General features: G+C 34.6%; 2 protein-coding genes and 4 pseudogenes across 2 annotated transcripts; 2 read left to right on the forward strand and 4 right to left on the reverse strand.

Moving 5' to 3' along the window:
- The first annotated feature begins 6,404 nt into the window (after positions 1–6,404).
- On the forward strand, positions 6,405–7,430 carry LOC114079349 (glyceraldehyde-3-phosphate dehydrogenase-like; annotated as a pseudogene).
- A 2,518-nt stretch (positions 7,431–9,948) lies between these two features.
- Positions 9,949–10,893, reverse strand: LOC139707004 (olfactory receptor 8D1-like). Its single transcript, XM_071616996.1, has one exon. It carries the CDS (start codon positions 10,891–10,893, stop codon positions 9,949–9,951), a length of 945 nt encoding a protein of 314 aa, XP_071473097.1.
- A 13,549-nt stretch (positions 10,894–24,442) lies between these two features.
- On the reverse strand, positions 24,443–25,348 carry LOC114088993 (olfactory receptor 8D1-like; annotated as a pseudogene).
- Positions 25,349–34,639: 9,291 nt separating this feature from the next.
- Positions 34,640–35,476, forward strand: LOC114088992 (survival motor neuron protein pseudogene; annotated as a pseudogene).
- A 2,164-nt stretch (positions 35,477–37,640) lies between these two features.
- On the reverse strand, positions 37,641–38,579 carry LOC114088823 (olfactory receptor 8G1-like). Its single transcript, XM_027930555.2, has one exon. It carries the CDS (start codon positions 38,574–38,576, stop codon positions 37,641–37,643), a length of 936 nt encoding a protein of 311 aa, XP_027786356.2. The 5' UTR covers positions 38,577–38,579.
- An 11,931-nt stretch (positions 38,580–50,510) lies between these two features.
- On the reverse strand, positions 50,511–51,454 carry LOC114088826 (olfactory receptor 8G50-like; annotated as a pseudogene).
- Between the last annotated feature and the right edge of the window lie 20,489 nt (positions 51,455–71,943).

Here is a 71,943-nt window from a genome sequence, read left to right on the forward strand (position 1 = left end):
GCTCATTTATCAAACCAGTTGGTATGCACCCTTGATATATGTTTGTATCACTGCATGTAAATAATCTGAAAAAAGTACAATAATGAAAATTGATTTCCTAATTTAACAACTGATCATAAATCAATAAATTAGAAAAAAATGAATATATAAAATTAATTATTAAATTAATAAATTATAAAGAAAACCGACATAATTTAAAAATCAAAATTCTGAATTAAAAAAATCAACCAAATATGCAAATCTGTAAGTAAATTAAAATAAAAGATAATACATCAATGTACAATATATGAAATAAATAAAACAAATAAGCCAGTGAAACAAAAATGTAAACTAGGAGAAATTAGTTTGAGATCTTTGTGGAGATGAACCTTAAAATTTAGTTAAAAGAGTTTCCTAGGAAAATATGGTTTACTAAGGTTTTACTCACCAGCAATTGGAAGATTTAACAGATTTATTTCCATTAAGGATGGAAGTTAAGAAACGATCCTAAAGAAAAACACAGGCCCAGAGGTTTTCAATTGGCAATTCCACAATAAGTTCAAAGACAAAATTGGCCCAAAGCTTAAAATAGAGTAAAATATCCCAAAGAATAAAAATAAGAACAATCTTCCAAATTCCCTTTAATTAGAAAGTATAGCAGGAATCGTTATTCAAAATATCAAAGCAAAAACATTAAATACTGTATTAAAAGATTAAACAAAAACACTAACTACAGTATTAGCAAACAGAACCTAGTACTTGAATAAGAAGATAGTGGACCTTGACCAAGTGGGATTTATCATAGGAATGTACAATGTGTTGACATTAGGATCCTATAATCCTATTATAAATCAAAGGATAAAAGAAAAATATATAACATGATTAAAAACCCACTGACAAACTCAAATTTTAATTACTTATGTTAAAAACACTGTATAAAAGAGAAAGTAGATGTTTGCTTTCTAAATATAATGGAATATACCATGATTCAACAAATAATATATCACAGAGGAAAACACAGAGTTATTCCTACTAAGACACAGTAAAAAAAGAATGCAATAGATGTGAGAAACCACATAGAAGCTTAAAAATTAGGAGAAAAGAAAAGAGTTACCTTTAGTTTCAGATGATATAAGAAAACACCTCAAAATTCTTAGAGATTCAGTGATAAAACTAAAAATTAAGTCATGCAATAAAAAAATTAACCTTCAGAAATTAAAAAAATGTAACTACTTACAGCATATAAATCTCCTTTAAAATAATGAAAAATCTCTATGAGGATGTAGCAGGAAATGAGGGTCAGGATACCAAGATCTGGAAGCAACACTTTATAGGTGCTACCATGGCCCAGAGGGATAATTCCCAAAGTCTGAGCCCTGAGTGCAGCAGGGCTTTTACTTTTATACAAAAGCAAGTTTTGGGTACATCAAGGCAAGGGATTTCGTGCAATTCTATTGGAGAGTGCATTCAACATTCCTTATATGAGTACAAGCTTGTCAACAGCCTAGTGACTTTTAGCTCATACAGGGATTGTACTGCCTTTAGCTCATACAGGGATTGTTCTGTCCCAGCTATTTTGTTTCCTGTTTCTGCTGCTGCTATGCAGTTGTTACAGGTACCTGTTAACTGCTGCAAGCCCCTATGCTTAAATGTCAGTAAGTAGAGCTGCTGTGTGCCAATGTGTGAAATCACAGCCTATCAGCTCTTAAACTGCTGAAGTTTCCATTCTATTCTACCACAAGGAAACATTTAAGTCATTCTGAAAGATACAAAAGTAGATTTAAACAAATTAAAAGATACTTATTGTTTTGGGATAGAACAACTCAACATTCAATAACATTAATTCTTGAATTAATTTAAAAATTGAACACAACTCCAATAAAAATACCCAAAAGATCCTTTTGTGGTTCTAGGAAAGTTCTTCAATTTTACTGAAGTGTCAGTATATGTAAATTAATTGGTACAGGTCAAGTACATGAAACCACGCATATATAAAATGTACAGCTTGATTAGCTTTAACACGTATGTATACTTCTGAACCATCACTACACACAGGATAACAAACTTTTACTTCAGTCTCAAGAGTGTTCTTTTGACTTCTACAAACAGGCAATAGCTAATATGAATTTTTGTGATAGTGGATTGTTTTTATTTGCTATAATTCCATGTAACTGGAATCATACAGTATATATTTATTCATTCCTGGCTTTTCTTCATAGGGATTTAGATATCCATCCATGAATTCATCTTTATTGTTTAGTAGAATACTTTTGGCTCTATCACAGTATATTCATTTGTTGATCATCACTTAAGTCATTTTGGGCTATTACTGAAAATGTTGCTATGAAATTTCCTGCCTTTACATGGACACATATTATTTCTTTTGAGCCAATAACTGCAAATAGCTGGGTTTTGTGGTAGGTATATGCTTAACTATTTAAGCCACTGTCAAGCTTTTATAATGTGGTAAATTTTAAAACTTCAACCATTATGCAAGAGAGTTGCTGTATACTGTAGCCAATAGTTCATTCCATATATTTTGCTATCAATTTTAGCAATCCTAATGTGTATTTTATCCCATTTCATGGTTTTCATTCGCTTTTCCTGCTGACTAATAATACTGAACATGTTTTCATGTGCATTATTGTTTATTTATCTTATTTGTGAAGAATCTGGTTAAATTATTTTTTTTTCTGTTTATTATTCAATTTTTGAGTTATTATCATTGAATTTTATGTAAATTTTATAATAGATGAATTCTGTTTATGGACACAAGTCCTCTATCAGATATGTGTTCTGCAAATATTACATCCCAAGTGTGTGACTTGTTTTTTCATATTCTCAGTGTTTTTCAAAGAAAAAATCTATTTGATTTTGATGTTCAATTTATTGCTTTTATTATATGTATATTCATTTTAAAATCCTTTATATATTTTGAAGTTGCAGAAAACTTCCTTCTGTTAGGTTTTTCTATAAATTTTTTATGGTTTTAGGTTTTACAATTAGGCCTGTCATCCATTTTGTCTAAAATTTTGTGGTTAGTTTATTTACTTTTATCAGCACTCAGACAGTTGTTTTTTCATGCTGTCCAGACTTATTGTATTAATTATTGGGAAGTGTAGGGTGTAGTGAGCTTATATAGCTACAATAGAGGTGTGGCAAATCTGAGTAATTTAGTACGAAGTTTCAAAAAGAGAAACACCATGCAAAAATAACTAGAAGACAATTGAAAATAAAAAACTACAGGGAAAATTAGAACTACCACATATTAAAACACTAAAAAACTTGTAAATTAAAAAAAAAGTGCTACTACTGCATCAAAAGGCAGGAAGTACAATGGAATATAACATCCAAAATATGATTGAACACATATAGAAATTTAGTCAGCATTTTCACTGCTGTGACTTAAAGACCCAACTAGAACAATTTTCGGGCAGGAAAAGTTTATTTGAGAGCTCATGGTTTAAGAAATCTCAGTCTGTAGAAGACCAGCTTCATTCCTCAGGACTGGGGTGAGGCAGAACATCATGGTGGAAGGGTATGGCAGAGAGAAGCAGCTAACATGGTGACCAGAAAGCAGAGAGAGAGGTCTCCACTTGCCAGACACAAATATATACCCCCAACCACACTCTAATGCCCACCTCCTCCAGCCACACCCTATCACTTCAATTACCACTCAGCTAATCCCTATCAGGGAATTAATTCACTGATTGGATTAATATTCTTACAACCCAATCATTTCTCCTCTGAACCTTCTTTCACTGTCTCACATTTGAGATTTTTGGGGTCACCTCACATCCAAACCATAACAAGTATAATAAAAAGTAGCATCTAATATAGCTGGAAAAAGAAGGCATCTTTCATTTAGTAATACTAACAATCTAAAATATCTATTCAGGAAAAGAATAAATGAGATCTACATCTGCACTTAGCAAAAGAATGAACTCCAACACTAAATTTTAAAATTGAAGTATTTAAAGTTTAAAAAATGCAAGGGGGTATTCCTCTGTAACCTGGATGTGTGGAGAGGTTTTCTTAATCTTGCACAAAATCCTAACACATTTAATTTTTTAAAAAATTTTACTACTGATTTTTTAAATATCACAACAAGAAAAATACAGTCACTACAAAGTACTCTGCCTCTTTGAGGTACTACAAGCTATCTTCCCATCTGTACATTTTGATAGAGTCTTCAAATGCTCTGACACACATTCTGTCCTTATTTTATAGTTAGTTCAGTGGAAGATTAAAGTGCCAGTTGGTTAATCTTACCTGGAACCATCTAACCTACAACTGAACTACATATTTTATTTATATGAACATTTTATAGTAAGATATTAGAAACAATATCAATATTCATAGATAAGATTTTATTATAATTTCCAACTTTATTGAATTACAATAACATTTAAATGACTATATTATCCATTCACAAAAAGTAGCTCCACCTTTAAATAATTTACATTACTTATACAGTCAGTAAAATAAAATAATATCCAAGAGGTAGGAGAAAATCTCTGAAAAAGAATGTAAGTAGAACAAATTAACTAATTAAATTCATGATACAAAAACAGCAAAGGAGGAATAGCTTTGAATTGTAATGTAAAAACAAAATTTTGAGTTTAAACTATCAGGCTAAAGAAAAATAATAACCTTGTCAGTGAATATTATACTCTTCCAGATGGTTTTGTTGTTTTTTTGCAATTATATATTTGCAATGATCTTAAATCACTGACATAGCTCTACCTTAAAAATTGAAGAAAAAAATAAGAGTAAATGAAATCCAAAGAATCAAAAGAAAGGAAATAATAAAGAACAGAGCAGAAATAATGGAAATATAAATTAATAAATCAACAGGAGAAGATTCAGTTAAACTCAACTAAATAAAATTCAATCAAAATCAATCAGAAAAGAAAAACTTACTTTATTTTCTGAGATCAATAGAATCAATAAGTCTGTAACAAGTTCAATTAAGAAAAAAGGGAACATAATTACCAATATCAGAAATTAATTGATAAAAATTATGAAACTTGAATGGACATAAATGCCCACAATTCCAGAACTTAAATATAAGTGGTAAATACACAAAAACCCCACAAACTACCTAAGTTTACTCTAGAGAAAATTCATAACCTAGATTTTTCCTTTTATTTTATTTTATTTTTTTAAATTGAATCAGAAAATCTTCACACAAGGGAAAATTCAGATGCAGATTTCTCTGGTAAATGATATTAGCCATTAAAGGAAACAGAAATTTCAACTCTACATGAACACTTCAAGAACTTTCAGGGAGAGCAAATAATTCCTAACTCATTTTATAATGCTAAAACCCCCATTACTAAAAATCTGACAAAGATATCACATAATGGAAAACTGTAAACAAATATCCCTCTTGAATAGATGCAAAATTCTAAACAAAACAAATCTCTTAGGAAGATAACATATCATGTCAAAGTAGTGTTTTTTCCAAGAATTTAACAATGTTATAACTTTGAATAATCAATGTAGTCAACAATATGATTTTTTAAAACAAAACATATTTCAATAATTTAGAAGAAATATTGACAAAATACAACCTTATTTTCTCATTTAAAAAATCCAAAATTTTCAACAAACCAGGAATAAAAGAAAAATTCCTAAATCTGATAAAAAACATCTATGATAAACTTACATCAGACTTGTGAATAACTGAATAATTTCCTTCTAAGATCAATAATGTCAAAAAGGTATGCCCTTATCACTTCTATTCAATATTTTATTGGAAGTTTAAGGTACTGCAATAAGGAGAAAGAAAAATGACACTGGAAAGGAAATAAAGCTGTCTGTAGAAAATTTAGCAAAGCCTCAGAACATCTACTATGGTGTATATATTTAGTAAGAGTTTCAGGTAAAGTATATTTATATAAAAGTTAATGTGTTTCTATATAATAACAATGAGCAAAACACAATTGAAATAAAAATAAGGTAATAGAGAATTAAGCAAGTGAGAAATAAGAATATAGCTTTAAAAATATTTTTTTTCAAAAGAATCTCTACACTAAAAAAGGAAACTGAAAAGTATTGCTAAGGGGAGACCTAAATAAATGTTACAGCATTTCTAACCAGGTCTCTGGGTTAGAAATCTCATTATTCAAATGATGGCAACTCTTTTCAAATTTATCTTTACATTCAATGCAATAAGAAATTATTCATCAGACTGTGTGTGTGTGTGTGTGTGTGTGTGTGTGTGTGAAAGTTGACATCCTGATCCTAAAATATTAATGGAAAAACAAAAGACCTAATATAATCACAACATGGAAAAGATGAAAAATAAAGAGAAACAAAATCCAATATCAAGACTTATTATAGGCTCTATGATCCTCCCCTTTTGACAGACAGCCACGTCCTCTCTTCTCTTGCAGTTCCAGCCATGACCATGAGACATGATGGTGAAGTTCAGAGTGAACAGATTTGGCTGTATTGGATGCCTGGTCACCAGGACTGCTTTTAATTCTGGCAAAGTGGATCTTGTTGCTATCAATGACCCCTTCATTGGCCTCAAATACATGGTCTACATGCTCCAATATGATTTTACCCAGGGTAAATTCAATGGCACAGTCAAGGCTGAGAATGGGAAGCTTGACATCAATGGAAAGTCCACCTCCATCTTCCAGGAATAAGATCCCACCAATATCAAATAGGATGATGCTGGTGCTGAATATGTGTGGAGCTCACTAGTGTCTTCATTACCATGAAGAAAGCTGGAGCTCATCTGAAGAACGGTGCCACAAAGGTCATCATCTCTGTCCCTTTTGCTGATGCCCCCATGTTTGTGATGGGCGTGAGCCATGAGAAGTATGATAACTCCCCCAAGATTGTCAGCAATGCCTCCTATGCCACCAAATGCTTAGCTCCCCTGGCTAAGGCCATCCATGACAATTTTGGCATTGTGGAAGAACTCATGATGACAATCTATGCCATCACTGCTTCTCAGAATACTGTGGATGGTCCCTTTGGGAAACTGTGGCATGATGGCTGTGGGACTGCCCAGAATATCATCCCTGCATCCACTGACTCTGCCAAGGCTGTGGGCAAGGTCATCCCTGGACTGAATGGGAAGCTCTCTGGCATGGCTTTCCGTGTGCCAATGTGTCATTTGTGAATCTGACCAAATATGATGCCATCAAGAAGGTGGTGAATCAGGCATCAGAGGGCATTTGAGACTACACTGTTTCTCTTGAAACTTTTAACAGTGATATTCTCCTACCTTCGATGCTGGGGCCAGCATTGCCCCCAACCACCACTTTGTCAAGCTCATTTCCTGGTATGAAAATGAATTTGGCTACAGCAACAGGGTGGTGGATCTTATGGTCCACATAGCCTCCAAGGAGCAAGAGCCTCTCGACCACCTTCCCAGAAAGAACACAGAGGAAGAGAGAAGCCCTCAGCTGCCGAAGAGTCCCTGCCTTTAACTCAGTCCCTCAACACATGGAGAATCTCCCCTCTTCCCAATTTCCATCCCAGACCCCCTGAAGATGGGGAGGGTGTTAGGGAGCCCTACTGTCACATACCATCCATAAAGTTCACTGCACCCCTCCCCCCAAAAAAGACATTATAAAAATGCTATAATATACAGAAATAGATCCAAGTATTTATGAAAATATTTTTTGGATAACAATGAAAAGGCAATTCAGTGAAAAAAAGGCTTTACAACAAAGAGTATGAAAACAAATAAGTTTATGCACAAATTGAACTTGAATATGCACTTCATAGCATATATACAATAGGTCATATACCTAAATGTATAACCTGAACTTGTGAAAACTCTAGAGGATATTTAAGTGAATTTTTGTTACCTGATCTTAGACAAAGCTGTGTAGGATATAAATAATCTATATCAAAATATATTGATAGACTGAACTGGATTAAAACATGAATTATACCTCTCAACAGAATGTAAAAAGAATTTAAATAATGCACAGACAGGGAGAAAATATTTCAAACCAGTTATCTCATGAGTGACTTTATATAGAGAGAGAATACATAAAGATATAAAGAGTTTTCAAAATAATTGTAAAAAAAAGAAAAAAAAAGAGAAGCAAAATATTTGAACAGACATTTTCACTGAAAAAGATCCATATAACATTAAGAAAAGAAGCTTAGTGTCATTAATCATAAGGAATATGATAATGAAACACCATTAACTACTATATGGAGGAGTTAAGCATAACAATAATAAGAGTGACCACATCAAATGTTTCAAAAACAATGGAGGAATTGACATCCTGAAAAATTGTTATAGAGAATGTAAAATGGTTCAGCCACTTGGAAAAACAGTTTTCAGTTTCTAAATCAATAAATGTATACCTAATACATGGTCCACTCTGATGTGCTTATCCATGAGAAATAAAAGCATATAAGCCTATGCTGTCCAAAAGACTGGTACACCGCCCTTTAGCTGGACAAAAACCAATGTCCAGCACCAGGTAAATGAATATGGTGTACTCATACCATGGAATGCTACTGCAATAATAGTAGATATTGTTACATGTAACAACATGGACAAAATTAAAAATAACTATGCTGGGTAAAATAAGCCCCATACAAATGAGTAATTACGATGTGATTTAATTTGTATGAAATTCTTGAAAATGAAAGCAAATTTATAGCAATAGAAAGCATCCAGGGGTAGATTACTGAGGGGCATGAGTAAACATTTAAGGATGATGGATATATTCACCGAATTGACTATAGTGATGGCGTTGTGAGTATGTATATGTCAATGCTTATCCAATTGTATATGTTTAATGTATACAATTTGTACACATTTAATTTGTCTGTTATGCCTCAATAAAGCTATTAAAATAAGAAAGAAATGAAGGAGTATAAGAGCTGAGCTTGATCAGTTTTTAAATTGTTATTCTTATTTTTACAAGGAATATTGAGAAATGGGTGGGATGCATGGACAGAGATGTTATCCCATGAGTTTCTCCATGGAAAAGCATGGGCCCTGCCAATGGAGTTTCCTTTTCGGCAGTGGAGGCTGGAAGAGGAACAGAAGGGAACTTAGGCCTTGAGTGGATGAGGTTGTTTGGCATGATGGTTACCTAACCTGTAAGTCATTCCCACAAGAAATTAGTTATCACACTGGACATAACATCTGTAAATGGAGTAGGAGGAAATGGGGAGCAGAAGAGAATTAGTTAGGCTGCCTTCTAGGAGCATGCCCATGATTCAGTCTCTTTGAGATTAAGGAAAATCTATCACCTATGAAATTAAATTTTTTAAAGGTCAAATTGCTTGCGTATTTTACTAGGATATATATTCCTTTCTGAAAACAACCTCCCTGGCCTACTATGAACTTATTATTTTGCTATTTATGTCTGCTTTTAAGTTTTTATAAAGGTCATTAATTTGGGAATTAATTGATTCCCCGATTAATTTTCACAAGAAAGATACACAGCAGAACAATAAAAGGGAGAGGACCCACAAGGAGACTTCAAATTAGCAAAGTATATACCTAGTTTTTGAATTTTTCCTATGATTAAGTGCTAAGATTACTATTGTGTTAAGCCTAATCTGGTAACACTTACACTGAATGTTACAAAGCTAGTTATGTGAGACAGAAGGTGATGAATGCAAACTTACCCCAACTAAAGGGAAAAAAAAAATTTACTCCAGATTTTCTCAATAAGGAATGAAATAGAATGTGCAAATTTAACTCAGAAGAATATTTTTAAGTAAACATGTCCAGGCTTATCAAGGACCAATGACTCCTTATATTTTGGCATAGTTTGCTCAAGAAATAGGAGTGTGTGAGTGTGTGTGTGTGTGTGTGTGTGTGTTTGCACAAACTTCATAAACTGGGCAGCTGTTAGAGGAAATGGGAAAAGGGAAAATTATTGAATGTTAATTTTAAGAAACAGGGAAGTTAGTTTTAAGAAAAAGAAAGGGTCAAGTGGACACCATAATCCTTAGTGGTTATGTCCACTAACTCTGGGGTAGGCCACATCTCTTTCTCATTAATTTGCACAGAACATATTTTACATCCTTATTCCTTAAGCTGTAGATCAAGGGATTCAGCATAGGGATCACTGCGGTATAGAACACAGAGGCCACCTTCTCCTGGACCCTGCTGTGGCTGGATGTTGGCTTGAAATACATAAACATGATGGATCCGTAGAAGACCCCAACAGCTGTTAAATGAGAGCCACAGGTACTAAAGGCTTTGGACCTGCTCTCACTTGAGGGTATTCGAAGAATGTTGGTGAGTATGAAGGTATAAGAGATGGCTATGGGCCCAGTTGTTGCCAGCACATTAAATCCACCTATAAGTGTCACCAGAAGCTCATTAAAGTAGGTGCTAGAGCAGGAAAGCTGTAGGAGGGGAATTATGTCACAGAAGTAATGGTGGATGACATTCTCCCCATGGAAGGAAAGCCTGATCATGGAGGAAGTGTGGGCTACAGCTCCAAGAGCTGCCATGATATAGACCCCTGTTACCAGTACGCTGCATGCCTTTTGGGACATGGTGACACTGTAGAGCAGTGGATTACAGACAGCTACATATCTATCATATGCCATGGCTGCCAGCATATAGCCCTCAGCAATAGCAAATGTGCAATAGAAAAAGAGCTGTATCATGCATCCAGAATAGGAGATAACATTTTGTTCCTGTATAAAGTTTCCTAAAAGTTTAGGGGTAATAACTGAGGAATAGACGAGATCTATGAATGACAAATTACCAAGAAAAAAGTACATGGGAGTTTGGAGCTTGGAATCAACAGTGATTAGGAGGATCATACCCAGGTTTCCCACTACAGTGATCCCATAGACCACTAGAAACAGGAGAAAAAGGGGCAGTTTGAGTTCTGGTTGGTCTGTTAATCCCTGGAGGACAAATTCAGTCATGGTGGAAAAGTTGCATCTGATCATTTCCTCTAGGAAACAGGGTATAAACCTAAGGGAAAAAAAAAAAGAAACCTTATAAAGTAAGAAAGCTCTGTTCCCATGGTGAGAAGGTGTTTTATTACTAGTGTGACAAAAGAAAAGAAATCCTGATCATCAAATGAGAACAGTTTAATGGCTGTCAATAAAAAAAGAAGAGGTTTATATATTTTTTTCATGTCTTTTTGAGTTTCTTTTAGTCAAGGAATATTATAAGGTGTATAGAAACAAAGAGCATGTACTATATGATCTTAAAATGATTAGAAAGTATCTGAACAGTTCAAGGCTGCCCCATTTTTATCCTCAGAGACCACCGTAGTGTTTACTATAAATGGATCCACCATAGTTACAGCTAGAGATGGAAATCCATCTGACCTCTTCATGGCTAATGCCTGCTGGGATGCTCCATGCTGCTAACACCAAGGTTCAATCGAGTGCTAGGAAAGAAACATCTGGGCTGGGGTTGTGGTTTAGCAGTAGAGATCTTGCCTCCCTTGTGCAAGGGCCTGGGTTGGATCCTCAGCACCACATAAAAATAAACAAATAAAATAAAGGTACTGTGTCCAACTACAAATAAAAAATAAATATTTTTTAAAATTAAAGTAACTTCTGGGCTACTAACAGCCTGCATGTGCATTAGGTAGTTGTTTACTGTGGAATAAACAAGAACTGGGGAGAAAATGCATGTTTTAGGGTCACAATTCAAGGTCACAGAGAGAAGCACAGTTACTTTGATGCTCCATGTTAAGGTTTTCAAGTTGATTCTGAAGTTCTGTTATTCAAATAAGAGAGTTTGTTGTCAGGCAATTTTACTTCTAGAAAGATCTTTGGGATATATTGTGGGCACATCTTAGGACACTGATGAAATAATGGGAAAGAGAAGAGCCATCTTTCTGTGGTTCTATCCATTGCATGTTACAGGCAAGAGTAAATTTGTTTCCTCCAACTCCAGTTGTATTGGGTGAACTAATATCCACATGTATTTGATCTAACTAGCTCTATTGAACTACAAATTTGCAATTATCCCTAAGTAACCCTATTTTACAATGAAAACTTTAAGGAAATGTGGCTTTTCCTAAGTGTATACTTACCTGAATGCTGTAAGGAGTAGAATTGTTGCTCCAACTTGGTTTGTTTGTTTTCTTTCAGTGTGAAATGAATTCACACAGTTGGCTTAGTGGAAAATATGCCCCATCCAGTGCCTTGCTGATCTTGTTGGAGGGTAATTGATGAACACTGAAAATCAAATGGACATTATAGAAAATGAAGAAAAAATAGAGCATCTTCTGGCCATCTCAATGCTTACCTCATGCTCCAGCTGTGTCACCAAGTCACTGTATGACTTTGGGAAAGTAACTTCACCTTTGCTGTCCTGTGAAAGAATGAATTTGGGATGAGGCTTTCCATAGTGTACTGGATCTCTGAAACTTAATGACACTGGGTGAGCAATTATAAGATTCCCTTTCACCCCCATAACATGAACAGCCTTTTCTAAGCAAGGAAATATTTTGACTCATTGTTTGTGGGTGTTTGGTCTCCAAGGAAATGAATGACAAGAATATTCTCTAAGAACCAAAGATCCACGGAAGATGATGAAATTCTCCTGAGATACATGGAAGATGATGAAATTCTCCTGAGAACCAGAAACATGAAGAAGTTTATTTGCTCTTAGATTGATGATGTGCACAGAATGTTGGCATTACCAGTGAATGTAATTAAATTTTTGATCTTACTTTTTGGAAGAAAACAATGTATGTGAAAGATGATAATAGTTCCCACCTAGGATGGTTGTAGGATTACCATAATCAGATGTATAGCATTTTATCTACGAGAATCTCACTTCAAAAAAGCAAGTGTTTCTGACCTCATGAGTGAGCTCCAAAAAGAGCATAGTAAACCTGACTTTTAGATTTTTAAATCTATGTGTTATAATTAAGGTTAATTAAAATTTATATTCCTGGGATAGTGAGTAAATATGCTACCAGTATCAATGATGAGCCACTTGTGTTAGAACTGGAGTTCTGTGATTTGAATGAATATTCCATATGTATTTTTATTTATAGGAAGAGCTTTAGGATATATTGTGGATATATTATGACTAGAAAACACAATATTGAAAGGGAATAACAGTCAGAAAATTGGAAGTATCTGACTTCAAGATTAATGCAAAGCATTAATACTCAAGAAGGTGACATAAAAAGAATAGACAAAGAGATGAGCAGGACAGAGAGCCCAGACATAGACCCTCATAGATATAATCAACTGATTGTGGATAAAGGAGCAAAAAAAAATTAATGGAGGACAGTCTTTTTTAACAAATGATACTGGAACAATTGCATAATACATGTAAAAAACATGAATCTGGACACAGGTCTCACATGTCACACACACACACAAAAAACAAATGAATTACAAATCTAAATGTAAATTCATAAACTCCTAGAAAAATGACCTAGAGAAAAGTCTGGGTGACTTAAGTTTGGTGATAAGTTTTAGACACAACACCAAATACACAATATATTAAAGAGTCAAAGAAAAATAAGTCAAACTTTATTAAAACCAAAAACTTTTACATATGTGTGGATAAGTGCATTACTTTTTATTATTTAGTTTTGTTATTTCTTTTTTTTAATTGATTTAAAAAAAAATAAATAACAGCAGAATGCATTACCAAAAGGCATTATTTAAAAGAAGAAAAAGGCAAGGTTCAGACTGGAGGAAAAGTCTGCAAAATGCATATCTAATAAAGTGTCAATATCCTAAATTTACATAGAACTCTTAAAAAATCAACAAATACTTCAATTTAAAAATGGGCAAAAAGTCTGAATGAACATTTTACCAAAAAGAAGATAAAGGGCTGGGAAGTAATCTTATGAAAAGACATTTAAGGTAAGTTATCATAAAATTGTAAATCATTGTATAGGCTCTCTATTCACCTCAGTTATTATATCTTTTGCTGAGAGAAAGCTTTTTAGTTTGAATCCATCTCATTTATTGATTCTTGGTTTTAATTCTTGGCCTATAGGAATTTTATTAAGAAAGTTGGGGCCTAATCCAACATGATGGAGATTAGGGCCTACTTTTTCTTCTATTAGACTCTGGTTTAATTTCTTTCTTTTTTCAGAATAAAATTGTATTCAAACTAAGGTTAATTTTTAAGCCTGTAAAAAAACATCAGTGATGGTTAGGTAAGATTTTAATTATTTTTTCCCCAACATTTTTAAAAATTATTTTTTTAAAAATACACTCCAACAGTGGAAGTCATTACAATCCTTATTATACATATAGAGCACAATTTTTTGTATTTCTGTATATAAAGTATGTTCATGTCAATTTATGCCATTATGTACTTTTTTTGCATTATACTTCTTAATACACATATATACCACAATTTTCCTAACTCTGTTTGTATATAAGGTATGTTGACTCTGGTTTAATTTCTAGGTTCTTGATCCACTTTGAGTTGAGTTTTGTGCATTGTGAGAGATAGAGGTTTAATTTCATTTTGCTACTTGTGGATTTCCAGTTTTCCTAGCACCATTTGTTGGAGAGACTCTCTTTTCTCCAAGGTACGTTTTTGATGCCTTTGTCTAGTAGAAGATAACTGAAATTATGTGGGTTAGTCTCTGTGTCCTCATTCTGTACCATTGGTCTACAGGTCTATTTTGGTGTCAATACCATGCTATTTTTGTTACTATTGCTCTGTAATATAGTTTTAGATCTGGAATAGTAATGCTACCAGCTTCACTCTTCTTACTAAGGATCGCTTTGGCTATTCTGGGTATCTTATTATTCCAGATGTATTTCATGACTGTTTTTTCTATTTCTGTAAGAAATGCCACTGGGATTTTGGTTGGGATTGCATTGAATCTGTATAGTGCTTAATACCTACAACAACATCTGCTTCTTGGTGTAATACATCATGATTCAATTTGAAAATATTTTTAATTATTAAAAAATTGTAAATCAAAGCAAATTAAAATGTCTGAAATTTAAAATACTGACAACACCAAACACTGTTGAAGATGTGAAACAACAGGATTGCTCATTCATTGCTGGTGGGAATGCAAAAAGGTGCAGCTATGGTGGAAAACAGTTTCTCAGGTTTTTACAAAACCAAACATACTCTTACCATATAATTGAAAAATCAAGCACCTTGCTATTTACCATGATGAATTGAAAATAAGTGTTTACACAGAAAATGCATGTGTGCAGAGGCTTTATTCATTCTTATCAATAGTTGAAGGTAAAAGAAAAGTGAATCAATAAACAATGTGCAGTGAGTCCAGACAATGGGATATTATTAGTTGATTTTTAGAAATGAGCTACCAAATCACAATAAGACATGGAAGAAACTTAAGAGCACATTTCTAAGTGGAGAAAAAGCAACTGAGGAAAAGTATACAGGTATTTTGATTTCAACTATGGGACATTTTGGAAAAAGTAAAACTATGAAGAGAGCAAAAAGATTAGTGGTTGCCATCAACTTGGGTGGAGGGAAGAGAGATGGATAGATTAGCACAGGCAATGAGGCAAATTTGTGTGGTACTGTAATAGCAGATACATGCAATTGTAGACTTGTCAAAACTTGTAGAATGTAGAACATTAAGAGTGAACCCTAATGTAAATGATCAGCTTTAGTTAATAGTAATGTAACCATATTCACTCATCAGTTTAAAGGAAAATACCATGAAAAATATTACTAAAAGGAGAAACTACACTGATTGTTGGAGGTCAGAAGTGCTATGTAAAATCTCTGTATTCTTTACTCTGAAAAACAAAATCTTCTTGAAATTATACCTCTCTCTTTTCCCCCCTCTGTGTTTTGGATGTTTCATTCATTTATTCATCTAGGACACTAAGGAACATTTCAACACTAGGGTTTCTCTTCTTCAACTTATTTAGATTGTTTTCATTCCATGAGATTTTTTAAAATTATATTTTTAGTTGTTAATGGACATTTAATTAATTTATTCATATGTAGTGCTGAGAATCATACCCAGTGCCTCACACATGCTAGACAAGTGCTCTACTACCAGGCCACAACCACAGCCCCTCCATGAGATCTTTATCTTAATGATTCAGTTAATATTCAGTGTGGTAGAATTTTGGGAGCTAATACAGAATTTGTGTACAACATGACTGATTTCTTGGCTTACCAATCTGAAAAACAAAACAAAATACAGCCAAACAATTACCAGTTCCAAAGCAAATTACAATTAAAATCAGTGAAGTAGAGAGAAGACATCCTATTCTCTGTTGTTTAATTTCCTGGTATTCTGCTCAGGGAATAGATAACTGCTTTATAGTACTTTACTTTTCATGGTCATATTTATCATTTAAGAGTTTTTTTATAATCACTTTATTTTTATGAAAATAATGTATGACAACTTCAAAGACATTTAAATGAGAAAAGTAAGTGAAATAGAAGAGAAATAAGGGTCATTTTGTATTCAGCTGATCCCCTCCCACTTGCACACACATTTTGACTGGTTTAAATTCCATGCAACCTATTTTTTTATGCTACACTTAATATTCAGTGGTGTGAGAACCAGAATAAGGATCTTCCCAGAGAAGATAAATATATCTAGAAGTTTGGCTCTACACATCTTCTCTATTTTATTTTTCCTTGAAATTCTTATTTATAAAAATTCATTTATTTATTCATCTAATAAATATGATTTGAGCAACTATGCATCATTTATTGTTTTAGGAATTGGAAAGAAAGATGTACAAGACAGACATGGCCACTGTTTTCACAGATCTTACATTTTAGATATGGTCATATATTACCCAGATATTCTTAGAATTCAGTGTTAAGTTTTAATTACAATGAGTGTCCTGAAGGTGATGCATAGTTTTCTATGAATTCATATGCTACAAGACTGTATCCATTTTGTTACTAGGAACCTGGAAGAAGACAATTTATAGAACTTAAAGAAACTGCATCCCAGAGAGCACAGAAAATCATCCAATTGTTTAGTGTTATTTTGCAGCTTATTTGTCCAGATTTCCTAAATCTCAGTATAATGGTTTTCTTCTGATACCTTTCAGAGCAAAGAGCCAACATACTAGAGGGACAGTGATTTTATTTCAACTTCAACTCTCCTTGCTGTTTTCAACACTGCCCCAACTTCTTGTTTTCAGCTTAGTTTTGGTCTCAGTATAACTTCAGAAGAACTCTATGTTGATGTGAAAGATACTTAGGTAATATATTTCCCTTAGAAATGTGTGAGTGTAAGTGTAATTGGGGCCAACCTTAGTCAGGATCCACTTCTTCTTCTTCTTTTTTTTAAACTGATCTTTGATTTCCTTCCTGAAATCTAGAATCAATTTGCTTTATTTCTTGCACAATTTTTTTTCAATAATATGTGTCCATATACAAACAAAGTATAGACACTTGTTCTTGAAAGGGTGTTTTATAGTAAAAAATCATGATTATTAACATGGATTGAATATATCCTCACCCAAACTGAATCCTCCCATGATTTTCCACAGCTTTGGAAACCCTATCTATCCAATGGCTGACATGAAAAGCTTTGAAGAAAATTTCCCTATCTTCCAATTCATATCCAAGCTATCCATAGATAGTAATACTTGATCCTCAAGATGTATCTGGAATTCTGCCTCTTTTCACTGCCTTTGCTATATCCATCCTGGCCCATATAACTTTTGTCTTTCACCTGATTCCTGGAATGACTTCCTAACTGTACTTCCTGCTTCCAGTCATATTCTACCATATCTCATTAGCTGAAGAACACACTGGGTGATTATTTTCTCTTCTTTTTAAAAAAATTTTATTTATTTATTTACCTATGGAAACAGAATGCATTACAATTCTTATTACACATATACAGCACAATTTTTCATAGTTCTGGTCATATACAAAATATATTCACACCAATTTTTGTCTTCATACATGAACTTTGGATAATATTGTCCATCACATTCCACCATCATTTCTAACCCTATATCCCCTCCCTTTCCCTCCCACTTTTCTGCCCTATCTAGAGTTTATCTATTCCTCCCATGCTCCTGCTCCCTACCCCACTATGAATCAGCTTCCTTATATGAGAGAAAAAATTTGTCTTTTGAATTTTTTAGATTGGCTAACTTCACTTAGCATTATTTCTCTAACTCCATGCATTCACCTGCAAATGTCATGATTTTATTGCCTTTCATTGCTAAGTAATATTCCATTGTGTATATATGCCATATTTTTTTAATCCATTCATCTACTGAAGGGCATCTAGGTTGGTTCCACAGTTTAGCTATTGTGAATGTGCTGCTATAAACATTGATGGGACTGTGTCCCTGTACTATGCTGTTTTTAAGTCCTTTGGGTTTAGGACAAGGAGAGGAATAGTTGGGTCAAATGGTGGTTCCATTTTCAATTTTCTAAGAAATCTCCATATTGGCTGCACCAATTTTCAGTCCCACCAGCAATGTATGAGTGTACCTTTTCACCCACATCCTCACCAACACTTATTATTGTTTGTATTCATAATAGCTGCCATTCTGACTGGAGTGAGATGAAATCCTAGAGTAGTTTTGATTTGCATTTCTCTAATTGTGAGAGATGATGAACACTTTTTCATATATTTGTTGATTGATTGTATATCATCTTCTGAGTAGTGTCTGTTCAAGTTCTTGGCCCATTTATTGATTGGGTTATTTGTATTTTTGGTGCTTAGATTTTTGAGTTCTTTATATACTCTAGAGATTAGTGCTCTATCTGATGTGTGCCTTCACACATATTTGCTCCCATGATGTAGGCTCTCTATTAATCTCACAGATTGTTTCTTTTGCTGAGAAGAAACTTTTTAGTTTGAGTCCATTCCATTTATTGATTCTTGATTTTAATTCTTGTGCCACAGGAGTCTTATAAAGGAAGTTGGGACCTAATCACATGTGATGTAATTAGGGTCTACTTTTTCTTCTATTAGATGCAGGGTCTCTGATTTTATTCCTAGGTCCTTGATCCATTTTGAGTTGAGTTTTGTGCATGTTGAGAGATAGGGGTTTAGTTTCATTTTGTTGCATATGGATTTCCAGTTTTCCCAGCACCATTTGTTGAAGAGGCTATCTTTTCTCCAATGCATGTTCATGGCATTGTTGTCTTATATAAGATAATTATATTTTTTGGGCTAGTCTGCATCCTCTATTCTGTACCTTTGGTCTACCAGTCTGTTTTGATGCCAATACCATGCTGTTTTGTTACTATTGCTCTGTAGTATAGTTTAAGGTCTGGTATAGTGATGCCACGTGTTTCACTCTTCCTGTTAAGGATTGCTTTAGTTATTCTGTATCTCTTATTTTTCCAGATGTATTTCATGATTGCTTTTTCTATTCTATGAGAAATATCATTGGGATTTTAATTGGAATTGCATTAAATCTGTATAGTGCTTTGGAAGTATGGTAATTTTGATAATATTAACTCTGCCTATCCAAGAGCAAGGTAGATCTTTCCATCTTCCTATCTTCTGTGATTTCTTTCTTTAGGATTCTGTAATTTTCATTATATAGATCTTTTATCTTTTTCATTAAGTTGATTCCCAAGTACTTTATTTTTTTTTGAGTCTATTGTAAATGGGTTAGTTTTCCTCATTTCCATTTCTGAGGATTTGTCATTGATATACAGAAATGCATTTGATTAATGGCTATTGATTTTATATCTAGTTCCTGAATTATTTTACTAGTTCTAGAAGTTTTCTGGTGGAACTTTTAGGGTCTTCTAGGTATAGAATCACATCATGGGCAAATAGTGCCATTTTGCGTTCTTCTTTTCCTATGTACATACATTTAATTTATTTCATCTGTCTACTTGCTCTGGCCAGTGTTTCAAGACCTATGTTAAATAGAAGTGGTGAAAGAGGGCATCTCTGTCTTGTTCCAGTTTTAAGAGGGAATGCATTCAATTTTTTTCCATTTAGAATGATGTTGGCCTGGGGTTTATCATAGATAGCCTTTATGATGTTGAGGTACATTCCTGTTATCCCTAATTTTTCTAGTGTTTTGAATGTAAAGTGGTGCTGTATTTTGTCAAAAGCTTTTTCTTCATCTATTGAGATGATCATATAATTCTTATCTTTAAGTCTATTGATGTGATGAATTACATTTATTGATTTCTGTATGTTGAATCAAACTTGTATCCCTGGGATGAATCCCACTTGATCATGGTGCACAATCTTTTTTGAAATGTTTTTGTATTCAATTTGCCAGAATTTTATTGAGAAGTTTTATGCCTATGTTCATTAGAGATATTGGTCTGAATTTTTCTTTTTTGGTGTGTCTTTGCTTGGTTTTGGGATCAGGGTGATATTGGCCTCATAGAATGAGTTTGGAAGTGCTGCCTCTTTTTCTATTTCCTGAAATAAAGTGATGAGTATTGATATTAGTTCTTCTTTAAAGGTCTTGTAGAACTGGACTGTGTATCTATCTGGTCCTGGATTTTTCTTGGTTGGTAGACTTCTGATGGCATCTTCTATTTTGTCACTTGAAATTGATGTTTTTAAATTGTATATATTATCCTGATTCAATCTGGGCAAATTGTATGACTTAAGAACTTTGTCAATGCCTTCAATGTCTTCTATTTTATTGGAGTATAACTTTTCAAAATAATTTCTAGTTATCTTCTTTATTTCTGTAGTGTCTGTAGTAATATTTTCTTTTGCATCATGTATGTTCTTAATTTGAGTCTTCTCTCTCCTTCTCTTCATTAGCATGGCTAAGGCTCTGTCAATTTTATTTACTTTTACAAAGAACCAACTTTTTGTCTGTCAATTTTTTCAATTGTTTCTTTTGTTTCAATTTCATTGATTTCAGCTCTGATTTAAATTATTTCCTGTCTTCTGCTGCTTTTGGTGTAGATTTGTTCTTCTTTTTCTGGGGCTTTGAGATATAATGTTAAGTCATTTATTTGTTGACTTTTTCTTCTTTTGAGGAATGAACTCCATGCAATGAACTTTCCTTTTAGAACTGTTTTCATAGTGTCCCAAATTTTGATATGTTGGATCTGTGTTCTCATTTACCTCTAAAATTTTCTAACCTCCTCCTTGATATCTTCTGTAACCCATTGTTCATTCTGTAGCATGTTAGTCTCCAGGTGTTGGAGTAGCTTTTATTTCTTATTTTATCATTGATTTCTAATTTCATTCCATTATGATCTGATAGAATGCAGAGTAGTATCTCTATTTTTTTTTTGTATTTGTTAAGATTTGCTTTGTGGCATAATATATGGTCTATTGTAGAGAAGGATTCATTTGCTGCTGAGAAAAAAGTGTATTTGCTTGTTGAAGGATGAAATATTCTATATATTTCAGTTAAGTCTAAGTTACTGATTGTGTTATTATGTTCTACAGTTTCTGTTTTCAGCTTTTGTTTGGAAGATCTATCCATTCATGAAAAAGGTGTGTTAAAGTCACCCCAAATTATTGAGTTGTGATCTACTTGACTCTTGATCTTGAGAAGAGTTTGTTCAATGAAAATAGACACTCCATTTTTGGGGGCATATATTTATAATTGTTAAGTCTTGTTGGTGTATGGTTCCCCTGAGCAGTATGTAGTGTCCTTCTTTACCCTTTTTGATTGACTTTAACTTGAAGTTTACTTTATTTGATATGAGGATGAAAATCCCTGCTTGCTTCCACAGTCCATGTGAGTGGTATGGTTTTTCCCAACCCTTTGCCCTCAGTCTGTGAATGTCTTTTCGTATGAGATGAGTCTCTTGGAGGCAGCATATTGTTGGTTCTTTTTTTTTAAAATCTAATCTGCTAATCTATGTCTTTTGATTGGTGAGTTTAGGCCATTTACATTCAGGGTTATTATTGAGACATTATATGCATTTCCAGCCATTTTTGTTTATTTTTAGTATTGAACATGACTCGGTTTATCCTCTGATTAGATTTTCCTTTAGTATAATTCCTCCCTCTGCTGATTTTCATCATTGTTTTATTTTTGTCTTCATGGAGTATTTTGCTGAGGATGTTCTGTACTGCAGGCTTTTTAGTTGTAAATTCTTTAAACTTTTGTTTATCATGGAAGGTTTTATTTCATCATCAAATCTAAAGCTTAGTTTTGCTGGATGTAAGATTCTATGTTGGCATTCATTTTCTTTCAGAGCTTGGTATATGTTGTTCCATGATCACCTGGCTTTGAGGTCTGGATTGAAAATTTGCTGAAATATGAATTGGTCTCCCCCTATATGTGATCTGATTCCTCTCTCATGCAGCTTTTAAGATTTTATCTTTATTCTGTATGCTAGGCATTTTCATTATAATGTGCCTTGGTGTGGATCTGTTCTAGTTTTGTACATTTGCTGCCCTGTAAGCCTCTTGTATTTGGTTTTCCAATTCATTCTTCATGCTTGGGAAATTTTCTATTATTATCTCATTGAAGAGATTGTGCATTCTTTTGGTTTGAAAGTCTGTGACTTTGTCTATCTCAATAACTCTTAGATTTGGTCTTTATATGCTGTCCCATAATTCTTGGATGTTCTGTTCATGGTTTCTAACTTTCTTCACTGTGTGATCAACTTTATTTTCCAGATTGTATACTTTGTCTTCATTATCTGACATTGTTTCTTCCAAGTGATCTAGTTTATTGGTTATGCTTTCTATTGAGTTTTTTTTTTTAATTTGGTTTATTGTATCCTCCATTTCAAGGATTTCTGACTGTTTTTTTTTTCAGAGTCTCTATCTCTTTCTTGAAGTAATCTTTTGATACCTGTGTTTGCGCTCTTATCTCTTAATTGGGGTGATTAATTTTTGCCTGTATTTGCTCATTTAGGTCATTTTTTAATTCACAGATCATTTTAATTATGAACCTTCTGAATTCAATCTCTGACATTTCATCAACTTTGCTATCCATGGGTTCTGTTATTATAGTGTCCTGGTTTATTTGGGGCACTTTCCTTTTTTGTTTTTTCATGTTGTCTATGGTTCTTCCTCTCTTGCAGCATGAATCCGAGATATTACATTTTCTACCCTATATTCTTATAGTACCTGTGAGGACTCTCCGTACCTCACCTTGATGTTGGAATTCCAGACCCTGCTGGTATCCCTCAATGTATGTTATTGCATCTAAAAGTGGTGGCAGCAATAGCCAAGGTAACTCGAAATAAAAGTTGAGGTGCCCCAAGACGGAAGCAATGTCTTACAGAGATGGGGCTGAAAGGGTGGGCCTAACACTCTATTTGCTATAAGATGTAGCTGCTTATTGGCCCTTTCTGCTGTCAAAAAGTGAGGTGCTACTGCTTAGGGAAGACTATGGTGGTGACTGCAGTGTCCCAAGATGGAAGTGTGTTAGGCTTAGTCTCCAGGTGTGGGGTGGGGAGCGAACTCAAATCTACCCTGTATCTGGGTCCTGGGTAAGTCAGAATGGGTGGATCTCGGCCAGTCCTGGGCTCCCACTAGTCTGCTGGTTGGAAGAGGCGGCTCTGTGCTGGAGGCTGGGCTCCAGGGAGTGTCTTCTGGTGGAGGGAGTCTGGATCCCTTGCAGGCTGGTGTGGGTGGATCTGGGCCACTGGGCTTGACCTCTCATAGTAGTCTGCTGATTGGAGGTCATGTGCCGGAGGCTGGGCTTCGGTGGGTGCCTGCTGGTGGAGGGGTGGACCCGGGCCTACAGTGAGCCTGCATCCCAATCAGGCTTGTTTGGGCGAATCTCTCTTCTCTTTCTTATTTTGAAAAATGTATAGCCTAGAGAAAAGTTGCAAGAATAGAACAATGAGCATATTCTTACCCTGGATTCACCGGTGATTTTTTTCCATGGTTACTTCAGTGTTCTTTCCCCACAGTACACTGCATACTCACCCACATAGGTACAAACACACACACACACACACACACATACACACACAGATATTCTCATGTACACATATTTTTTATCATTTGAGAGATAGTTACAAATCATGAAGTTTCTTTATTATACTTTAGCACATATCATCTAAAAATGAAGACATTCTCCTAGGTAATCACTATATAATTACACCACTAGGAAATTTTAACACTGGTGCAATTCTATTGAATGTATAATTCACATTCAAATGTCATAAGTTGCTTTAATGATATGTGTTATTAGTTCTTTCTGTTTTACTTTTACCTGAGATCTAACATAGCAGTTTTCATTTTCCTTTAGTATATGTAAATTTAGAATTGTTTCTCAACTGCCTTCTTTTATGATATTCATATTTTAAAAACATAAACTAGCTCTTTTACAGATTACCTTTAAGGTTTGATTTGTCTTTTCTTCCCATGAATATTAGATTCAGATTACTATACTATACTATATTACATTAGTTATATAAATATATACAATGGGTAAGAGAAAGACTAGGGAGAGTGAAAAATCACTGAGAGTTGGAAGTAAGGACAATAAAAGGGAAAATGAGGGTCATCAAAAGTAAACTATTTAGATATTTTGGTTTAATATTGAAACAGGTTATTCTTATAAACAAGCAAAAATTAAGATAAAATCTATGTTCAAAATTGTCTTATAAAAATACATTATTTTATACACAGATCTGGAGATCATCCACCATTCAAAATTTGTTAAAGGCTTCCTTGACATCCTTGTTCCTAAGACTGTAAATGAGGGGGTTAAGCATGGGAATCACTGTGGTATAGAACACAGACGCCACCTTCTCCTGAGTTGTGTCACTGATAGTTGGTTTAAAATACATGAAGATAATGGAGCCATAGAAGATCCCTACAGCTACAAGATGGGAGTTGCAGGTACTGAAGGCTTTAGAAATTTCCTCAGCTGAGCATATATGCAGGATGTTGGAAAGGATGAAGGCATAAGGATGAAGGCTAGAGCACATGCAAATACATTAAATGCAACCATCATCAGAGGCTCCTTGTTGTAGTCTCTTGAGCAAGATATACTTAGAAGAGGGAGGATGTCACAGAAGTAATGGAGGATGATGTTAGTTCCACAAAATAAGTGACTAGATACATTGCTGGTATGAACTAAGGCCCAAAATGCCCTCATGAAATACACACTGGTGACCAGTAGCAGACAGACTCTGTGGCACATGGTGACATTGTAGAGTAAGCGGTTACAGATGGCAACCTAGCAATCATACACCATGGCAGTCAGCATGTAGGAGTCATAAATGCCAAAGAAGCAGAATACAAAGAGATGCACCATACACTCAGAAAATAAAATAAAATTCTTCTCTGACACAAAGTTCACCAACATTTTAGGGATTATGACAGAGGAGTAGCAGAGATCTATGAAGGACAAGTTACTGAGAAACTAATATAGCACATGGGGGTGTGAAGCTAAGAGCTTATCCTGATTAAAATGACCAAGCCCAAGTTTCCCAACATTGATACCACATAGATCAATAGAAATAGAAGGAAGAGAGGGAACTGGAGCCCCAGGATATCTGTTAAGCCCTCCAGACAGATACAGTTGCTGAGGAATTATTTCCTGTGCTCATTCTTCTCCCTATTGTTATAGGTAGAGTGGCACAAGGGGGACATTCTCACTGGACAAATATTGTACTATATGATATGACTAGATATACTTTTTGCTTCTTTGTTTGTTTGCATTTATCATTCTTATCATTCTTTGAGATTTAAGGATCAGTGCTTTGGTGTCCAAACTTGATTTGGGGAAATTATCAGTTATTGTTGGTTCTTTATTTGTTTCTTCTTCTGATATACACACAATATATATGGCATACTTTTTGAATCAAATTTCTTGGGTATTCTGTTCCCATTTCCATTTTATAAGCAATTATTAATTAATATCAGCTTCTTTTATTCAAGAACATATTTAAGAGATATTAAAATAAATATACTAAAGGATAATAATGTTTGTTTTATGAAGAAAATATCTTTATTTCTTTTTAACTACAAAAATAATGTCAAAATTGTTTCTGAACTTGATATTAATTCCCAATGGTAGGATTTGATGAATGCATTTCTCTTCCCGTACAGAAAAGAAATAAAGTTATAAAGGGGAACAAACCAATATCACAGTGTATCAGTGAGATGTTTGTGGTTAGTGGGGGTTCAAATTTATGGGTACTCCCTGAGGCATGAGTAAAGAGCCTCCCAGAATGGATACTTGAGGAACTAGAAGATGGAGCATTCATATACAGGTTCCTGTTCCCATTAGGTTTGCCTTCAAATGAAGGAACTCTCATTAATACTTTATTGGCTTCAGCATTGGTGGAGAAGTCCTCAAGATAAGTATAAAAATAAATGGTGCTCTTTATCTTTAAGATCAGGAATAAAGCCAGGCTCTCCTCTCTCAGCACTCCTGTTGGACATTGCACAGATAGGCAACTAGCCAGTAATGAATGGGTGAGTAGGAAAAAGACAATGAAGGGTGACCAGAAACCACAGGGAGTCCTATCTGACAGAGGAACATAGGGAAGATGGGACTTGGCATGCTAAATTCTCCCCCAGCCATGATTACTTCCCCGTAAGAAAAAAATATTGTTTCAAGAACATATCACTCTCTATCAGGTGGCCTGGACCCTCCCTCATCATTAAAACTATCACAATCTCCAAATATCCTGGCAATCTAAACATCAACACACTCATGAAGGAAGCTTACTGAAGGCTATTCAAAGGGCATTAGACTGATTAAGGGATCAAAAGTTAATGCAAGAACAGGAGTACTCAATTTCCTTGAAATTTCCAACTCTGTGATCGTAACACCTTCCTTTCTTGGAGAAAATCCATGCAGTTCCTATGCTATCAGTCAAAAATCAAAAGTTAGACTTGAAAGGGACTCTCCGGAATCTTTCCTATCTTTCCCCTTAAAAAATGAAGTGCAGGGGGGACACTCCGTCCCTCTCCTCTTTGAAAGGAGAGTTTCCCTTTCCCTTTTTTCTCTCTTCTAACCAAACTTATGCCTGTTACATCATTTACCTATTCTTTGCAGGCAGACAACCCAGTCTAGCTAGCCAACATCCAGACAGGCTCCATGGTTTTACTGCTGCAAATATAAGTTCTTTCACCTTTAGATTATATTTTTCTAGGTCAGATTTTGGCCCAGTTTTAATTAGTTATCTGTAAATATGCTCATAATAACAAATAAGTTAATATGATTTTGGGGCAAGAAGTTTGGATTTCCCTTTTAGGAATGTTAGGGATGATTGAGAGGTTCATGATTATAGTCTGGTTTAGCTAAAACAGGTTAAAAAGTCATCTGGGATGTGGGTGCCCTATGAGAAAAGCAAGAAGACATGAATAGTGGAATGATACTGATACAATTAAACGCAGCAACATTCAAATATATGAATAAGTTATGATGATGACAATAGAGACCAGGAATTTTTTCCACCAGGAGGTGCCAGAGAACCATAAGCTAAAAAGTTGTTCCCATGACAAGGCCAGTGTCCTTCCTGTCCTCTGGAGATTTATTTGGCCTACAGAGGTAGCTGTTACTCAGGGCACATCCAAAGTCCTAGGCATAAAATATCATCTCCATTGAGCAAGGAAACCACAATCCTTGGGAAAAGCAGAGAAGGATATTGATATCTTAAAGAGACATCTGGGAAAACTTACTCAAGAAACCCACTCCCTTTGGCCCTACGCAGAATTAGAAACACTTCAGGGACACTAGGGCTTAGTCCATTCGAGTTTTATATAGAAGGCCATTCCTAAGAAATAATATTCTCAAAGAACATAAAACTGCAACCTTGAAAACTGCCCTGTTATCGATCTGGAGGCTGTGAGGCAGTCCAAATCAGGGAACTATTTCCTATAATAAGGATTTCACCACCTCTCCTGCCTGTTCAATTCAGGAGGGGTAAGCTCAGCCCATCTAGTGAAAGTATCTACCATAACCAATAAGTATTGAAACCTGCCGCTTTTAGGTATGTGGATAAAATCAAGTTGCCGGTCCTTCCTGGGGAATTGTCTTTTGTTGTCCTGGAAGTCTTTTGGTGGAGATAAGTGGGTTGTGATATTGAAGCTCCCATCTAGATAGGAAGAAACAGGACACAGCTGCCCATGCTGGAAAGACTCTCTTTTTACTCTATAGGGACATCCTTTGGTGAACTTCTCATGGTCAACAATACCGCCTCTCATACCCATGCTCTGCCAGATTTATTGCTCCATTATTGGTGAGGATACAATGGTCTTTGTTTGCCACATGCCAAAGACTGGGGGAAATCAGAGTAGCTATTACTGGCTTCCCCTGGCTACAATGAAACTTCCAAATGTGGTGTCCCACAATAAAAAAGCTACTTACAGTAAGATATATTTCTCTGCTCTGTGCATCTAAAAGATTATATAGTCTGGTTTGGAAAAATTTCCCTTAATCACATAGGATTCAAGGAAATTATGAAGGGTCAATCAAAATAATTTAGGGGTAAAGGCTGGAATAAGATGCTTATGCCAAATAAGTCTCCAGAGGACAGGAAGGACATCTAGGGGTGGTTGAATTCTTAATGTTTTTTTTTTCCCCCAGAGGAATCTAAGAAAGAGGTCAATTAAAAGGGTATGGGCCCTGGAGGTTTTAAGATAGGGATTGTAATTGGTAGGCCTTATGATCTAAATGTTGATGGGTTAAATATGTCTCCAAGATCTCTGAAAAACAGAAAGGTGTGAGTATATGTCTTCCTTCTGTAACCAAAAACTAATGGGGCACACAGGATCACAGAAACAACCATCAGGAGAATCTCTACAGGCTTGTAAGTTCTCAATATGTGAATAAAGGGGAACCCGGCCTTTCCTTATGAGCCATACCATGGAAATGTTCCTCTTTCAACAGCTAGAGTCTGGGGAAAGGAAGGAAAAAGCACAAATGGAGGAGAGTGTGGTCATCTCATATGGAGGTGTATGTGTTATTGGGGCCTTTTGATCAGCACTGACCAATCAACCATTCACCATTAGATACCCAAAGGGCTGTTGGGAGATAGGATCAGAGAGGGAACTTTGAGATCCACTGAAGGGTAGCCTCAGCCAGGACCTTATAATTGTTCTCCAACTTTGCCTAAATCTTTGCGTCCAAAGACAGAATAGGATGAGGGGCCACTGTTTTCTGCATCAGATATGCTCCAAGTCAGGATAGAAAATTAGAAATTGGCCTTTGCAGATCCCATCATGCCTGACTCTCAGCACAGGTGATTAGGAGCCACAAAAATTTGTGACGCCTTTCATTGAAGACTTGAGGCTGGCAGCCATGTTAATTACGTTTAAGTGGCTGATGGGTGCCCAGAATTGTCCTCCACAATGAAAGAGCCAGAAAGATGCATGGTGCAGGAGATCTTACTATGCAGTTTTACACTCTTTAGAAATTTCATTTCTTAGGATTAGTCTTCCATATAAGAGCTTGAATGGACTAAGCACTAGTGTCCCTGAAGTGTTTCTAATTCTGAGTAGGGTCAAAGAGAGCACTTTGGGCAAAGGGTAGTGGGTTTTCTCAGTTAATTTTTCCAGATGTCTCTTTAAGATATCATTACCCTTCTCTAACTTTCCCAAGGATTGAGGTTTTCCTGTTCAATAGAGATGGTCCCTGGAGAGCCCCTTGCTGATACTATTCCACTGGAGATCAGTTCTATGTTCCCTAAAGAATGAATGCTGAGAGAATGGCTGAGGCATGCATAGCTGGCACGTTTATTCAAGAAAATAATAGAGACAGACTTCTCTGAAGAGAAGGGGATCCATTGCTAGGTGTCTGTAGAAGGGGGCACAACTTGCTTTCTTATAGCACCCAGAATTTTTTTCATTAATCATTATCTTTCATTGCCTTTCCTTCCTTCCTCATATATGTGACTAGAAGCACGAGTGCAGAAGTTCCTTGTTAGCAATGCTTTGTTCTCTCTTTGATAAGCAGCCATCATCCTCTCAACCCCCAACATTCATTACCTACACTGACTGCCTGACTTTTATTCCTGTCTCAGTCTGATAAGGGCATGAGAACACTGTAAAGAAAGGGATTGCAGATGGCAACATAGCAATTGAAATTCATTGTAACCAACATGTGACACTCTGAGATAGAAGAAATGAGAAACAAGTAGAGCTGAGTCATGCATTTTTGGTAGGAGATAATGTTTTTCCCCCACAGAGCCAGCCTTGTCGGATGGCAACGATTTCTAACATCCTATAACTAATTTCTAGAAGGAGTTAACAGATATATTATCATTATCAGTCATTTCTATCTTCATTTAATGTCAAAAAGTAAGGATTTGTACATAAAATCTTCAAATTGTCAAATATTGTTAAGATGAAGCATCATTTATAGAAACCACTGTGCATATCACCAGGTGGAGTGGCTCATAGTTAGCTCTTTTGCCATTCTTTCACTAAGTACCTTTGCTTTTCTTCAAGGGAAGCAGAATGGCCAGTGAGTGGTTAAATGGCCATGCCTCAAGATGAATGTGCTGAATCATTTACTATTTGTTACTGAATCGTTTACTAACTAAAATCACTGGGCAGGTTAAATGACCTATTTGTGTTATGATTTTCAAATGTGCAAGAAATAGCAGTATTACTAGCTAATTGTTGTCAAAACTAAGAAAGTGAGCATAATCATTATTCTGCTAATGCCTATTAATAGTCTACCAATGGAAAAATAAGTAATCATGAATTATTTTGAATTAAAAAAGAGCCATAATTTTATTATGTTAGTTTTGCCTTTCTTTTATCTAACTTACTGTAAGTTAGAAGTGAGTATAACTAATTTAAGTGGCTGAGTTACAAATTCAGTACTCTTTTCTGTTGAATTAGGAAACAGAATTACAAATTCAGTACTCTTTCTGTTGAATAGATGATTTAAGTAGAACATAAAGTCTGTCTCTATTACTTTCTTGAATAAACTTGCTGGCTATGCTTGCCTCAGCCATTCTCTCAGCATTCATTTGACTCCAGGGAACACAGATCTGATCTCCAGTGGAACAGTATCAACAAGGGGCTCTCCAAGGACCATATCCATTGAGCAGAAAAACTTCAATTCTTGGGAAAGGAAAAGAAGGCTAATGATATCTTAAAGAGACACATAATAGGAAACAAAATTACAAATTCAGTACTCTTTTCTGTGAATAGATGATTTAAGTATAACATATCAATTAACACTCCAAATTGATTATAATTGAAGTATAAAATATAGAAACATATTCTAACACATTTTCACCAAAATATAATGTAAAACTAATCAGATATGTAAACATCGGAAAGATACTAAAGCAAATCTTTGAGATCTTGGAGTAGTTTAAGATTTAGTAGAAAGACTATGTATGCACACACAAAATAAATAAACAAAACCTCATAAACATAGTTCAATTGCATTTTAGCAAAATTAAAGATGCCATTAAGAAAATGAAACACAAGCTTAAGATAATACATGTGTATGGAAAAAGAATTTTATCTAAAATATGTAAAAGTATATATCATTTGGAGGGAGAAACACAACAGACAGATTGGCATAAAAAGAATTTAAAAAACTTTTTGTAGCTGTAGATAGATAGAATGCCTTTATTTTATTTATTTTTTATTTTTTTTATTTTTTATGTGGTACTGAGGATCGAATACAGTACCTCACGCATGCTAAGCAAGCACTCTGCCACTGAGCTACAGCCCCAACCCATAAAAAAAGAATTTAAAAAAATGATTGTAATGATGATCAATGAATTCTAAGAGAGTACAGAAAAAGACACTGAATTAATTAAGGAAGTCAGTATAGGATATGAATGAGAAATTTGATAAAGAGAGAGAGACTGGAAAAGAAACAAAGAAATCTTAGAAATAAAAGACACAATAAATCAAATAAAATATTCAGTTCAAATTCTCTCTAATAGAGTAGACCTGGCTGAAGACAAACTCACAGCTTAAAGTTGCCAGTCTTGACCATTCAGACATTATTAATGAAAATAAGTAATTATGATCAGAATATACAAAAACTCTGGGACAACATTTAGTGACCCAATTCAAGATTCACTAGAATTAAAAATTGTTGCAGACTATTGGCATGGATAAATTCTTCAGGGAGAAAATAACAGAAATTTTCCCCAACCTTCAGAATAAGATGAGCATCCAGATACAGAAAGCATTCAGAACCCCAACAGACAAGGTCAACAATAACAACAACAACAACAACAACAACAACAACAACAAAACCTCTAAATGCCTAACACATAGAACAAGGATATAATTTTAAAAGCTTTAAGAGTAGAGCATATTAGGTCACATAAAGAGGAAAATTAATCATAATTACTTCTGATTTTGCAACACAAACTCCAAAAGCCAGGGTGTCTTGGAATGATGTTTTCCATGTCCTGAAAGAAAATAGCTGTCAATCAAGATTGCTATATCTAGCAAAACTATCCTTCAAAATTAAAGAGAAAATAAAAACCTTCCAAGAGTAGCAGAAAGTAAAAGAATTCATGACTTGTAAACTAATACAATAGAACTTGCCCAAAGAAATACTCCACATAGAAAAAAAATATAAAAAGCAAATCCCAGAGCTCACAAATGCACAAATGTCAGTGGAAGTGTAGTGAAGACAATGAAAAACAGAACCAAAATAAACATTCAAAATAAATCAAAAGAGCAGAGCGTAATAAAGATCTTTCTATAATATCATTGAATGTAAATGGTCTCAACTCTCCAATCAAAAGATATAGACTGGAATACTGAATTAGAAAATAATATCTAACTATATGATGCTTTCAAGAAAATAATATCTAACTATATGATGATTTCAAGACACTCGCTTTACAAGTAATGATAGACATGGACTGAAAGTGAAAGAATGGAAATTGATATAGCATGTAAATGGAGTCCACAAACAAGCAGGAATATGTACTCTCATATCCAAAAATGCAGACTTCAAGCCAAAATTAGTCAGAAGAGACAAAGGAGGTCACTTCATACTGGTAAAGGGAATGATATAAGAAGAAGATATTATGATAGCAAATATTTATGCCCCTAACGTTGGTGCACCTAATTACAAAAAAGAGACTCAAGTAGAAGACTAAAATAGATCCTAGCACAATAATACTGATACTGATTTTTAGCACACCTCTCCCACCATTTGGTAAAGTCATCTATACATAAATTAAGTCAAGACTCTTTGAACCTGAAAAATATAAATCAAATGGACTCAAGAGACATTTACAGAGTATTTTAGCCAATAAAAGCTGAATACACTTTCTTCTTAGTGAATCCTGAAACTTTCTCCAAAATAGACCATATTTTAGGTCAGAAAGCAACTCTTAGAAAATACCAAAAAATCATGTAATTCCTTGCATCTTGTAAGGTCATAACAGTTTAAGATTATAAATCAACATCATAGAACCCTGCAGAAACTATACATACATCTGGAAATTGAACTTTTGAATGATAAAGGCATGCCAGAAAAAAATAAGGGAGAAAATTTTAAAAATGATATTATAGAAAGATCTTTATTACTCTCTGCAATTTTGATTTATTTTTAATGTTTAGTTTGGTCCTGTTTCTCACTGGCTTCACAATAGATGCAGAGAACATCTTTGGGCAATTGTGCCTTAATTTTTTCCAGCACATTCTGGTAGGTGCACACGTGTTTCCCTAGATATTTTCTCTTAGAGACAGGAAGATGGAGAGTTTAAACAGTGTTCTGCCCCACTGGTAAGGCTAAGTACAAGGGCAAGAAACCCAGGGGCTGACCTATGGAAAGGCCAAGTGAGCACTTGGTGTGCAGAGGAGTTTCCAGAGTGAAAGTAAAAAGCTCATGTTGCAAATTTCAAGTGAAACACCCTCAATCCAAGATGGGCCTTTGCACAGGACTCAAAAATGTGCCTCACTTCTGCTGAAATGAGAGGCAGTCAGAAAATATGACATGGGAAACCATGAGATTCTTGTATGATCATCAATAAATATCTCTGTCCTATGGAACTTACAGTTCATTGAAGCCAGGAACATATAAAGAGTAAATATTTAAATGATCATATGATAATCAGAAGCAGTATGGTCTAAAAGGAAGTAGCCATTTCTCCTAGAAAAAAGTAGAGGGACTATATGGAAAAGCAATTTAGGTTGATTTTCAAAGATGATTTTCCTGAGGAAGTAGTTTTAAATACCTATATCCCTGAGAGACAGGTTTTTAAGACAGATTCTGGTACATTTTTTTTTTTACTGATTATCTTCTGATACACTAGTCATAGTAAATAAGCCAATAGGTTAAAGAAATCATTTAACTCAGCTTTAAGTGGTAGAAATAGGTTGATAGTAGGGTCCACCTAGGCTCAAATACAGAATCCACAACCAATTGAGCATTTGCCAATCATTTTAGTGTGCTTAATTTGATATGTGACATAATTTTAGAGTTTCTGCACAAGTTCCAGCCCTCTAGAATGATGGTCTATCTTCCCTTCAACTAAAAGTGTGAACAAACCATAGTTTGGATGACCAAGAGTCTGAGAATAGTCATGTGTAGATAAAATAGGCTACATTATCTTTAATATGAGCAAAATAACATATCTAACCTCACCCCAAAAAAGAACAAAGCATCTTCTGGCTATAGTAATATAGGTTACTGTATATAATAATATGATATACTTTCTCTTTTAGCAATGTTATTGTTGTATATTTTATAGATTATTAAATTATGAAATAATTTTCTTGATGGTAGTGTAGGCAGAATTGTGTTCTGTTCTGGGCATGAAGAATTGCTGGGTTATTCCAGTTATCATTCTATCACCAGGTTCACTAGCATGACCAATCAGGTGTAAAATATACTTTTTTTTTCTTTTACTTCCCTGTGTCATGTACTTGAAAATCAAGAAAAAAATATGAGCAGTAGCAACGGTGTCCCAGAACAGGAAGACTCAGTGCTGTTCCGGAGTGTCACAGGCCAGAGTAATGATTCTGACATTTGGGAATAAAAGCTTATGATAAAGCTGTGGCTTCCTTCAAGCATGCTCTAAAGAATGGTGACATTTGTGAAACTTCAGATAAACCAAAGGGCACATCTAGGTGAAAACCTCTTAAGAAGAATAAAAGCCAGAAGACTGTTTCAACGTCCTTGAAACAGTGGAAAGCTGGTGACAAGTGTTCTGCTATTTGGTCAGAAGATGGCTATATTTATCCAGCTACCATTGCTTCAGTTGATTTTTAAGAGAGAAAACTGTATTGTGATTTACACTGGATATGGAAATAGAGAAAAATCTGATCTGCTTTCCCCAACCTCTGAAGTAGCTAATAATATAGAACAGAAAGCTCAGGAGAATGAAAATGAAAGTCAAGTTTCTAAAGATGAAAGTGAAAACTCCTCTAGATCTCCTGGTGGAAATAAAACAAATAACATCAAGTCAAAAGCAATTCCATGGAACTATTTCCTCCTTCCACTACTACCAATGCCAGAGTCAGGATTGGGACCAGGAGAGCCAGGCCTAAAATTCAGTAGCCCACACCACCTTCACCACCACGTCATGTTGGTTACCTACATTTCCTTCAGGCCCATCAATAATTCTCCACCCCAACCCCACCTCCGATATGTCCAGATGTCTCTTGATGATTCTGGTGCTTTGGGAACTATGTTACTCTCTTGGTAAATGAGTGGCTACCATATTGGCTAATACATGGGGTCTCAAAGTCAAAAAGAAGCAAGGTGCTCACATTTCAATTAAAGAGTAAGTCTGCCATCATTATAAAATTGAATTTTACTTTTGTATAAATTTTATGATTTGTGGGAAACTGATGTTTTTTGAATGTTTTTAAAAATTTAAATGTTAAAAGTTGAAAAGTTAAAGGTATTTTGATGCCCAAACTATCAGATAAAAATTTGATCTACATCCCCACTAAAATTATATTGGTGTCAGAATGTCATCTCACCAAACACATGCTGGTGGGTCACACAGACAAAATGTACTTTTACAAAAAGAAAAACAAGAAAAAATCCTCAAGATTTGGTGATACTTAGCATTACTTACTAGCAATGATCAGAAAACCAGGCAGCTTTTTAATTTGTGATGCAATATAAAGTGTACTGCACTATCTATGAAGTGTCATTGTCAAGAACGTTTAACTGAAATCTAATCAAGTCTTTCAGTCTGATTTCCCATTTGCAGGGAGTATGGGAGGTGGAGCAACAAGTTCCATGACATTACTAAAGAAGCTGTCAAACATGTTTAGAATATAAAATGTTATGGAAGATAACTGGCTTTGTTTCTTCAAAATATCAGGGTCAAGAAAGAAAAAAGGAGTTGGGTTGGGTAACTATTCTTGATTAAAAGTTACTTAAGAGACATAGCAGATTAACATAATATGAGATCTTTTATAGTATTGGGGATTAAAACCTTGTGCAAGCTAAGCACCAGCACTACCTCTGAGCTGTCTTCAGTCCCCAGTGTAAAAGGCTTGAATGCACTCTGGTTTGAAAACCCTTTATAAAAACCTTGAGTTGGGGGCAATGAAAAAAATTTGAATATGGATTGTATTTTAAATATTAGATCATTCTGGATTTTGTGAATTAGGATAAAACTTGTTTATAGAACAATGTCTTTTAATTAGTTCATGAAGCATTCAGGAACAGAATGTTATAGTGGTTCTAAAATATTTGTAAATGGTTTCTCCAAGTGTATTTGTATATGAAGCATATACAGCAAAGTGTTTATCTAACTGGTGTGTATATGGATATTCACTGTACCATACTCTCATTTTTATATGTTTAAAAGTATAAAACAAATATATTTGATTTATAAAAATTAGCAAAACTTTTTTTTAAAAAAGAAAAAAATATGTATTGCTTTAGGGACTCCATCTTTGTTGACAAGATTAAATGAATGAAGAAATCAGTTAATCGACCAGTGGTCACACCTGTACTAAAATCCTGCCACAGAAGAAACTCAAGACTAAGACTTATAAAGTGTATGATAGGTTAGAATGTCATCATTATCTCATATATCTTTGAAGAATTTTCCAAAATGAAACATAATGATTTTGAACACAAAACATGTATTAGATAATATTTAGTTTTATTTTAAACAAAAGCCATATGTAATTTCTTAAAGAGATTAATGATATATTAATGGATGTAGATGGTATAAGACACATATGGTTTTCCTAGAAATATTTCAAAACAGAAAAAAGGATAAAATTATCAAGGAACTAATGGGTGGTAGTGGCTCTTCTACATCCTGGAGATACGCAGTATGAACAGAGGTAATTGCATGGAGATCTCAGTCTGGTCAGTTTAAAATATAAGCAGGCAAGAACAAATTAGAATAAAAGGGGAAAGAGTGTATATATTGGGTTGGGCACAAGTTGAACACATATATCCATTTGTAGCTTAGATTTTAAAGTACTATTCAAATTTCTGAAGTAATACAGAATAAACAAAATAAATGAGGTATATGAAAGAAAAGGACAGGAAAGGGATTTTTTTCAGGCTACAATGTCTCCATAACAGGGAATTATAGCCATGATATTTTTAAGTTTTATTCAGTTTCATATATATGGAAGAAAGAAAGTTGATAATCACATTTGGAAAATGGACATTTCATAAACTGAGTTTTGGTCAATTATATAAAAGATATAGAAGATGATGGGGTTGGTACTAATGGGTATATGGATAAACACCACCCTTAGCATTTCTACTAATCTTTGTCTCTTTGATACATATGAGATAAAACTCTACCTAGAAAATGGCACTCAAAGGACCATAAAAAGAATAAGTAACATAAAAAATCCTAGAAATATTTAAGGATAGTCACAAATGGACTAAACATTACTTCACACCATGTGGTCATCAATGAATTAGATCTCATAAATAATCCCACACATTACTTCTGTTCACAGGAAAGTTTCTCGGTGTAGCATTTTCTTCAGGGCAACACTAACATCTTTATTCCTCAGGCTGTAGATCAGAGGGTTCAGCATGGGCACAATAATGGTATAAAACACAGAGGACACTTTTCCTTGGTCCATGGAGCTGACTGCTGATGGCTGCAGGTACATGAATGCAGCAGATCCAAAGAAGAGAGCAACAGCTGAGATGTGGGAGCTGCAAGTGCTGAAGGCTTTGGCTCTGCCCTCAGAGGAGTGAATGCGCAGGATGCTGGCTATGATGAAGCTGTAGGAGCTAAGGATGGTCAGGGTGGGGACAAAGATGTTAAATGTGCCAAAAAACAGAATAAGCACTTCATTGACATAGGTACTCGAGCAAGAGAGCTTTAGGAGGGGAAGAAGATCACAGAAATAATGGTTGATCACATCAAATTTGCAGAATTGGACTCTAATCATGCAGCCTGTATGAGCTGATGCACAAACCACACCCATAATAAACACTCCTAAAATCAGGGAAAGACAGGTCTGGGAGGACATGATGACATGGTAAAGCAGTGGGCTACAGATGGCCACATAGCGGTCATAGGCCATTGCAGCCAACATGTGACACTCTGATATGGCAAAAATGAGAAAGAAGTAGAGTTGAGTCATGCATCCAGGGTAGGAAATGGTATTCTTATCGGACACAAAGTTCACCAGCATTTTGGGGGTGATCACAGTGGAATGACACAAGTCAATCAAGGACAGACTGCTGACAAAGTAGTACATGGGGGTGTGCAGGTGAGAACTGAGCCCAATCAGTGTGATCATGCCCAGGTTCCCCACCACTGTGAGCACATAGATCCCTAGGAAGAGGAGGAAGAAGGGAAGCTGGAGCTCTGGCTGCTGTGAGAGTCCAGCCAGGATGAACTCAGTCACTGTGGAATGATTTTTTGTCGTCATGTCCTCTGTTCAGCTTCTGAAGGGAAAGAAAAGAAAAGAAAACAAAACAAAACAACAACAAAGAAACATGGTTGCTGGAGGGATTTCACTTTTCTTTTTATTTACATGGGGGTGCTCTATACCTATGATTTCCAGTTTAGATATCCCCTTAGTGTTTATATGATTGTTTGACCTGGGTCAGTTAAGTAAAATTTGCTTCAATTTAATATTTATTAAGCTTTATTTTCAATAAATGTATTTTTAAAAATTCATTATTAGCCTTGAAACCATAATTTCTTCAGCTCTAGCATCTTAAATCACTATATTAACCCTTACTTGATTCTTTGAAACTATAAATGTATTTTATATAAAAATGTTTAGCCAACTTAAATGTTTTCAGAAAATTTAATTATTTAGAGAAGTTAATAGAAGAGTAAAACTAGCTGAGCGAAAGGTTGAAGAGAGCAAGCCCTGCCTAAGTTTATCAATCTTTAATAACATCAAAATGACTCCTGACACAGGTGAACAGAGAAGTTATTATTGTCAGATTTTTCAATTTTTTTGGTGAAATTATCAGATACTTTACTAAAATTAAGCAATAGCTACACAACTATTATGCAAATCAGCAGATTTGCTAGAGCAGCTCACAATTAGCTGGTTTGTAGTCTCAGTACTAGTACGTGAGAGAAACAGACTTGGTACTTCTTAATGTCAATGTTCCTGTGTTAATATTATGACTCCATCATATATTAATTTATACCCTTGGGCAAGTAAAATACCTTTATTGTGTTTTAACTTTGTAAGGATATGAAAGAAATAAAAATGTTACCTCCACTTATTACGGTATACCACATTAACAACACCATTTTCCATGTGTTTTGGGGGTTAGGAATCACTGGTCTATGCTGTTCATGTCATATGGGGTTTCTGGTTTAGTTATGGATGTCCTTTTTAAGGAGGTACATCAATAAGATGGAAGCCACAAAAAAAATATAGCTATTAAGAGCTTAGAAAATGTTTGAAGGCAAGGGGATAATTAGTAGAAATTTTCAAATATCCTAATATAAACAAAGGAAAGAAAATATTATTTGTATGCTGTTTGAAAGATTTAAGGACACATCCTTTATGTAATATAAAGAAATTATTCCAACATTTGAATTCTTAGAAATGGAATGAGCTACTTATTTCTAGATCTAAGATACATTTGACCAAAACCAGATGATGGTCCAATTTCTGGAACATCCAGAGAAATACTCCAAAATTGCTCTTATGATAAAGCCCACAGATTAACAATATCTCTTGTCCCCTCTCCTTTCAGTTCCTGCCATACTTCTTGGCTACACAGGAACATTTTATTTCTTTTAGTTCATAGAATAGGTCACCTTCAGTCAGCTGTTTAACATTTTATCACCATTTCTTTTACATGACACAGTCTTACCAGCACCTTCCCCTCTGCCCAGTAAGCATTTGCTTCTTTTCAAATAACATTTAAAATTGATGTCATCATGGAAACATGCTCCAGTTCCTTGCAACTGAGTGGAACTTCCTATTCCAGACTCAGAAATAAATACGTAAATTCCTCCCTTTTAGACTCTAAACCATGCTATAATTCAGGTGTTGGACCAAACCTGTTCTCTGTATCCTAAGAACTAACAAAATGGCTGTCATAGTGAGGGAGTTTTTTTTTTTTAATGTATTGTTAAAAATTGAATAAATAAATTTATTTTCACAGTGCCTGAATTTTCACCATGAATACTTCCAGACCTAATAGTTTCAAAACACAGGTGTGGGATGAAAACACTCACCTTTCTTCTGTTTGAAGCCTCTATGCCAAATTGTATTTACTCCTTGAAAAGCGCACTAATGCAGGTGCTGGGTAGGTACCCAGCATTATGCCGTCTTTGGTGTTAAGAGGGTAGGGCCTAGTCCTCATTCTCAGAGTTATGTTCGTTGTTGGTCTGCATCACTAGTCAATGTCTCAAAACTTACTTTTCAGTTTGTTTCACTTCATCCTCAACTTCACAGTCACCTGAGCAGTTCTGGTTGTTGTCTCCAAAGGTTATTCCTTGATTTACCGATGCCAGTTACCAAAAAACACAAAGCACACACTCTAAGGATTTCCATTTCAGGTTCATACTTTGGGGGAAAAAAAAGCAATTAACATTGACATTTCCCCAGTTGCTTAATTTTCTCTATCAAGTCTAAACTTAATAATTAGTGGTAATGATTTGAGCACAAGGACATCTATGTTAAAATACAGATTGTGGGGCTGGAGATGTGGTTCAAGTGGTAGCATGCTTACCTGGCTTGTGCGGGGCACTGGGTTCAATCCTCAGCACCACATAAAAAATAAAATAAAGATATTTAAAAAATAAAAAATCCGGATTGTGATCCCACTGATCTGAGTGGGGTTTGAGAGTCTGCATTTCTTATCAGCTCCTGTTCAGTTTTACTGTTTCATAGCCCACAGTATGAGTAACAGGTGTTAGAGAACTAGTTACCTTCCTGACAACTTATATATTACTAATATCAGATATAGAGAATTTATTTATTTGCACAAAATGTTTGATTTTATATCATGTATAAGTGGGTAATTTAAATAATTGATTCATGAATCTTATCTATTAGTAATTGTGTTTTAGGAATCGTGATACATTAGGATTAGTAAAAGTGACAAAACATGTCATTTACATGGTAATTTTACCTGTAATTCCTTTTCACTTCTTATATCTTGCCGGGTTTCTGTTCTTGCGACTAGAAGGCTCAGGGGTCACTCCAGTTAAACTGGGCTAATTGGGCTGCACAAAATAACCACACAAGAGACACAAATACCTTTTTCTTTGGGGTTGCTGTGATAGTTCCTTTGATCTTAAGGGTCCGCAGAAAGAGAGAGAGCTAGAGCACACACTGACCCTTTTATTGAGGAGAAGCTATTCAAATGAGGCAGGGGGTCAGGTTTCAGGGGGCTGAGTCTATCTTCATGATGTCCACTGTCAGCAGGTTGACTGACACCTGGGTAGGCCACACTCAAGGGCACAGTAAGAGAAGGGGACACACACTGCACTTTCATGGAAGATTCTACCTTAAACAGGGCAAGGGGTTATATTACAAAGGAACAGGTGAGCATAGCTTCACCCACGGGGCTGTAGGAAGACAAGCCTGGTCAGGAAGACACAAGTCACTGGAGCTCTAGAAGAGCGGGGCAGTCCAGCAGCATGGGTGCCTGATGCCACATTGCCCAGCAGGGGAATTAACTCAGTCACATGTGAGGTTGGTCTCCCACAATATCTTTATATTTTTTCCTAAAAGAATTCTCAGACTGAATGTGAATCATGAAAATGAATGAGTCTCAGAAAAATATATGGGTAGTTTTATGTCAGGTGCTCTGAGAAAAATAGTGCAACTACATAAAGCATGACTACCTTAAAGTGAATCAGGTATGGTCTGGATTATATTTTTACTTGGACTGAACATTTAAAATCAATAAAGAAATGCTTTTGTTTTGTGGGTTTTTTTAAGGTATTAATTTTTTTAGTTGTAGTTGAACATAATACATTTATTTATTTATTTATTTATTTATATGTGGTGCTAGGATCGAACCCAGGGCCCCCCACATGCCAGGCAAGCGCTTTACCGCTGATCCACAACTCCAGCCTCAACAAAGAAATTTTTAATAATCCCACATCCAGGCTTCAGAAATCCTCTTTTTCCTTTGGTGCTATAACAACTACAGGTTCTAGGATTTCTTTCACAGAATACTCATTGTCATTCACACTATCTCAAGGGTGCAGACTATGGTTGATTCTTGCAAGACAGTGCTGGACAAAAAGACTGAGAGAGCTGGAGCTGGATTGAATGCAAATATTTTCAACCAGGATCCCTATGTTATAGGAGTGGACAATTTCTTTTTCACTTTCCCAGATTCTTAGATGGAGAAGAATTTTGCTCTAAAATGGATTATACTCAGATTTTCATCCATAATATTAATATGATTTAGATGATATTTTGGAGCTTTTGATCTAATGAAACTTGGGTTAGATTTTGGGATTGAGTTTGTGCTGTAATGGGTTGAATCTTTTGGGGACATTGTGAAAGGGTGAATTTATTTTGCATGTTGAATGGAAATTAATCTTTGGGAGAGAGAACATGGGCAGTGATAGACTAAAATGTCACCCCAAAGATATCCAGGTCTCAGTTTCAGAAACTGTGAACACATTAAAAAATGGTCAACCAAATTTTGTGTGGGATTAATTTAAGAATCTTAAGATAGAAGGGTTTGCTGGTTTATCCGTGTGGGCCCCATGTAATTACAAGAGTTCCAATAAGAGGCAGACAGAATGAACAGAGTAGGTAGGAGACAGGACAATGGAAGCAAGAGGTTGAAGTGTTGTGGAGATGGGAACTCAAGTGAAGCAGCTACAACAGCCTCTAGAAGCTGACAAAAGGTAAGGAAAGGGTCTCTCCCATTAGGGCTGAAGAAAGAACCACTTCTGTCAACGCACTGACTCTAACCTATTGAGGTTGACTTTAGAATTATGACCTGTCCAACTATTTGATAATAAATATGTGTTGTTTTAAGTCTCTAAAAAATTGCAGGTTTTTTTTTTTTTTTTTTTACAGCAGCAATAGCCAATTAGTATGTATGATAAATAGAAGGTAACACACAAGTTTTACATAAAGTTTTTAAAAACAGAATGTATCCAATGAGTATTGATCCCACAGTAGTAGGTAGGATAGTTTAAATTGGAAAGAGACAGTGGACAGGTATTTAGGATACCATGTCAGTTTCCACATATAGGTGAGATTATGTACTATTTTTCTTTCTGTGTGTGGCTGACTTCACTTAGCATATTGACCACCAGGTTCATCCATGATGTAGAAATTTCAAAATCTCTTCTTTCAAAGCTAAGTAATATTTTATGGTGTGTGTGTGTGTGTGTGTGTGTGTGTGTGTGTGTTTATAGATAGACAGTAGGTAACAGTATGCAAAAACTGCAGTAAATAATACTGTATCAGATACTGGAAATTTGCTGAGAGTATATTTCAGGTGCTCTCATCTTCCCAAATTAAGAAAATATGTAAAGAGATTAATTTGTCAGAATTTGTCAATTTGATCAATTTTAATCATTTCACTATGTGTATTATACCAATATATCATATCATATGCTTTAAACATAAGCAATTTAAAATAAAATTATACTTGTAGAATGTCCCATGTTGAAAGACATAAAAGTAACAAAATGAGGAGAAAAAAATGTATCCTGAAGATAAAATTAGCATGAAGAAGCAATAGTTTAAAATTCATATTCCAGATATGTCAACATATGATTAGAAATAAAAACTTTTTTGGCATTTTCTTATGGGAATTATAGGATAAAAGAGCACAAACCACATGGACATGGTGTGAATTAGTAATATTTGTGGGACTGAAGACCAGTTGACTCATAAACTGCCACATTATTACTGACATAAAGATATGACAACTTTGTTTGAAATGGGTTTACACAAACAGTTGTAATCATTTAGTATAATTTAAGTTTGTCTAATGAAAAAGTATCTGGTTGTCCATTTTGCTTCCATCAGAACAGACAGGAAAGATTTTGCTTAATTTGATTAGATCTGAAAATAAAAGTGGAAGGAAAATGAAAGACATTCCGAGGACAGTAGCACATCCTATAGGAAAATTAGAATGTTCAGTGCAAAGAAAGGGATGCTTAAGAAGTCCTCAGTCTGCCCCCATTTCATGGGTCAGAGAGTAATGTGAGCTATATTATAGCTACTGGAGCCAAACTTACTTCTTAGTTGTAAGGTTGATCGCCTATTATGATTAGGACTATGGGCAGGTAGTGTAAACTCTGTAAGCTTTTGTTTCTTCAAAGGGAATGATTGCAGTATTATATTACTAGAATTATATTGTAAATATTAAATAGAGTAATGCATTTGAAGTCATGGTTAAAGTGATAGCTCAGAAAATCTCACTAATGATTATTATTGCAATTGTTACATCATATTCACAGTTGTTTTGTTGTTATTTTAAAATAAATCTATGGAACCCCCAAATAAACAAATAAATCTAGTGTGAATTGTGAACAATCACCAGAAACTAAGAAAAAGACTTAGAAGAGACTCTCCTTCAATGCCCCCCCAAATTAATTTCATATTTCCCACCTTGAGCCCTAAAAAAGAGTTTCAGTTCTTTAACTGCTGTGCCACCCAGTGTATAACAACTTGTTATACAATAGACCTAACAACCAATGCACTATACAATATTTGAAAGTTTTTTTTTTTCATTGACCTTTTCTAAATGTATTAAATATCTTGATTTACTCATAAAACAGAAATGCTAGAGCTGGGGGTGAAGTTCAGTGATGGCTCAATGGTAGACCACTTGCTTATATTTCCAAAGCCCTGGATCCAATTCCCAGCACCCCGAAGAAACAAATAAAAAAATAAATAATTAAAAATTTAGAAAATCCCCACTTGGAATATTTTAATTTGTGGGCTGAATAAAAGCATCTGGTTGTAAGAAAATAAAAAAGAGATACAGAGACAAGATGCAGAGGCAGGAAAGAAAGATGGCAGAATGGCAGAGAGGCCAAGCTGCCAAGTTTTATTTATATAATAGGTTACTTTAGGTCATTGGCATCATTAGTACATAGTGTTCATTATATTACTAGGCAGGTTACAGACTTAGCAACATTATACAGCTTATTCCTCAGTTATAAACTAAGTTGCAATGTGTTAGGAGCTTTGTGTAGCTCAAAAGAAAGTCCATTGTATAAAATTATTGACATGTGGCAGGTTTAGGCTCAGTGATACATTGTGGTTGTCTAACAAGAGAGTTCCTTATTCCCAGGAGCTGTGCTCCTGAGATCAAGGTCAAGGCTGATAAGACTAACACAGAGCCTCATCATGAAGAACATTGCTACAGCAGCCAGGCATCCTGTGTCTCTGCACGAAAGTTTTCCCAGCAGCCAGGCATGCTGTGTCTTTGCACAGAAATTTCCTAGCCACCAAGCATGCCACAGTCATGAAGTTATCAGAGACCTCAATTCCAAACACAGAACCCCTACATCTGTTAGACAATGCCATAAATTCATTAGAAGTTCTTAAGGAAAGAGAATAAATTCTCTTTCTTCTAGAAATAAAAAATAAATGTTAAGGAAAAGTGGAAATATGTGTATAATAGGCACAACTTTGGTTCTATGTAAAGAGTAAGTTGTTTGTTAAAATAAAAATAAAAATTATATTTGAAGTTCTTATAAAAATGTTCATAAATTTAATTTTGAGATAATAATTATATTTTTTAATTAAATTTACCTTGAGGTACTTGAAATTATTGCGAAATATGGAATTTTAATCTGTTCATTTTTAAGCTTTTTTTTTTTTTTAACAGATTTGGGAAAAAGGGAAAACTAACTTTGAAGTGTGACATGAGGTACTGCTATGGGCCATTGGGATTCAATTATGCCCCCTCCTCCTGGGAGTAGATACAATTTCCCAAGATGAGGCCCAGAGTGACAGGAAGATGTGGTGTTCTTACAGTCTCTGTCCTACTGGGCAGGGCTAACCACAAGGCAAGAACTCCTTGGTCTGACTCAGATATATGCAAAGTGGGCACCTAGAGTGTGGAGAGGTTTTCAGAGTGAAAGTGAAAAGCTCTTGTTGCAGATTTGAAATGAACTATCACCAATGCAAGTTTGGGATTGGTTTTTGAAGGATTAACATATGCACAACATATCTGCTGAAATGTGAGGTAGTCTGAGAGAACATGACATGGGGAGCAGGAAAGTTTGGTATAGTCATCCATAAATACTTGAGCATGTATTCTCTGCCTTACTGGAGCTAAGTGTCAATTGAAGAAAGGGAAATAAAGAATAATAAGTATCAAATTATCCCATAATCACTACAAGCAGAACAGGCTCATAAGAAACAGACTTTTTTTTTTCTGCAAGAAGACAGAGGTACTATATGGAAGAATAAGTTAGGTGGAGTTTCAAAGATGTATTTACTGAAGAAATAACTTTAAGTCCCTATAGCAAGAGGGGTACATTCTCCTAAGAGATTCTGGTGCATTTTTCACTCATGATCACTACTCGTAATAGATAAGACAATAGCTTAGAGAAATCACTTAACTCAGTGTTAAGTGAAAGAAATAGATTGACAATAAGTTCCTCATGGGCTCAGATTCACAGGCTCCACATCTGGAAAATTTTCTCAGGCAAGGAAGCTCACCCTTCTCCCTTGCTCAGTTCTATATATGACATAATTTCAGAGCTCCCAGGGGATAGCCCTATAGCACTATGTATCTTTCAACTACATTCCTTCAAGTGAGAGTTCGGACAAACTATAGTTTAGACCAGTAAGTGTCTATGAATAAACGTATGTAAACAAAATAGGCAGCATTACCTAGAATAAAACCAAAGCAATTTAACTCTCCCCAGCTCTCAAAGAAAGACACATAAAATATTTCTTCTGGGTATTGCAATGCAGATTATTATACTAACAATATTGTGCTCTCTTTTTATTTTTAGAAATTCCATTGTAGTTTATCTTACATATCATATCATGTCCTGAATATTGATATAGCAAATAATTTTAAATGCCAGTATAGGTGAAATTATGCTCTACACTGGGTATGGAGAATTGTGGTACTCTTGATTGGGTTGAGTTCCAATTAACATTCTACTACAAGATTTGCTATATTTATTCATCAGGTGTCAAACACCTTTTCAAACATACTGATTATTTTTTAACACTTTTATGACATGAGTGAAAATCCAGAAAACATGAGTACTCAAGAGCTCCTTGTTTGTTGGGAAGGGAATATTCAAAAGTTATCATATCTGCACTAAGATTTGCTTCAGAAAGAGCTCAAGACTACTAATTCAAAATCTTCATATTCAATAGTTCAGAATGTCCTCATTATCTTTCAAATCCTGGAAGAATTCTTCAAAATAAAGCTTAACAAAGTGAAGGCTAAAAAGGCATATATAGCTATTTGAGATTAGTGAGAGTTTAATGCCTATGCCATGAGATACACACTTTCTTCTTAATATAAGAAACAAATAAGAGAATTGTAAGTGATTATTGGATGGCAGAGAGTGTTCATATTCCTGGAGGTCTGGCAATGAAATGTGGAGAAGGTGCCTTCATGGAGATTATATCCCTGTACCACTGGACAACAAGCAGGCAAGTACAAACTAGAACAAAAGGCAGAGCAGCAGCTATGTTAGAAAACATAAACATGGCATGTTCATACATTTGTAATCCAGACTTTAAAGTTGTGATTAGGGTGTCTCAGTAACAGAAGAAATAAGATAGATGACAAATGAGGTATATTATGGTTAGGCCAGGCTAAAATTATGCAAAATTAAAGATTACATCTACCATAGAGCTATGATTTTTGTTATTTTTTGAATGGCCAGAATAAAGTACACTGTAATCACTGTTGTAAAATAGTATTTTCTCTTCTTTTTTTCTCACAATTTGCATTACAGTTGTATATAATGATGTGATTTTTTTTGTTAAATATCCATTCACACACACAATATAACACTATGATTTGTCCAACATCACTCCCAACACAAACCCCCTCCCTCCTTCCCTTTCCTCTATTGATTTCTCTTTGATTTTCATTAGGCCTCTGCTCCCTGTCTTTCTTTTCCTTTTTCCACTCTAGTTTCCACATATGAAAGAAAATTTGAGTCTTGAGCTTCTGAACTTGACTTATTTTACTTAATGTGATGGGCTCTAGTTCCATCTATTTTCCAACCAATCATTTAATTTTATTTTTCTTTATGACTGAATAAAACACCACTGTGTGTACATATTTTCTTTATTCATTCATCCACTGATGGACATCTAGACTGGTTCCATAGTCTGGCTATTGTGAATTGTGCTGCTATAAAAGTAGGTATGCATGTATCTCTGTAGTACAATGACTTTAATTATTTTATTTATAAATATTGAGGAATGGTATAGCTGGGTCATATGGTAGTTCCATGCCTAGTCTTTGAGAAACCTCCATTCTGATTTTCATAGTACTAACTTATAATCCTACCAACAGTGTTCCTTTTTCTGCACATCCTCTCCATCATTTATTGTTATTTGTATTCTTGATGATTGCTATTCTGACTAATGTGAAATGAAATCTCAGTGTAATTTTGATTTGTGTTTCCCTAATTGCTAATAATGTTGAACAGTTTTTCATATATTTGTAGACATTTGTATTCTTTTAAAAATGTTTTTAATTCATTACTCTATTTGTTAATTGGGTTATTTGATTTTTTTGATGTACAATTTTTTGATTTTTGTATATTTTAGATATTAATCCTCTGTCCTAAGAGTAGCTAGGAAAGATTTTTCTTCTATAGATTCTCTTTTCACAGTCTTAATTGTTTCTTTTGCTGTGCAGAAGCTTTTTAATTTGATGCCATCCCATTTATTAACAATTAGCATTATTTATTGAGCTTTAGGGGTCCTATTGAGAACGTCATTGCCTGGGACTAAAAACTGGAGTGTGGAGCCTACATTGTCTTTTAGGAATTACATAGTTCTTCTGTTCTAATTTCTAGGTTGTTGACCCATTTTAATTTGATTTTTGTGCAGGGTGAGAAACAAAGGTCTACTTTCATTCTTCTACATATGGATAGCCAGTTTTTCTAGCACCATTTGTTAAAAAGGCTATATTTTCTCCAGTGTTTCTTTTTAGCACCTTTGTCAAGGGCCAGATGACTATAGATGTGTGGGTTTGTCTCTGTGTCTTCTATTCTGTACTGTTATGGTTTGGATGTGAAATGTCCCCCCAAAAGCTCATGTGTGAGACAATGCAAGAAGGTTCAAAGGAGGAAAGATTGTATTATGAAGGCCTTAACCCAATTAGTGAATTAATCGCCTGATGGGATTAATGGAAAAAAGAGAGATTTACAAATGACAATGATTGCCTCAGGAGACTAACTCAAGTTTTCTGGCTGCTGTTTACAAGAGTACTAATGAAAGCTTAAATGAGGAAGGGGGAGAGAAGCAAATTTATTGCTTGAAAGGGTCTTTCCCTGTCCCCTCAAAAGAATCATTTTTCCCCCCAGAGTTATTATTGATCTTGAAGTAGGAGGGGTATTTATTATTAGTCAGAATATAATTTTCTTATTTTAATTTTTCCATTTAAATCAATAATTCATATGAGTACACTAGTAAAAGACTGTCATTTTTAAACCTGAGATTCCATAAAGAATGTTGGAAAAAATTGTTTTTTTGGGTTAGAGAAATGAGTATAAAATATAGGTAGTAGCATCACCCATAAACTGGGGAGCAAGGAATATTGCAAAGATTTATGTCAAAATATGCATGATATTATTAGTCATATTTATTATTGTCAGTCTTTCCCAGTAGAATGATATCTCCTTGTGGGTTGGAACAAATTTATCTCTCATAACATGCCTATTTTCTAGTAGAGTTCTACAAGCTTACTAAGAATTTGCATAATATTTTATATATTATAAATTATTGAAAGTATTTAATTTAGAGATGACACTTTCAGAAATGTTAGCCTAAATGGTTAGTTTAAAATGACATATATGCAATGTAATGAGAATATCAAGGATATTGACCAAATGTATTTATTCTCCAGACAAATATAAATAATTTATACCTAAAATGAGCTATGTTTCATACAAAAAAGGCATTATCAACCCTAGTCAGTACTTTGAAGCTTTATAAATGTGTTCAGATGTGATACAGGTTACTCTGCATAGATGGATAATGGGGCATCCTGAACAGGTGCTATCCTCCATGAGTCTGATCCCATAAGTCCAGTCTTACATTTGACACCTTTCTTTCAAGAAATCAAGTAGGAATAGTAATCTCATGACTTGTAGATATACGTTGCTATATCTGGACTGCTTCCTTATAAACCTCCAGGAATTGTAACTTTTTGCTAAAGTAAAATACTCTTTTTCATGGGATACTTCTTTTTTCAAGTAACTTATTTAGGGCAAGTTTCACATCCTTATTCCTCAAGCTATAGATTACAGGGTTCAGCATGGGCACAATAATAGTATAAAACACAGAAGACACTTTTCCTTGGTCCATTGAGCTAACTGATGATGGCTGCAGGTACATAAATGCAGCAGATCCAAAGAAGAGAGCAACAGCTGAGACATGGGAGCTGCAGGTGCTGAAGGCTTTGGCTCTGCCTTCAGTGGAGTGAATGTGCAGGATGCTGGCTATGATGAAGATGTAGGAGCTGAGGATGGTCAGGATTGGGACAAGGATATTAAATGCACTGAAACACAGAACTACTACCTCATTGACAAAAGTACTGGAGCAAGATAGCTCTAATAGTGGGAAAAGATCACAGAAGTAATGGTTTATTTTATCAACCTTACAGAATAGTATTCTTAGCATGCAGACTGTGTGAACTGTGGCACCAATCAATCCCATGCTATACACTCCAACTATCAACCAGAACAGACTTGAGAAGACATGGTTACATTGTAAAGCAAAGGGTTACAGATGGCAACATAGCGGTCATATGCCATTGCAGCCAACATGTGGCATTCTGATATAACAAAAACTAGGAAGAAATAGAGCTGAGTCATGCATTCAGGGTAGGAAATGATGTTTTTCTGCACCACAAAGTTTACCAGCATTTTGGGGGTAATGACAGTGGATTGGCAGAGGTCAATGAAAGACAGACTGCTGAGGAAATAGTACATAGGTGTATGCAGGTGAGAGCTGAGCCCAATCAGCATGACCATGCCCAGGTTCCCTACCACAGTGAACATGTAGATTCCTATGAAGAAGAGAAAGAGGGGCAGCTGGAGCTCTGGTTTGTTTGTTAATCCAGCCAGGATAAATTCTGTCACTGTGGTGGAATGGTTTCCTTGTGTCATTTTCTTCTTGGAATTCTATGGAGGAAGTGAAACAAATTTAATATATGTATTTATCATCTCATCCCACACTCAAGTGTGAACCATAATTCAAACCTTTCCATCCAGTTGTGGCCATTTTTTTTCTTTCTTTTTTTTTTTTTTTTTTTTTTGCCAACTGCTCAACTGTGTTTGTCGTTAAAAACCTTGAGATCCCCAAAACATGAGACATGTTAACAAATATCAGAATTTTCCTCATTTGCATTCTCTGATAAAATAGTGGTGATTAGTCCCTGATAATCTCAATAACTGTCCTGGGAACTTTGTTCCAGTAACTCTTCAGGCATTAATTCTAATGAACGTGTAGATTCCTATGAAGAAGAGGAAGAGGCAAAAATTTTTGTGAAAATAAAAAAAAAGCATCTATAAAAATCCATGGCTAATATGACACTGAAAAGGGAAAGACTGAAAGACTTTGCCCCAGAGGTAATGAACATGTCAAGATGCTCACACCCTGCACTTTTATTCAACATTATACTAGAAGCTCTAGATAGTAAAATCAGGCAAGAAAATAAAAGTAAAGGACATTCAGATTTGAAAGTAGGAAGTAAAACTATTCCTACTTATAAAATGTTGTAATCTTGTCCATAGAAAAATCCCAAGGAACCAATAGAAAGGAACTATTAGATGAAAATTTAAAAGTTCACCAACATGGCAGAATACAAAGTCTACAGAAAAATTCTTATGTATATCCATATGTTTGCAGTGAACAATAAAATAATACACTTGAAATGGCATGAAAAAAATAAAATTTTTGACAATAAATTAAAGGAAACACAAGACATTAAACTTATATTTACAAAACATCCATAAACAGAATGAAAGAGCTACATAAATGGAAAAACATACCATATTAGTGAATCAATAATATTCAATTTTGTCAAAATAGCAGTACTTCCCAAATTGATCTATAAGTTTAGTGCAATCCCTATCAAAATCTCAGCTTTATTATGACGAACATTTACACACTGGTCATAAAATTCCAAGGATAATGCAAGTGACACAGAATAATCAAAATAAACTTGAAAGAGGAGAAGAACAAACTTGGAGACATCCCATTTCTCACTTGAGAACTTACTACAATATAACTGTGATGAAGTTAGTGTGGCATTGTCATAAGTACAGATATATAGAGAAATGAAGCAGAATTGACAATACAGATACAAACTCACATCTATGAAGAATTAAATAGTCATAAGGATTCATGACAATCAAATATGAATCCAGGTTATACATTAGCTTTGGAGGCCTCTAAGGGAACTAGCTCTCAATGATTTTGGTGATGGCCATTCAACATAGAGACTCTGGGGCTGTCTTTTCCTTAGGGAATTAAAATGTGAATTTCAATATATGACGAGCTCACTTACATATAGGTAAAATATTTTTTTTCAACAAATGACACTAGCCCAATTTGATGGGTACATGTAAAATAATTAACTTGGGTGCTTTTTTCACACAATTAACAAAAAAATAATTCAAAATGTGTCATAGAACTAAATGTAAGAGCTAACACTATTACAATATTAGAAAAAAAGCATAAGACTATATCTTTATAACTTTAAATTTAATGATAGTCCTTAGATAAGATCCTAATATTAAAACAAATTTGACAGGGATAAACCAAACGTTTGCTGTGGGCATTCAGCATGTGGACACAAATGTATAGAATTCCTGATTTTCAGAATGACACCATCTTGAGGGGGACAGAAAGGGCTGACTAACTACTGTGCTGCATATGACTGTGTGGGTCCTGTAGGAACACGGTTATTATGGTGTTAGCTCAGAATGGGGTCAGTGAAGGCTTTTTAAGCGAACCTGAATGTAGAAATATAAGTAGAAATGAGGGAGCTCTGAGCAACATTCAAAGTAGGGATGCAATGACCTCACAGTTCCTCATATCAAAATCCCTGGATCCAGAGAAAAAACACCTATAAATACCAGTAATTTCTTTATAAGGAAGAGAGTATCCAAAATGATACCCGAGAGAAACTGTATCTGGTGAATTGTGATTAATTCTGGAAGGGTATTATATGGTGGTGGTTTATAGATTGCAATTATTCAGGAATATTGAATATTTAGATTAAAATAATTCAAGCCAAGTATCTACATGACAGTAACAACAAATAGTATTTATTGTATGACGCCTCAAATGGAAGCTCTATAGCCATAGAGATATGTTTCATCTTTATATATCTAACCATTAAACGTACCTGGAAGCTGTATGAGTTGAATTATGAAAAAGATAATTTTCTGCCTTCATATTTTTTGCAGAAAGGATGAACAATCATTTTCAGGTAGATGCAAGAAATCACTGTTATATTGTAAGGGGGCTCAACTTCATGAAAGTCCTCTTCTGAGAGTAAAAGGATATAGAATAATTGGAATTCAGATACTCAGTCTTTCTCTACTTGGAAACAGGAATCCAGGTTATACATTAGCTTTAGACCAAATGCTCTGAGGGAACTAACTCTTAATGATTTTGGTGGTGGCAGTTCAATATAGAGACTCCTCGGCTCTGATTCCCTTAGGGAATTAAAGTGCAGATTTCAATATACAAGGAGCTCACTTACATATTATAAATTAAATGCCACAATTCCTCCTGGTAGCTTCCTCAAAGTACTACCCAAGATACTCACCAAAATGATTTCAATTTTTGTCTAGAGTTCTGATCCATAATATATGTTATAAAAATATAGAGGTGGAAGTTCTCTCAGGATTTCCTCTCATCAGGGATGAGCTGTTGGGATGTAAGAGCAGTTAAATCTTGTTTTTTTTTTTCATCTTTCATATGAAACTGTCAATAGCTCCCTTGTGTATAATAATCTCTCTGCTGAAAAAGTAGTAATTATTAGATAAAGGACTAGAAATTAAAGCCTCATGGATACAGTTCTAGCAGGTCTTCATGATAACAACTTCCTATCTGAAAATGATAACTAAAATGTTTAAAACCATGATTTCAATCCTTGTTGTTTCCTGAAGGCTTGGAGCAATAGTTAGTTATTTGTAATTATTAGTGAAAGTTGCTCTGTAGAGGTCTCTGTAGTTTTCAAGACACTTATGGCATCATCTCAGTGAAGGACTTGGAGGTGAAAGGTGTTGACCTAAGGAACTTAGGAAATAAGTAGAGATGCAGGATTAGAGACAAAATGAATTGCATAATTTATTACAGTTGATAAAGATATTTCTCATAAAGGTACAGGTTAACAGGAAAGAACAAATATTGTTCAGTAAATAGTGGCAAGCATGTTTCATAAAGTGGAAGTTAGATGATTGATGGGGGTTTTCTAGTGAAGTATATGGTGCTGCATAAGAATAGGAAATGTCACTATGAATTGATGCTTAGATCAATGCAGACACATATAAACTGGAGAGATGTAATTTGAAATGTTCATGAAGACAGATTTGCATATACACATTCATCTCCCACTTCATTCAGCTGAGGGAACCAGGGAACCAGAAACAATAACTCCCAGGTAGTAATGAGCACACCCGGCTTCCACAGATGTCCTGGGTTTCTAATAAAGTTCTTCAATAAATATAACCAGAGTTCCTTGAAGAAATGGCTAATGCTAAGTGTAGGCATGGGAGATAGAAAATGTTTGGAAAATTTTGAAGTGACAGAAAGCAAAAAAAAAAAAAAGTATTAAAATGGTGGGAATGTGTCAAGTGTGCACAGGAATCAAATAAAAGATTTGATTTTATTTGATTGGATAAAATGTGGCTTTTTGTATCTGATTTCTTACGATGGCAAAAGCTGGAAGCAGTTGAGCCATAAAATCAGTATATTTGTTCTGGTTCTCGGAACATTCATCTTACCTCAACTGGATTAATTTTGCCTGAAAAGCATAGATAGTTCTTCAATTTTTTTATGCCTGATACTTTTTATAAACTCTTCATAATTTTCATCTTTTTAGCTGCCCAAACCAATGATTGCTACCTGACAGCCAGTGCAGGAGATTATCAATCATAAGGTCTGGGTTCAAATCTTGACCATGTGATTATTGATGTATGAGAGTGTGCAAATTGTGCGAATTGTTTGGGGATCATCAATGTTCTTTATCTATAAGTTTAAAAGATAATATATCTCATGGATTTTTTTTTTTTTTTTGGATTTCAAATGAAATACTGTGTGAACAAGGCATTTTTTTTAAATGTCAATCTTTCTGCAATGTGAAAAACTGCCACTGCTTCATCTTTAAAAAAAAGTATCAAAAAGTTTGGCATGATGTCTTGAAGAGACCTAGACTGTTGGTATTTTTAATGATAGTCCTATTGACATATAATTCATACAGAAAATTCATGCTTTTAAAGTGTAGAAATTAAATAATTTCCGTATATATTCAGAGTACTACAGTATTGACGTAGCACAATTTTAGAACATTTTTATCATTTCAAAATGATTCCTTGTGCCCATTTACAGTTGTTCCGTTTCTGTCCTTCCTTTAGGAATTCACTAATATCTTGTGTCTTTATGGACTTGTCTTTTCAGGATAGTTCATAGAAATGGATAAAATGTGGCTTTTTGTATCTGATTTCTTTATATTAGCATAACATTTTAAACATTCACCCATTTTATAGCATCTATCAGTTCTTCATTCCCTCTTTTAGGAGGAAATGATATTCCATTTATGGATATACTGCATTTGTTTATTATTTATTAAATTGTGGACATATCAGTTTATTTCATCTTTGGCTATTAATAATTTTGCCATAAAATTAGTGTGTAAATATTTTTGTGTACAAATAGAATATGTCCTTGATTCTTTTGGGTATATACTCAGGGTTAAGGTGATAGATCTAAACTTCTGACACTTCAACTCTGATACATACACACAAACACACACACGCACACACACACACACACAATGGTGTATTACTCAGCCATAAAGAAGAATGAATTATGGCATTTGCTGGTAAATGGACCAAACTGGAGACTCTCTCATGCTAAACGAAACACACCAGACTCAGAAAATCAAAGGTTGAATGTTTTCTCTGACATGTGGAAGCTAGTCTGAAATAGGGAGAGAGTGAGAGAGAAAGGGAAAAGTAGGAAGAAATTCCATTAAATAGAAAGAAAGATTGATGGGCTATATGAAAGGCTAGATGAAAAGAGATGCATAAAGGAAAAGTAATAGAATGAATCTGACTTAATTTTCCTCTGTACACATATGAATATACCACAGTGAACCTCACCATCATGTATAGCCACCAGACACTAAACAACAAAACAACAACAACCGAAACTAAAATTAGATAGCAGAAAGATCAATGGAGTAGAGGGAAAGCAAACAAGGGATGGGGGAGGGGTGGAAAGGGGGTAGTACTAGGAACTGACTTAGAGCAAATTATATTCCATTCTTTTATAATTATGTCAAAATGAATCCTAATGTTATATATAACTAAAAAGAACCAATAAAAAAGAAACCTAGATTTTCTTATATGTTATGTTATCTCAAACATAAAGCTAGATATAAACCTTAGCGTTCAACCTTTCTATAGTAAGAAAACAAAAGAAGAACTAATATCAAAACCAAGTATAGAACCAATCAAATTCTAGTTAGCAGAATCAACTTGATCTAATAGGTTATATTGATTTTTTGAAACCAACTACTTGATACTGAATTTAACAAGAAAATATTTTTATTTGAGAGTCTTTTGTTTTACTGATAAACTTGATTCTATAGCTCAAGGTATATTTAACCATCATTTAAGCCCTCCTTCTTATGCTTGTCATAATCTCACTTTAAAAAGAATGACTTTTTAAATGTAAAAATGTATCATTTTTACAGGCTGAATAATCAAATTTTAAAGAGAATGCATTTAAAATTTTAAGAAAAGTCATCGACCCAAGAATGGTGTTTACATTGGTAATCTCTGAGGTTCCTTTTAGTTCAAAGTTTCTGTTTAATAATCAAGAATCAAAAATTTGCGAGGCCCTGGGTTTGATCCTCAGCACCGCATAAAAATAAATAAATAAAATAAAGATGTAAAAAAAACTTAAAAAATCAAAAATTTATAAACAGTGATGATGTGTTTATGCTGGTTTTTGTTGTAGGCATAGTCTAGATATTTCTCTTCATTTCTGTTCACCATTGGCTTCCAAGTGGTTAGGCATAGCTCTGAACATAAGGAAACTGTAGAAATCCAAGGGCTGCCTACATGAAGATGTCACTTACAAGGAGATATTGAACTCAGCAGTATTTACAGTTAGACTGTTTTCAGCTAGTTTCAGCTGTGCTCAGGCTCTTGTGCTGACCACTGTGGAGAAAATGAAGATGGAATGAATGGCAGAAGATATATGGAGGCACACACCTTATTTGAAAGCACACAAGAACAACAGAAGATGTAAATCCTGAATAGATACTAATCCATTCCTTGGATAGCACAGTACTTCACTGTGGTCTCTCTTGCCACTTGTTCTATGATATTTTCTGTATGTTGTTTGACTATCCTGTGCCCGGTTGTTTCATCACAAAGAAAATAATTCCCTTACATGACATTTAAGGTTTCATTGGTTTTTATATACTTACATCTAAAAGGATATAAGCATTTACTGCTCTGTTTAGATATAGCCAATTCTTTTATCATGGCCCCAATGGATTTTTTAAATATTTTATTTAAAGCAGTAAATTCTATTCTACTTGTTATAAATTCCATTTGTTATAAATTATTGTTATTTCTATTGATTTTGTTGTATGTGTATTTATGTGCAAGTGTGCATTTTTATTTGTATTTAAAGTAAATATCCGTTAGTGCCCTGAAAGTAGCTATAAATGTAAATTAAATCTAACTTTGTGATTTTATAATGGGGGAAGGGTTGATATGGGATATAATATGTCTTATCATGTGTTGATAGAATCAGCAAGTATCTGGTTAAATTTCAAACATGAGGATCATTCTGGTTGATAAATTGAGCCTATTCATTCCTTCATGAAATTTGCTCTGAGTCTAAATTTGCTTACCCTGGATGTGCTGCTCAGTTTAAGTGCCTGATTTAAATATGCTTTTCACCATGTCCTTGGCAAAGCTATTTCTGACCACTGAAATATGATTGACAAATTTGATTGTTGTTTCTTGGAGGGGAAAGGAGTCTATATTCAGGATATGTAGCCATGTGGAGCCTCAACATGAATAACTTTCACTGTTCTATTATTTCCAGTCAAAGGTATCTAAATACAGTGTGAGTGGCAAGTGTCACTTTTATTGCTAACTCTCTTTAGAGGGGCAGTGTTAGAAGAAGGTGTTTAATGCAGTGGTTTAGGAAGCATCAGCTTCATCATGAACAAAATGAAGAAACTGATGTGGATAAAACTGTCCACGAGCATGTGTGTGTGAAAGAAGCTGTATGATCACATCTATGTGTGTCTCATTCATAATCAACTTTTCTTGGGAATTACAATTACAGAGAGACTCCAAGACATAAACACTTTAACAAGCTCCCTTGCATTACCTAAATAAATCCCAGTCTTATTAATCCACTTTGCCTCATAACGCAGCTCACAGATGGGGACCAAATACTAGAGGGAAATAATCAATGTCATAGTGTGCATGAGAAGCATCTCATAGGAATGATTCCTTTGAGATTAATTAATATAAAAAGTACTCTTCGTGGTGATTTCCTTTGAGAGATCTTATAGCTTGGTGTGAGTGGCAAGAGAAGATTTTGTAAATGTGTTTCTTGTTAGGAGCTTTCCAATAATTTAAGGAACAAGGGTTATTTTCTCAATTTTAGCAAATGATGTTAATGGGAAAGCATACCCTGGTATCAAGGGTACATATCATCTATTGTGAGAGACATGAGGGCAGAAGAGGGTTTGGGAGTGGGACAAACTCAGGGCTGAATGCTAGCAAGACCACATAGGTGACACTGAGAATACTGCCTAAGCTCTCAGTCTCACTTTTTTGAAACCACAAATGAGTGATAATAACAAATTATTTCTATGAGAATTAAATGAGGTGAGAACGTAAATGACCAGGCAAAGCACTCAACTCATATTGAAAGCTCTATAAATCTTGGCTGATCACCACCATTTCCTGGTGGTAGCTTTACTTCATTCTGTGCAAACTACAGTTACACTTTTAATAAGGCTCTTACTTGCTTGTCTACTATAAATCCCATTCAATCTAATGTACCCTTTCCTCTTGTGTTTTTGCTTCTGTCAAATTACTTTTACAAATTCTTAATTTTTTGTAGCAGTTACTAGCAGGAGCATTGATATTTCTGATGTTTCCTGAGAATTTGGGCAAATTAGGAGCTGGGTCATTTTATGACTTCTTTTTTTTTTTTTCTGGCTTTGCATTGTCCTATATTTTTTAAAATTAACTAATTAATTAATTTTACAGTAGAATGCATTTTAACATATTGTACACAAATGGAGCACACCTTCTTATTCCTCAGGCTATATGTGGTTCAGAGTCACTCTAGTAGTGTACTCATACATGTATATAGGGTAATAATGTCTGTCTTTTTCTAATTTCCTTCCCATCCCCACAAGCCCACCCTTCCCCTTACTCCCCTCTACACACAAAAAAATTCCTTCATTCTTCCCTATCCCTTTGCCCCACTATATATCAGCATCTGTTTATCAGAGAAAACATTCAATTTTTGGTTTGGGGGGACAGGCTTATTTCACTTAGCATGGTATTCTCTAGTTCCATCCATTTACCTGCAAATGCCATAATTTTATTTTTCTTTAAAGCTGAGTAATATTTTATTGTGTATGTGTACTGCATTTTCTTTATCCATTCATCTTTCGAAGGGCATATAGGTTGGTTCCATAGTTTCACTATTGTGAATTGAACTGCTATAAACATTGATGTGGCTGCTTCACTATACTATGCTGATTTTAAGTCCTTTGGGTATAAAACAAGGAGCGGGATAGCTGGGTTAAATGGTGAATCCATTCCAAGTTTTCTGAGAAATCTCCATACTGCTTTCCAGGTTGGTTGCATTAATTTGTAGTCCCTACAAAAATATATGAGTATATCATTTTCCCCACATCCTTGCCAACACTTACTATTGCTTGTATTTTTGATAATTGCCATTCTGACTGGAGTAAGATAAAAATCTTACAGTAGCTTTGGCTGCATTTCTTTAATTGTTACAGATGATGTATTGTCTTATAATTTGTTACTTGTAACTGAAGCCCTTATACTAGTTGAATTGACATAAACTGTGCAATTCCAATGTTAATTTAAATAATTACCATTTTTAATTTTATATTTATGTTTTAAATTCTTCTTTTTTTAGTTAGACATGAGAGTATAATCTATTTTGATATATTGATACAAGCATGGAATACATCTTATTCTAGTTAGAATCCAAGTCTTATGGATGTACACCATGGTGAGATTCACTGTGGTAAATTCATACATATACATAGGAAAGTTGTGTCAGATTTATTCCACTGTCTTTACTTTTCCTATCTCCTTCCATTCTCTTCATTTCGCTTTGTCTAATCCAATGAACTTCTATCTTCTCTTTCTCCTCCTTATTATGGGTTAGCTTCCAAACATCAGAAAACACTCAACCTTTGGTTTTTTTGGAATTGGCTTATTTCACTTAGCATGCAATATCTATCATTTTTATGGAACTATGATTTCAAGAATTCAAAATGACTGTGAGAACTATCATGGGAAAAAGATACTTAGCCAAATTTGCTTCAATATCACATAATTATAAATTAATGTACAAAGTATTTTGTATTAAATTAAATTAAAATACTTTGTTATATACAATACTGGATGTGATGGTTAATAGTAAGAGTCAGCATGATTGGGCCAGAAGTGACCAGAATTAGTCAAATATTTTTCTGAGTGTATCTATGAAAGTGTTTTCAATGAGACTAACGTTTAAATAAGTAGACTAAGTAAAGCACATTGCCTTCCTAATACAGATGTCCACCTTCCAGTTTTAAGACTTGAATAGAACAAATAGATTAAATAGGAGAGAAATTTGGTGGTTTTATTGATTGATCTGGCACATGTTTTTTTTTTTTTTTCCTACTCTCAGACTGAAATTTACAACACTGGCTTTCCTGATTCTCAGGTCTTCAGAGTCACACTGAGCTTATACCTTTGACTCTCTTGCATCTCCAGCTTGCCAACTGCAGACTTGGGATTTCTTAGCCTCCATAGTTGTGAGCCAATTCCTTGTAACACAAACACACACACACACACACACACACACACACACACACGTCTTTGATTTATGATGAATTGAATTATCTTTTTAACTTCACAATGGTGCAAAAACAATACATATTCAGTAGAAACTGTACTTTGAATTCTGAGCTTTGAAGTTTTCCTGGACTATCAATATGTGATATGATAGTCTGTCATGATGCTGGGCAGTCACAGCAAGCCTCAGCTCCTAGTCAGCCACATGATCACCAGGGTTAACCACCAATACTCTACATTGTGCTATGTTGCTCAGAGGATGTTCAGTAGGCTAGGTGTATTAAATGCACTTTCAACTTATAATATTTCAATTTAAAATAAGTTTATCATCATGCAACCTTATCATAAATCCAGGGTTATGGCACTCCTTCCTATAGGTTATGGTTCTCTGGAGAACCATGACTAGCATGACTCATCCACGGCTGTCATTTGTAAATTTCTTAGTGTATGCTAATCCCTGAGCTAAGCTCTTGTCATGGAGACATTACTTAATAGTCACATTAATCCTACAAGTTAGACAATTTTCATCCTCCTAATAAATTTGACAATATGGTACTCAGAAACTTTGCCTAATGATACACCAATGGCAAGTTGGCTGAGTGTGAGTTTAAATTCAGATTCATCTGACTTTAAAGCTCAAAAAACACTTTTTTAAAACACTATTCTTTGTCACTAATATGCCTGAAGACCTGTTTCCAAAAAAAAATTGTCAATTGAACACTGCTTTTCTATTGTTTTTATTTTTATTCTTTTTACTTAAAGAATAAAATAGAAAAGAGGGAAGATAATTTATTTATCAAATCCTCATTACCTTCAAATGTCATTTTAGGTAAATTGAAAAACTAAGTCAAGACTTTACAATTCAACAAAATATACTCATATATTTATATTTCTACTAATTAAAATGTAGCATTTTGAATCAGTTGAGAAATTTATTAACAGTCATAACATTTATATATTTAATTCTGTCCCCTGTCAACATAGACCATCACTATTCTTCTCAAAGCAGAGGCTGAGCCCATTACTGCTAGACACTTAATAACATGTAGCAAATGTATAAACTGAAGTCCTGACCATCTATGAAATGTCACCCCAAAGTCATGCTTCCATTTACTTCTTCAACAATGAAGAATTGGACAGTTCTAAACTGTATCTTTGCTTCTCCTTAATATACATAGGTAACTATTATTTTTTTTAATTTTTTAGTGTATTATAGTTACACATAATAGTGGGGTTCATTTTTTTACATATTCTTACATACATATAATATAATGTGCTCCATTCCAATCTCTAGTACTTATATTTTATTTTTCCTCCCTTCCTCCCTGTTCTAACCCCTTTCATCCACTCCATTGTTCTTGATTTATTTATTGTTTTTTCATTGCTGGGGTATAGATATACATAAAGAGTAGAATTCATTGTGATATATTCGTAAATTCCCATCACATAATTTTGTCAATTTCTTTCTGCAGCTCCTCCTCTTTTCCACCACTCCTTTCTCCTACTCAATCCCCTTCCTCTACTCCATGTTCTCCCTACTATTTTTATGAGATCATCTTCCTCTTTTAAAATTCCTTATTTCTCTCTAATTTATGCATACAAGAGAAAACATTTGACCCTAGACTTTCTGAGTCTGGCTTATTTCACCCAGTATGATGTTCCATCCATTTACCAGTGAGTGTCACAATTTCATTGTTCTTTATGGCTCAGTAAAACTCTACTGTATATATAGCCCATTTTTTTTTTATCCATTCATCGTAACTATCACTGCTAGAAAAAACAAGGATCAACATTCCAACATATTGGCACAGGCAACAGCTTCCTTAGTAAGACTCCTAAAGCTCAAGAAATAAAAACAAGAATAATTAAATGGGATGGCTTCAAATTAAGAGGCTTATATAAACCAAAAAAAATTTTAAAAAAATAAGTATATAAAGAACGAGTCTATAGAATGAGAGAAAATCTTTTCCAGGCACTCTTCTGAGAGGGAATTAATGTTCAGAATATTTAAATATCTCAAAAAACTTAACACCAAAAAGACTAATAGCTTGCTAAACAAATGGACAAATTAACTAAACAGATGTTTCTCAAAATAAGAAATGCAAATGACCAACAAATATATAAAAAAATGTTTAACATTCTTAGTAATCAGGGAAATGCAAATCAAAACTAAACTGAGTTTTTATCCTACTCCAGTTAAGTGGTAATCATCAAGAATACGAATCATAACAAATGCTGGTGAGATGTGTGTAGGGGAATACACACTCATACATTATTGGTGGGACTACAAATTAGTAAAACCACTCTGGAAAGAAGTATTGAGGTATGGAACCACTATGACTCAACTATTCAACTCCTTAGTATTTAGCCCAAAGAAGTAAAGTTAGCACACTATACTGATATAGGCACATCATTCTTCACAGCAGCGTAATTCATTATAGCGATGTTAGGGAACCAGCCCAGTTGCCTGTCAACAGACAAAAGAATAACATTAACTCTTATTCTTGTAGGCAACTTTGTAAATCTTATTTTGCATAATGAGATGATGCTTTATGCCATGATATAAAACTGAAAAACAGAGAAATCAGAACTTAAATATGGCTTTATGTAGGGAAATTATTCAAAGCAAATGAACTTTCAACTTGGGTCTTGAAGAATAGCTAGAAGTTGTCCAGCAGAGGAATTAAGGTAAGGCATTCTAGAAAAGAAAATAAAGATTTTTAAAGGTAGCCTTGTGAATGATTCTATTTTAAGTGTTTTCTGAAACCATCTCCAACGTATGTCCTGTGATTAATCTTTTCTGCCTTTAAAAATTTTATATGTTTTCATGAAATATTTACTACATTTTTAAAAATTATTTACATATTTTGCTACCCATGCTTAGATATGAACTTCTTAAGAATAACACCTACAGACCTTTATAATTCCAGTTTTTATAATAGCAAGTACTTAACAGATAATGGTTTATTATTAAAAAAAAAATCAGTGAATCAGGCACAATGTTACGTGCCTATAATCCCAGGAACTTGGGACTTAGGCTCTAAGTTTGAGACCACCAGACCTAGCACCTTAGTGAGACCCTAAGCAACCTAATGAGAACTTGTCTAAAAAGAAAAAAAAAAGACTTGGGATGTACCTCAGTACTAGCAAAACAACAATAACAAGAAGTACTCAAACATACAAAAAACAAAAAGAACAAGTCAGTGGATGAATAAAATTTCAAAGTGGATATTGAGAAGGTAACAAGGATAAGGCGTAAAGGTGTGGTTCTGGAATACCATGTGGCTTTGAGGATACTGAAGAGGTAGATTGGGTCTGACTGTTAAACTCACAGATAATACACCAAACTTTTTTGTTTTATGTTACTAAATTTGTTGTCGATTTTCATAGTAGTAATATCAGATTAATGACTGCCATTCTGACTGATATGAAAAGAAATCTCAGGGTAGTTATGATTTGCATGTCCCTAATTGCTAAGGATGTTGAAGTCACTTTTGTATATTTGTTGGCTATTGGTATTGCTTTTTTAAGAAGTGTTTGCTTATTTAACTATCCCATTTTTTAATTGGGCTTTTTTTTTGGTTTTAAGTTTTTGAGTTCTTTATATATTCTAGATATTAATCTTTTACCAGTAGAGTAGCTAGCAAAGATATTTTCCCATTTTGTATGCTCTCTCTTTATATTCTTAATTCTTTCCTTTGCTGTGCAGAAACTTTTTGATTTTCTTCCCACATTTTTTAAAATCACTGCATTATAGTTGTAGATAATGGTGGGATTTGTTGTTAATGTATCTGTATATGCACACAGTATATCAATATGATCTGATTTCATATTGTATACTTTAAAAATAAAATGACATTTGTTGTAAATTAAATGTTGAAAAACAGGAAAGAAGCAAAATCAGGAGAACAGGAACTCAGAACTGAGGTTCTAAGTTTGAGACCACCAGAGTGGGACCCTAAGCAACTTAATGAGATCTTTTCTGGTAAAATAAAAAGAAAGAAAAGAAAAAAAGACTTGGGATGTACCCCAGTAAGGGCAGCAAAACAACAAGAAGAAGAAGTACCCAAACAAACAAAAAATAAAAACAACAAGTCAGTGGATGAATAAAATTTCAAAGTGGATATTGAGTAGATGACAAGGATAAGTGGGAGAGGTAAAATTTGCATGAAAAAACAATTGTTTAAAATTCACATTTCAGATAGATCAATATATGGTTAGAAAAAAAAACTTTTTTTGACATTTCCTTATGGGAATTATGAGATAAAAGAGCACACATCACATCACATGGACATGCTATGAATTAGCTAGATTTGTGGAATTTGTGCTCTTGAGAGCAGTTGACTCATAAACTGCCACATTATCAATGGTGTAAAAATAAGACAATCTTGTATAATATGGGTTTACACAATCAGTTGTAATCTTCTACTATAATTTGAGTCTTTTTAATGAAAAAGGCCCTGGTTCTCCATTTTGCTTCCATCAGAACAGATAAGAAAGACTTTGCTTACTTTGATTTGATCTGAAAACAAAATTGGATTGAAGATGAAAGACATTCTGAGAACAGCAGCATAGTCCTACAGGGAAATCATAATGTTCAGTGCACAGAAAGGGATGATATGAAATGAAATCTCAGGGTAGTTATAATTTGCATGTCCTCAGATCTGCTCCCATTTCATGGGTCAGAGTGCACTGTGAGCTATGTTATGCCTACTGAAGCCAAACTTATTTCTTAGTTGTGAGGGTTGATCACTTAATACATTTGGGACATTGTGAAAGTAGTGTAAACTCTGTAAGCTTTGATTTCTTCAGAGAGAATGATCATAGTATCATATACTAGAGTAACATTATAAATATCACATTTGAAGTCCTGGGCAAAGTGCATGACAGATCAGAAAATCTCAATAATGATTATTATTGCAATTGTTACATCATATTCACAGTTGTTTGTATTGTTATTTAAAAATAAGCCTAGGGTGGATTGTGGACAATCACCAAATGGTAAGGAAGAAGCACAGCAGAAATTTTTTCCCAGGGTGCTTACTAATTCTTCACTTCAGACTTTTAGCCTTGAATGTTACAAATTGCAGTTGTTTAAAGCCATCCAGTTTTAGCAACCAATACACTATGTAAGATTTGAAAGTTTTGATTTTCATTGACATTCACCAAGTATATTGAATATTGTGATTTACTTATATAGCAGGAATGCTGGGACTTGGGTTGTACTCTGTAATAGCGCAGTGGTGGACTGCTTGCCTAGCATGCACAAAGCCCTAAGATAGATTTTCCGCATCTTGAAGAAAAGGAAGAGAGAGGTGGGGAGGGAGAGAGAGGGAGAAAGAAATAAAATATCCCAGAAACACTTCAAATATTTTAATTTGTGAACTGAATAAAAGCATCTGGTAGATGATGCCATAAACCCATCAGGAGTTCTTAAAGAGCCAATAAATGAAAAACAACGACTTCTTTTCTTCTGGAAACAAAAGAAAAATGTTGGGGAAAAATGGAAAAGTGTGTATCATAAGAATTACTTTGGTTCTATGTGAAGAGGAAGTTATTTGATGGACATAAAATTTTTATTTAAAATTCTTACCAAAAATATTCATAAATATAATCTTGAGATAATAATTGTAATATATTTGAAAATTAATTTACTTTGAAGTGTTTGAAATTATTCTGCAAAAGTGGAATTTTAATCTGTTGATTTTTAAATAATTTTTACAGCTTTGAGAGGAAGGGGAAGTTAACATTTAAGCGTGGCATGAAGTGCAGTTAGGACCATGGAGATTCTGTTATGCCTCCTCCTTCTGGGAACATGCACAATGTTTCCCAAGATGGGTGCCCAGAGGGACAGGAAATGTGATTTTCTTATACAGTCTCCTGTCCTACTGAGTAGGGCTAACCACAAAGGCAAAAACTCCTTGGGCTGACTTGCATATAGGCAAAATGGGCACTGGAGTGTGGAGAAGATTTTGAGTGAAAGTGAAAAGCTCATGTTGTAGATTTGAAATGAAGTATCCCAATCCAAGTGTGGGTTTAGCTTTTGAAGGAGTAAAAGATGAATCTCACATCTGCTTAAATGGAAGGTGTTCTGAGAGAACATGGCATGGAGAACCAGGGTAGCTTTGTGTAATCATCAGTAAATACTTGAGTGTGTATTCTTTGCCTTACTGGAGCTTAAAGTAAGTTGAAGAAAGGGAAATAAAAATGGATATTCAAATGATTCCATAAGTACCACAAGCAGAACAGGCTAAGAAAAAATAGCCATTTTCTCTGGAAGAAGACTGAAGACAGAGGGATAATGTGGGAAGAATGTGTTAGAAAATGAGTTTCAAAGATGAGTCCCTATAGTAAGAGAGGTGCATTCTCTTGAGACAAATTCTGGTATATTTTCCATTCATTATCACTACTCATAGTAACTCAGTCTCAAGTGAAAGAAATAGGTTGACAGCAGATTCCTCCTAGACTCAGATTTATAGACGACATGATTGATAGGGAATTTCCTCAAATTATGCTTAATTTGACATATGACATAATTTTAGGTCTCCCATGGGACAACCCTAAACAACTTATCTCATTCACCTATATTACCTCAAATAAAGGTGTGAACAAACTGCAGTTTGGACTAACATGTCTGTGCATAAACCTATATGAACAAAGTAGACTTTATTACCTGGAATCAAATCAAATGAATTTACCTATTCCCACTTTCCTAAAAAAGGCAGATAAATATATTTTCTGGCTATAGAATTTCAGGTCATTTTACTTAACAATATAGTTCTCTCTTTTTCTTCTTAGAAATTTCATTGTAGTTCATTTTATGTATTATATAATGTACTGAATATCTACATAGTAAAAAAAATTTCAATGCCAGCATAGATGAAATTATGCTCTATACTGTGTGTGGAGAATGTGTTAGCTCACATTGAGTTGAGTTCCAGTTATCATTCTACCACAAGATTTTCTGTTTATTCATCAAGTGTCAACAAATTTTTATTTTTACATCTTTATGACACATGAATGAAAATCAAGAAAAAGTGCATATTTCTCTAACAACTCCTTGATATTCAAGAAAAGAACATTCAAAAGTTATCACATCTGTACTAGAAATTGTCACAGAAGCAGCTCAGGACTGTTCCTTCAAGATCTTTGAAAACTATTGTTCAGAACATCATCATTATTTTACAAATTCTGGAATTATTCTACAAAGTTAAGCATAATAAGGGTGAGGGTAAAAAACATATGTAGCTTCTTGAGATTGATCTGATATTAATATATATGTTATGAGGTACATATGATTTTCTTATTAGTATGAGACAGAAATAAGAAAATCAGTAAGGGTCCTTTGGACGGCAAGGTGTGTTCTATATCTTAGAGATGTGGTAATAAAATATTTGTGGGGAGGGATCCTTCATGGAGATTATGGTCCAGTACAGTTGGACAATAATAAGTCAAATGCAAACTAGAAGGATTGAAAATCACTATTGGAGAATTGTATTTTCATTGTGGCTGAGAAGTAAGTTTAATTTACAGTTGAATAGAAGATTGAGGCAAGTTGATGGAGGTAAATTCTTATAAACATTTTTAACAGTTTTAACATAGAACTGAATGCTTTGAAACATAATAAAAATTTTATAAATGTCATTTCTATATATTGTTCCATTAATAAGAAAAAATATAGTGGATATTGTTGTTAAATACCTCACATAATAAAATGGAAATTACATACACATAAGCCTTGTAAAACAGATCAAGCAATACAAATACAATCCTCACATATACATATGTATTATGAGTTATCCTCCACAAAAATATGGATCAGATATTTGTATAGATATATGGATATGAATAGATATATAGATATTTTTCTAGGAAAATAAAATGAAGTAAGAACATAAAAAATGAGTAGCACATAGAAAATTCAGAAAATGTTTTCCTGTAGTTTTCAAAGGGGGGAATAGCCTTCTCTCTGTCATTACAACTTTTAGTTTTATAGGGTGACATAAAGGCGACTTTGCATTGAGGTGTTTCTGTCACATAGAAGGTCGGCTGATGACAACACAAGCACAGTTTTATGCCTTTTAAATGAGAGAAAAGCAACTTAACCAAGGTTAAATTCTCATGCTAGCTTTGAAAGTAGAAGTGTCGCTTTGCTGTATCTGTGGACATAGTGCAAGAGAGAGGAGCAGGGAAGAGCATGATGTTATTTGGAGGTGAACATACTTTTCTCCTTAATGCTAAGTTTTTGAAGACTTCAAAGCTTAGAGGTGTCAGAAAGAATACAACAATGGCCTGCCATGTAGAAGAGGCACTGAAGTGAAAAAGAAACACCTTGTCTCCAAAAGTATGAGAACTTCTTCTAGAAAGATACAAAAAAGAAAAAAAAATGTAGATACTGTTATTGTTACCAAGAGCTCAGTTGTTGTCCCTGATGCTAATCCAATAACAAGGACACAGTTTTGGAAAAATGGGAAAAAAAGGTTTTATTGCTTTATTGGCAAAGGAAAAATGCCAGGATCTCCTGTGATTCTGCTCATTGGGGGAATAGAGGATATTTATAATTTATTTTCTATTCTACTTTGTTATGTGACAGTTCATATTACACATAGAGAGCACAATTTTTCATATCTCTGGTTATATACAAAGTATGTTCACACCATTCCTGTCTTCATACAGATACTTAGGATAATGATGTCCATCTCATTCCACCATCTTTTCTACTCCCATGCCCCCTTCCTTCCCTTGCCACCATCTAGAGTTCCTCCAGTCCTTCCAAGACCCTTCCAACCCCACTATGAATCAGCCTCCTCATATCAGAGAAAACATTTGGCATTTGGTTTTGGGGGATTGGCTAACTTCACTTGGCAATACATACTCCAACTCCATCCATTTACCAGAACAGAGGATTTTTTAAAAGATGATTAAAAGATTACATTTCAGGTATGCCCTGACATGTTTGCTTTAAAATAAGCCTCAGGGGCAGAGCAAAAAAGCCTTCATTTAAACCACTATTACATTTCCCCACTGTCAATTTCTGCCTTCCATTTCTATGTAAAACTGGGTGGCAATATCTCCAAGCTGCTTTCTGTTGACAGAGGGTAAAGTTGGGGGGAAGTGACTCCCAATCCTTGTTTTCTATCTTGAGAGGCATAGACAATTAAGGTTATTTAGCATCTGGGCAGTTCAGAGGTCCATGGTAGCCATACATAGGTCAGGTATCATGCTAGGACCACAATAAACAAGACAGAAAAACTTTATTTTTTGGTAAAGAATTAGCACAAAAACAATGTTTTAGCCAGTCTCTGAAAACCATGAAGTCAGTAACTCATTAAAGCTTAAGATGGCACTGACATGACTGATTTGTGAGTGGAGGCCATTTAAGACTTTAGAACATTAATACAGTTGTTAGAAACACACAAAGCATTTAGTTTTTATGGCACAGGTGTCCCCTTGAGCTGTAGTTAAGATATGTAATGTCATCTGATTTCTGTAAAATAGCTTTTTATTGTTAGCATTGTCTCTATGTTTAGTAGAGGAATCTCTTTAACTGTCATTTACAGATCTCTTGGCAAAGTTAGTTAGACCTTTTATGTGTCAGACACATTGCTTCTCTTAGACCAACCTGAGGGAGTATTTTGTACAGTTCAAGGAAAGAAGGCAGAAACTCTCTGAAAGAAGGAGCTTCAGCAGCTGCTAGGACAGTCCCTGAGTCACTCCCTTTACTTACAGAAAAACTCCTCTGATTTAGCTGAAGGGAAATTCACCCAATCTCCTAATTCCCCAGCAGTCACCTTTCAAAAAACTTACCAGATACCTTGAATCCTCAGCATGGAAGGTAGGGAGGGAGGTGTCCAATGTGCTAGACCTGCCCAAGAAAATTGGAGCAGGGGTTGCACTGGGTCCCATCTAGGTTGCCAATTTGTTACCAAAAGTTTGGTACTTGTCCCTGATGCTAATCCAATAATGAGGACATGGTTTGAGAAAAAGGTAAAAAAAAAAGTTTTATAGCTTTAGTAGCAAAGGAAAAACACAGGGGACTCAGCTGAGATTCTGCCAATCCATGGAAACAGAGAGTTTTAAAAGAAGTAATCCAAAGGTTACATTCCAGGTATGTCCTGAAAGGGGACTGAATTCACTTGCTAATTTGGGAGTGGGAGAAAAGGGAAAAACCATGTCCATTTTAAAATAAGCATCTGACAGAACAGCAAAGACTATATTCAAAGCATAAAGTGGACATGGTTAAACTACCACCAAGAGAATATGTGGGAGCTGAACATCTA

This window comes from Marmota flaviventris, chromosome 9 (genome assembly GCF_047511675.1).
Source record: "Marmota flaviventris isolate mMarFla1 chromosome 9, mMarFla1.hap1, whole genome shotgun sequence".
In the NCBI taxonomy this organism is placed as follows: Eukaryota; Metazoa; Chordata; class Mammalia; order Rodentia; family Sciuridae; genus Marmota; species Marmota flaviventris.

Bases quoted from the DNA above. Each gene is read 5' to 3' on its own strand.
- LOC139707004 (XM_071616996.1), bottom strand. From the start codon at position 10,893: ATGATCAGATGCAACTTTTCCACCATGACTGAATTTGTCCTCCAGGGA.
- LOC114088823 (XM_027930555.2), bottom strand. From the start codon at position 38,576: ATGACGACAAAAAATCATTCCACAGTGACTGAGTTCATCCTGGCTGGA.